At 29.1% G+C, this 63,471-nt stretch overlaps 3 protein-coding genes and 1 long non-coding RNA gene across 4 annotated transcripts; 3 read left to right on the forward strand and 1 right to left on the reverse strand.

Moving 5' to 3' along the window:
• Positions 1-606: 606 nt before the first annotated feature.
• On the reverse strand, positions 607-20,686 carry LOC136972080 (coiled-coil domain-containing protein 124-like). The gene is made up of 5 exons (XM_067266632.1): positions 20,613-20,686; positions 12,267-12,435; positions 5,809-5,965; positions 3,276-3,396; positions 607-899 (listed from the first exon to the last, which is right to left on the reverse strand). Exons 2-5 carry the CDS (start codon positions 12,420-12,422, stop codon positions 692-694), a joined length of 642 nt encoding a protein of 213 aa, XP_067122733.1. The 5' UTR covers positions 12,423-12,435; positions 20,613-20,686; the 3' UTR covers positions 607-691.
• On the forward strand, positions 13,612-14,301 carry LOC136971984 (uncharacterized). Its single transcript, XM_067266513.1, has one exon. It carries the CDS (start codon positions 13,612-13,614, stop codon positions 14,299-14,301), a length of 690 nt encoding a protein of 229 aa, XP_067122614.1.
• Positions 20,687-22,109: 1,423 nt separating the features above from the next.
• Positions 22,110-49,299, forward strand: LOC136972408 (proline-rich protein PRCC). The gene is made up of 5 exons (XM_067267007.1): positions 22,110-22,424; positions 31,443-31,481; positions 44,841-45,359; positions 48,042-48,245; positions 48,465-49,299. Exons 1-5 carry the CDS (start codon positions 22,155-22,157, stop codon positions 48,549-48,551), a joined length of 1,119 nt encoding a protein of 372 aa, XP_067123108.1. The 5' UTR covers positions 22,110-22,154; the 3' UTR covers positions 48,552-49,299.
• A 1,639-nt stretch (positions 49,300-50,938) lies between these two features.
• LOC136971808 (uncharacterized) lies at positions 50,939-51,841 on the forward strand. The gene is made up of 2 exons (XR_010880225.1): positions 50,939-51,264; positions 51,462-51,841. It is a non-coding gene; the product is annotated as an uncharacterized lncRNA (long non-coding RNA).
• Positions 51,842-63,471: the final 11,630 nt, after the last annotated feature.

Raw genomic sequence — 63,471 nt, forward strand, 5'->3', positions numbered from 1 at the left:
CAGCATTTTTTATTAGTGTGAAAAAATAGTTGCAAAGTTGCAATGTTATTTAATCTTAAATTGATACTTGTTGTTAGAATTTTCAAATTTGTTTAAATTTTAATATTTAGTAGTTAATGGAAAATTACAATTAAATATATTTTGTCAACATTCAGTTTTCAAACTCTTATGATTATTTAAATTTTGTAATTGTTGCATTAATCATGAATTTAATAATTATATTAAATGATCTTTAACTTTTCAGCTCAATATGCAATAATTTAATAAGTAAAATTGTTTTATATCTTTCAAGAAAATTATTTTCTGATATAAATAAAATAATAAACAAACTTAAAAGAAAATATAAAATATTTGAAAATTCATAATTGTAACAAATAAAATATCATCATAAAAATAATTAAAATTCAAATAAAAATATATAGAAACATATTCAAAACTATTTTCTGAGATATCTTATTTTTTTATTGCTTTAATATGTTATGTAAATAAAACACCATTGAACTTGTAAATTACTTTACTTCTTATGTAGTTATTATAAATTTTAGTTTTAATAAAATAATTCTTTAGAGAGAATTTTTAAATATTTTAGTAAATATGATTCTGAAATCCACAAAAAAATTTAAATTTAATAAATGATGTTACATTATAATTTCTGATTTAAACTCAATTGAAAACAATTTAATTATATGCTTCATGATTTCGAATTATACGGAGCTGTTTGTTGATTAAAGGGATTTTCTGGGGATTTCATCCAATCTTTTTTTAACATTTGCTTTAACTGAGATAACCTCAAATTTGGATTTTCTGCTTTAAGTCTAGGTAAGTTGACACTTTCATAAGCTTGAAATGCCGCCTTCATTCTCCGTTCAGGATGTTGATCAACGTTTGGGCTTTTTATGCTAGAAAGAAAATATTTTAAAATAAATTTAAATCAACAAATAAGATAAATTAATAAGTAATTATAAAATTCTAGCAAGTAAGAAAAAAGTTGTTTATTTATTGATTTTAAGTACCATCTTCTCATTTAGAAGTTTCTGTGAATTCGAAATTTCACATATTTATGTGAACTGACACAATACCTTCAATTCACATAAAGGTATGAAATTTGGAATTCATTGGATAATGTGTAAGGAAAAGATTTTTATTTCTGAACAAGAAGTTCTAAAATTTTTATACAGTAGTAACTTTAAAAATTCTCTACAAAGCAAAATACTCTGTAATTTTATAAGTTTTGATGTTGCATTATATATTCAATATTTATTTTTTAAATTTTCAATTGCTGTCTTTATAATGTTTATTGAAAAATATAAATTATAAGAATTTTTAAAAGTCAGTTTATAATAAAATCGTAACTAATTTTTGTTTTTATATTGACATTATTTGTCTTTAAATGTCATTGTTAAAGAAACAATAATGCTAAAATGGATTCGTGGTATCGATGTTTACCTAAATATCAATTAATACCATATAACTATGAATAAAATTCAATATTACAAAACTAATCTTATTTTATATCAAAAACACTTGCTGATGAAAGAATAGAGGATAGAGATTCCATAGTATGTATAATCTGTTTAGTATAAGGCTAGAATTTTTAGTACTGGGTTATTTTGTGCAGCGGGATATATCGCTCTTTTTACCTGTCTTCCGACAAGCGCTGGATATAACAAGAAACTACTGTAATAAAGATTTAAATAAATATTTGTTACATAAAATGTTAAGAAGTAAAAATAGACAATATCACATTGATGTGACATTATACAGAATGGTAAAAAAACATAACTTACCATCAATTATACAAGTGTTGCTTTTCTTTTTCACTAGACTTATTATACCATCAATAAAAAGAAGGACAAGCTTTAGAAAAACTTTTTATTTTATTAGTTATTTTAAAACTAAAGCTTGTCCTCCTTTTTATTGATGGTATAATAAGTCTAGCAAAAAAGAAAAGCCACCTTAGCACTCCTATAATTGAACACAAGACTAGACAAGAAGCATATTGCATAATAATTTACCATACTTATAAAGCTTAAAGTTATTAGCTGCATAGCCAAGACAATTAAGGCATCATCCTACCATTCTGGGGACCTGGAATCAAATCCAAGTAGGCCAAAAAACCCCAGTAATTTTTCAGAGATATTCTGTCCTGTCCTAGATATGTCATGCTCCATTCCTCACAGTCACTCTATTGTGATATAACAACATATGCCATGAAGGGCATGGTAAAAGACCTCTTAGTGTCCACAAGAAAAAGTTCAAAAATAAAAAAAAAATCTTAAAGGGAATTAAGAAATAAATTGATATGCTCTTCCAAAAATTTATACTTAGTTATAAATCTACTCATATAACTTTAAGAGAAAAAAGTTTATTTAAATATGTATGTAATAATGTGCACAGACATATAAAAGAAATAATATATATGAAATAAAACTCAATTTATTGATATTTTATTTTTGTTTTAATATTTTCTTAACTTTTAAACAGATAATATGACAATATCTCTGGTAATGAAAAAATGTAATGAATAAAATTAAGATATATTTCATAAATTTCTTGTTACTCTCCAGGCTGTTATATATAACAGAAGGTAAGCACGAAGATTGGTCATAAAACGATCCCAAGATTTTTACTTCTTGAACAAATGTTGAGAAATAGGGGAAAATATCTTGAAACATTGAGAAATGAAAAAAAAAAAATTAAGAATTTTTCTGTGTGTTTGGGGGCATGATTTTGTTCATCCACTTTGTAGCTAAATAACTCTTATGCCTTTTATTGAAGATTTCTGAAATTTTGTATGTAGATTTATGTATTGAGGGACTGATGTTATTAAATTTTGGTGGTTAAAGGTAAAAGAAGTGGGAAGATAGAAGAGGTCATGTGTCATATCTTGAGTGGGGTCAGACTTAATGAATTTTACTTATTATTAACATTTACAATTTTTTTTATAAAACTGATCTCTACCCTCAAAATTAAGCTTTTTGCCATTTTATAATAATTAATACTGCAAAAAATTTTTAAAATAAAATCTCGTAACATAATTTTTAAGTCTGGCCAGAAATGTTATGTAATTCATTGCTGGATTTTTTTTAATTGTAATCACACAATTGTTTTCTAAATATACAGATTAATAAATTATAATGTTGTTATGACTAACACTTTTTGAATCAGATAAAAAAAAAAAGTATATTGAATTGATTTAAGTCATATGAGCAGATTTGTTAATACAGTTCAACAATCATTGTTTTACAAAATAAAAAATAAAACATTTGACATACCTAAGAATTGAAATTGCCTCTTCAATATTACGAGCTTCTTCTCCTTCAAACCTGAGCCTATTAACATTTTCCTCTAATGGTTTTTCATCATGCAAAAGTTCCTTTTCAGAAGTCTCCTCAGCTAAATTAAAGAATTAGGTTTTTAAATATGTTTAGTATTTCAATTCAATATACTCTGCTATTATTGTAAATTAAAATTATTTAATTTAAAAAAATCATATTATAAAATAAAAAAAATATAAATTTTAAAGTTAATATTAATTAAAAATTTCTTTAAAAATATCAAATTTGCCTTTATTTTAAAATAAAACTAATATATCATTACTTACAAACAATTTTAAATCAACTTAACTATGAATGAATGATTATATAGAAGTTATTTACATTTTAAAGTATAATTTTATATAACTCATTATGTATAACTAGAGTGCAATAATCACTCTAGTTAATCTGAGCCAATTAGCTAATTATTATATAAAACTGTCTGAAATAATGGATAATATATAATGAAAAAGAAGAAAAAACTATAGTAAAATACAGGTAATTTAAAAAACTTTTAAAAATGTATTTACCAAATATATATGCAATCAATGCTTTTCTATATCAAAAGTATGCTATTCAAATGCAAAATTTACTTTCATATTTGTTTGTTATGTGCTATGCTGCAATTACTAGAAACAATTTTTATTACCAACATCAATTTTTTCATTAATTTATCTATTAAACTGGAAATTTTATAAAAACAAATTCAGTATGAGTTTTTACAAGAAATTTTCACTATTATATTTAATATATGGTACTGCATATTTGTATTAATTTTTAATTAAATGCAATTCAAAATTGTATAAAATTTACTATTAATTAATTCGGTAAATTAATTTAGTTTAAATTAGCAAGATAACATTATATAAATAAAATATAAAAATGATATTACTTTAATTAACAATGTAAAAACACAAACAGATAATAAAAATATCTTCTTTACTCGCCACATCCAATCACCAGGAACAAACTATTCCCCGCAGCAGAGATGACCTTTCTTTAGAGGCTACTGTTTTACATAATTTGGAAGAAGCATAGCCTCTAAAGAAAGGTCGTCTCTGCTGTAGGGAATAGTTTGTTCCTGGTGATTGGATGTGGCAAGTAAAGAAGATATTTTTATTATCTGTTTAATGTTTTTACATTGTTAATACTGTATTTCTGCCAGCCCTATTTTACAAAGATATTACTTTAAGTTTGTTAATGTTCATTGAAACTGTCTGCTATGATACATTCAGAAGACATTTTTCAACTTTGCAAAATTTATAACAGCAGTTTGACTGTCTGATATACTTAAAAAGTTTTAGAACAACAAATATTGCTTTGTAATTCACTGAAATGTAATGATTAAACTAGAAAATTTTAGATTCAGGAAATGAAAACTTGAGATTGTTATATAGTTATTGGAAAACATTTATCATTTGTTTGCTTTATTTACAATCACATATATGCTAAGTTATAATGGTTATTCTATAATATAAATATTTTCTAGCATTATTAGCAGGCATATAATACAATCATTGAATTTTTAAATCCAAATGTGCTCTAAGTACTTAAAATCATCAATTAAATCGTTGAAGTAGGAGGGAAATAATGATAACACTTCCAGTTTTCTGGCATGCAATGTCACACTAGTATAATTGGCAGAATACAGATCATGTGTCATAAACATACCATAGATGAAACTCTAATTGTGTCACACACAGTCAATCAAAATCAGAGTTCCATCTACGGCATGTTTATGACACATGATCTATAGGTATATTATGCCAATCATACCGGTCTGACATTACACTGCAGAAAACTGGAAATGCTACCATTATTTCCCTCCTGCTTCAAAGATTTAATTAATGATTTCAAGTACTTAGATCACATTTAGATTTAAAAATTCAATGATTGTATCATATGCCTGATAGTAATAACACAATATATTTATATTATTTATTATAGAATAACCATTATATTATTCATGGTATCTAAATAAAAACTTTAATAATCACTTCGTAAATTAATAGTTAAATTGCAACAATTAGGATTTAAATGAATTATAAATTTTACAATACATAAATCCATTGGCTGGATGTCAGTTAAAGTATCAGCTTACTTCTCTGGGAAACCTTGAATCAAATCCAGATGGGTCAAAAGTCCAAGAATTTTTATTGACTTGACATATTTGGTCTGTCCCAAATATGTCAAGTCCTATCCCATACCACCCAGCTACAATCATAGAGCTGGCTGAATCTATGACAAGTCTGAAAGAAGGCCCTCTTAGTGCCCACGGGGGGGGGGGGGGAACACACTCATACAAATCCTTCATCAATAACCTACAGAACATAATTTGTATATCAAATCATATAAAAAAGTCATGTCTTGACACTTGATATGTAATTCAGAAATATTTACATTATATACTGGAAACTTCTTTTGTAATAGTCTTAAATAATTTTTTAATCTTTGTATATCATATTTATTTTTTGTATTAATTAAAACTTACCTTTTAACTTTTCTAATTGAGCAGCTATATCAGCACGTGTAACTTTACTTTGTGATAATGGTTTACTACTTTTTAATGAACTCATTTCTTCCTCATAAGCTGCTTTAAGAGCAGCTTTTCTATTTAATTGTTCTTGCTTTTTTTTCTCCTTCTCTTCCTAAAAAACAGATAAAACTTTTAACACATTTAATTTATTGTTTAAATTTTTATTTATTGAAATGAAAAATTATAATTTTAAAGAATGAAACCAATTCATACTTCATTAAATTAAAAAATAAAATATAAGTATTGGATATATATAATATAAAAATTTGATAATGAAACAATTTTAAAAATTTATAAATTCAAAGTTAATTTAATGATGATAAAGATTATTTATTTATATATAAACATTATAGTTAAAAATCATCTTTTGCATTTGTGTCAGCAGTAAGATAAATAAAAATAACTGTTCAAATATTCTTCTAAATACAGTAAAATTTAGTAAGTACAGGGTTCTATGAATGATAAGAACCCTGTGCAAGATAAAGATGTGATACGTTACCATCCTCATCTATTGCTTGCCAAATCAATTGTTGTTTCAGGAATTTGGCTATTCCATTAAACATGTGCTGAAAATCCACTTGCTCTAGGTTGAGCTTTGGAAATATTTCCAACTTGGAACATTTATTGAACCATTAGGAATGTAAATCTTATTATTCAGTTTTAAAATTTTCTAGCAACATTTATTGCACACTTTTCAAAGAACAATTTTTGCAAGTGCCTCTTCTCGCCTGCATATTTTGGTTTTTACTCTTGTCACAATTTTCAACTTGAATCTTCTTGCTGCCACATAAACAGACAAATTCAGATCTACATCAAACAGTTCTCTAATTGTAAATATCTCTTTCTTAGATGAATTCTTTGCAGGATAGCCAGAATTTTTCTTGAATTTTATTTCATTAGTGCCTTTACATCTAGTGATTCTATGAATGGTTTTGCAGTGCTTGTTTTCTTTAGTGAAATGTTTTGTGATTTTTTTCCATATTACATCTACTCACATTTCTGTAGAAATGCAGTTAAGTGCTCAGTAAATGCATTATTATTTTTTGTCCTCATATTAACTAAACAGCTAAAAACAAAACCTTCACACATTTATAAATAGATCACATATCTAGTTAATTAAATATAACTGTCTCCAAGCAAACAATCAATAAGAATGTAATTTACGTGCCAAATTGTTAGCTTTAATTCTTGGACATCCCTTATTTTGCAAGAAATTGCAATTTCTTGCTATCTGTTGCATTATAAATTTATATTTTTGAGAAGAGTTAATTTATTAATTATTGTTTATTAGCACACTCTAGTTTAGTTACTTTTATAAACTAACTAAACATCATCAGTTTTTTTAAGTATATACAGAACTAAAAATGAATTCATTTTGAAATTTGGTCTAGAGGTAGCCATCATCTAACAAGAATTTTAATAATTATAACAAATATTTTAATTATTAATTACTTTTAGAAACATCTATTAGAATAGACCAACCCCAAGCCAGATTCAAACCTGAAACATCTGCAAGTGCCTACCACAAAATTACATCATCTAGGCTTCATTGCTTCAAGATGTGTAATTTTGATAAAACTTTCACTATTGGAAGTAAAGTTTGAGTTTATTCATTACATATACCAGATGAAATTCACCTTTGTCTAATGACATTTAAGAGTCCAAATGCAACCAAATCTGGTTTTGTTATATTTCAGAACTTATAGAAGACATTTCTGTAAAAAATAAAAAAAATTAGCTTCAAAACAACAGATAGGCACTAGTTAACTGCTCATGTAATTAAACTGTGTAGTTAACAAGTACTTCTCAATATAGTTGACTAATAGTTAGAATTAGTCCCATTTTAGTAATTATGCTATTAGTTAACTACATGTTTAGTTTCAACTACTCTAACTTCTTTTCCTTTTAATTCATTATAATGTTGCCTTGGTATAATCTATTGTATTAAGTAGAGCAAACATGTCTTGATTTTTATGAAGATCAGTTTAACATTTTTACTCATTTTTGAGTAGTTGTAACATTTAAAATTTTTATATTAGCAGTTGATAAATGTTGAATTCAAACTGTCAGTCAAAACAGTCAAATATTGCACATGTGAAAAAATACATGGCTTAGAATACATCACTTTCTGTATGAGTATACTTTTTTTTTTATTTGGTTTCGTACTTGCATTGTTATTACTCTAGTCCTTAAAAGTATGGAAGTGAAGAAATTTTCACGTAAAATTGGAAATTTAGGAAAAAAGTATTAATCTGATTTGTGAGTGTAGCCTACAACTTATGATGATAACAAGAAAGTGTTTTTATCATCTGGCATTACATCTTTAATGTAACCTATGGATCAAGATGTGATAGTTAGATTGAAAAGACATTACATAAAAAACTTTTTTCAGAAATTATTGAGAACTGCCGAGGAAGAAATAGAACCCAATGACACCCTTAAGAAAGTTAATATCAAGAATGTGAATTACATGTTATCACCTTCTTTTGAGGAAATGCCATCAACAACATTTGTGATGTCATGGAGAAAATTATGATCTGATGTTGAAAATATAACTGCAAACTGCAACATACATTAAAGAGCCATGCAATAAAAATCTGACAGACATCACAACTTTGTTCTATTTAACAGTTTGAAATAATTATCAGAGTTTTAAAGATAAAACTTCAAAGAGAGAGAAGACAATAAATAGCTTATAAGCAATAACAGTCTAGAGAATAAAGTGTTAACAAATGATATCAGCAAAGAAATTAGTCAGGAGGAAATAGAACAACAACCAGAGAATCCAGAAATTATGAGTAGAGATAAATAAACTATAGAAAAATTTATTCAGAAAAAGAAAAACTGCAACATTGAACAGCAACATCTGCCACTGATATTACTCTTATGAAAAAGTGGCATAATTTTGCTTTAAAAAAACTAAGATTATCAATTTTTTTTTATCGAAGTAAATACTTAGTAAACATTTATATACAACATACATATTTTTTAAAATTTAATTTTATATCCTATAAATGATATTTTGCATATGTCTTTAAATTAACTGACAATTCATTTATCTAACCAGAGATCCAGTTCCACACAAGGAGTTTAATCAGGAGTCTGCTATATTTAATTTTTTTTTCAATTTTCAATTTACTTATCTATTTTAGACTCAGGATACAAATCACTGGTACCTGAAATTGATATATTTTAAGTAATCTACACTCATTTAGAGTTTTTATTTTTATTTCTCACATCTAAATTGTTTATTGTTGTTTTTCTCTTATTCGTATCTCCTACTTGTCCAGATTTGATTTTGGACCAAAATGAGAAAAGTAAATGTAAAAGAGAATTCATAGTTTGCTAAAAATAAAATATTAAAAGAAATTGAAATTATTAAATGTTTAATAAATGCAAAATTTCAATTTCATATATTTTAAACTACTTTGGGTTTATAAAGATAATAATAATAATTACTACTTAATGTATAAATGTATGTTAAAATCAAGAGCAAGTTTTCTTGATTTTAGGTTCCTCAATTTGCCTTTTAGTTAAAGAATTATTCATAGCTTTTATATTGAATATGAAATTTATAACAATAAAACATCAGAACAATCTATATAACAAGTGCATATTTTTATGATGTCATTGATCATTTGAAATATTGATATCATAAATGATCAATGGCAATGACAAATGTTGGTCATTTATAATATTTCAGTTTCAATTATGATATATAAATTTATATTAATACAGTAAAACCTGTCTAAAACAGAATCTAAATAAATCAGAAATCTGTCTAAATAAAAAAACTTCAGAACAAAGTAATTTTCTATGTTAAGTTTTACTGTAAGCCAGAAACCTTTCCGAAATGGAAACAGGAGAGATTGAGAAGAAGAACAGAAGAAGTTAAATTATGTTCTTTGAGTACAAAGAACATAATTTAACTTCAATAAAGCCAAAAATGAAAATTCCATTTGTTGTGGACAAATAAGTAAGAGTGCATACAGGTATATTAGTTACTATGAAGCATGACAAACTGTATTCTGAGAGCAATTTTGAATCTTTTCAGATGTGAAGAAATATGACAATGGAACATACAGACACAAGGTCTTTGTTAGAATTAACCAGGAGTAGAATTCAATACTTTCAAGATTTGAATGAGTTTCCAAAAACTGGGCTTTCAAGAACAAGCAACAAATGTAACTTGTTGAAAAGAATGAAAATAAGATAATGAAGTGCTGTCAATTCTCTTGTATGAATCAATTAGTAACTAACTAGTACAGAATATTTGAGAACAAGTTGATTAGCATTGTTGGTAATTACAGAGATTAAAGTTAATACTAACTAGAGTATTAAAAATTCCTCACAAAGTCAGATCACAGAATTGCTTGGTCTTTATATTAATGAAGAGCTATTTGAATTTCTAACAGCTGAACAAGACACTAGTTCTTGGTACTCAAATTGACTTGTTTGCAGTCATGGGAGCTCATAAGGATTGAATCCTAAAAGTTTTAGAATACACAGTATAAGTTCTGAAACACAATGAAACTTTTTAAATTAGAATAATTTACAATTCTTGCATTTGAATACTGGTATTCCCATCTTTACTTAGAATTAATTTAAATTAAACCTAGTATTTTTTGTATGTAGGTAAAAGTGATTTTACCATAAAAAATGAGCATAAATATGTATATTTAACTGGTTGACATTCATCTAGTATAATTTAAAGATTAAAAACAAACAAACAAAAAAAAACCTATAAAAAAAAATTTTTTACTGTACAATTCTGGCTTAAATAGGTTTTACTGTATGATGATTTACTACAAGTTTTCTTCAATTAAAAATAAATAGATAATAAGAATAATCCAAAACTGTTCATATCTTAAGATATAATATTTTTTTATAATTCCTAAATTCTATACAAAATTTAACCTAAAAATTGTCTTCTATGTGAAATGTTCTCAAACATTTCATATATTGAAATATTTGTTGTAATGTTTTTGGAACACTGTTACACTTCACAAAATACTTTTTCTCGTCAAAAAAATGACGAGAAAAATGATAACAAATATCCCAAGTCATATCATTTTTAAATTTACAATAATAATTTATTAAGCATGCTAGTGATCATTATAAAATAGAACTTGGAATTACAATTTTAATGAGCAATTATTTATTGTCACATCGTCACAATGTTGAGCTGCAATTTTTAATCATATTTTTAATTTATTTAATTTTAAACTTAGCTCTCCACCTCCAATTAGTACTGTAGTGTTTTGCCCTGTACATCATAGTTTTCCATTAGCAATATAGACATGCCAGTCATCTATTAACTCTTTAAGGGGAAGTTTTGAAATAACATGACTTCCAGTTTGCACCAGAAGTTCGCATATCGTTAATCGGGGCCTTCTGCCCCGAAGGTTTCCATAACTGGTCTTGGATTTCATCTACTTAACTCTGTTCTTGAGATTAAGGAAAAACAGACAGCTGGATGACAGTGGGAATTTATAGATCTACAATTTTTTCAATTGCAGCTCCAAAAAAAAAATTTAGGTTTAAGTTAAAAACTTCAAATTTATAAAAACAAATTTTCATTAATAAGAACAATATTTACACTTCATATCATATATTAAATATGTAAAATGTAAATTTAATTACAGAAAAAAGGTATCCAATTACTTACCAATTACTTACCATATTAAGTATATGTTATAAAACTGATTGAGAACTGATAAGAAAATTTTTTAAAGTAATTAATATAATTAAATAATGCTGGACAAACTTTTTAAGCTATAAACTGATTAATTAATACAGATATTATGTAATCTATATATATAAAATTACATGTCCTGACTGATTCATCATCACTCAGAGCAAATCACTGAACCTAGAGTAAAATTTGGTACACAGTTAGGGTATGTAACGAAAATGCACACTAAGAAGGGATTTTTCGAAATTCCCCCCACGGAGGAGAGGAAGAGGATTAAGGCTTAACCCGAAGAACAGCTTTTACTGTGCTATTTTAGATGCAATTTTTTGTTTTTGATAGTAAAAACTTAATTTCCAAATGTACAATATTTACCAAATCATCCAAATTGTTTGCCTGAGAAACACTGGGCTCATTTGCTAGTTTAAATTAAGGATAAAATTAATTTAGAATAATATCTATGTGATTAATTAACCAAGTTCTAGCCCAAAATGTGACCTGTCATTATCATTTGATTATTAGAATAAGTTATACTTAGTTGTCTGTACATAATTATGAGTATCAAGAAAACATAGCTATTTTAAGAAAATGAACAGTTTAAGGAAAAACACTTTTTGGTTCTTCTGTATTTTCTTCTTAAAATTTATAAAATGGTACCAAGTCCTGATTTTTCTGACATTCCTGATAATATAATCATTTGTGAATATATTTTAAAACTCACTTTACGATGCTGCTTTCGAAGAATATGTTTGTCATCCTCTTTCCACAGAGCATCTTCAGCTTCTCTTTGTTTTTTTTCCTTTTCAGCTTGTTTAGCTTCTTCTCTTCGAGCTCTAGCTTCTGCTGATTTGGTATTTGTACCAAATTTTTTTGGCATGATGATGATCAAACTTTATGTTAAAAAATATAAAAATAGTTAAAATATACATTTAAAACTTCAGACTGCATAATATATATATATAAACATTTTTAAAAATTAATTAAATTGCAGTTTTAATAGTTTTATCTATAATGCATTCAATTTTTATTTCTGTAAATCCATTAACCTATTATTAAAAATAGTTTTTTATTGGGAAATGTATATAATCCAGTGTACATTAAAAAAAATTAGATTACCAACAATAATACACAAACACCTAATTACTTGCTGAGCTTGCTTATATCTTTATTTTCAAACGTTTTCAACCTAGTTATTATAGGTCATCCTCAGGAAAAATTTATTCCATTTTCACATTCGAATATATAGCCTTCGAATGCTCGTGATATTACAACGTTTCGAAATTTTCAAAAATTTTAACGGTTTAAATAATAACAAATTAAACCAACTACAAACACATTAAAAACATTACTAATTAACAAACATAAAATAAATAAATAAATAAATAAATATTGTATCAAAAGTAGATTAAACTAGTTAAAGCTGCCATGTCCTTTCTACGGGTTTTTAAATCCCATTTCTTTTTCTATTACGTATTTCCATGCTGTTGGAAGATTATTTGCGTCTTTTGCATTTAAACATTTGTTTTCCACCTTACTCTTATATATTTCTACTTTCTCCATCCCTAATGCAATCGTCGGGGAATGGACTGCCTTTACTATTCTCGCTTCATCCCATTTTACGTTCGCTCCTTCCTCTTGTCCCATGATCGCCAAAATGGTGTTATTGTGCCCTTTTTTTACATCATATTTGTGTTCTTTTATACGTGTTGCCAAATTACGTCTAGTTACTCCAATATATTCTTTTGTTACCGCTAATTGCTCGTTCTCAAATGGAATCTTATAAACCCCCGCCTTATCCTGCATTCTCATTGCGTCCTTATCATTTCTAAGTAATCTGTATATGCTTGGTGCTCTTTTATAAATCATTTTTGTGCCTTTATATCTACATAACTCTTCTATCACCCCTTCCATTTTTCTGTCGTACGTGAACTTGCTGATCCGATCCTCTCTATTAAATCCTCTGTGTCTATGCTGTTTATAACTCAGTAACAACTTCAGTATATTTAAAACCCACGCTTGCGCCCCTATATATACCGGCGTGGTCTAATGATCCGTTCAAATATAAGATGGCAGCGTTTAAAGCGCTTATTAAAAGGGCGTACGTATATTGCACAGATGTACGAGATCAAATTAAGGAGATTGACAGAATTAAAAAAGTGGCAAAGCAGTTAGGTTATAAAGCAAACATAATAGAAGGGTTACTTAAGAGTTACAAACAGCATAGACACAGAGGATTTAATAGAGAGGATCGGATCAGCAAGTTCACGTACGACAGAAAAATGGAAGGGGTGATAGAAGAGTTATGTAGATATAAAGGCACAAAAATGATTTATAAAAGAGCACCAAGCATATACAGATTACTTAGAAATGATAAGGACGCAATGAGAATGCAGGATAAGGCGGGGGTTTATAAGATTCCATTTGAGAACGAGCAGTTAGCGGTAACAAAAGAATATATTGGAGTAACTAGACGTAATTTGGCAACACGTATAAAAGAACACAAATATGATGTAAAAAAAGGGCACAATAACACCATTTTGGCGATCATGGGACAAGAGGAAGGAGCGAACGTAAAATGGGATGAAGCGAGAATAGTAAAGGCAGTCCATTCCCCGACGATTGCATTAGGGATGGAGAAAGTAGAAATATATAAGAGTAAGGTGGAAAACAAATGTTTAAATGCAAAAGACGCAAATAATCTTCCAACAGCATGGAAATACGTAATAGAAAAAGAAATGGGATTTAAAAACCCGTAGAAAGGACATGGCAGCTTTAACTAGTTTAATCTACTTTTGATACAATATTTATTTATTTATTTATTTATTTTATGTTTGTTAATTAGTAATGTTTTTAATGTGTTTGTAGTTGGTTTAATTTGTTATTATTTAAACCGTTAAAATTTTTGAAAATTTCGAAACGTTGTAATATCACGAGCATTCGAAGGCTATATATTCGAATGTGAAAATGGAATAAATTTTTCCTGAGGATGACCTATAATAACTAGGTTGAAAACGTTTGAAAATAAAGATATAAGCAAGCTCAGCAAGTAATTAGGTGTTTGTGTATTATTGTTGGTAAATCTGCTGAGGAAGTAAGGATAGATTACCAACATTTAAATTTTAAAAAATTTTTATTTTGGTGTTAAAATTTTTCTAAATCTTAACTATTGTATTCATTCATATTCAGAATTTTCAAATTTGCAATTTGTATTTTTTCTCTTTTAATTTTAAAATGTTAGTTTTGCATTCAATTCTATAAATAGATCAAAAACATTTTTAATGTATAAAACTCATTGTTTAAATCTATGAAAATTACTTTATGTCCTTTAACAAACTTAATACAGCATGAGTCTGGAGGAGAGAGAAATAAGTTGAGAGATGATAGTATGGGTCACTATAAGCAGAAAACTTTATATAAACATGGTTATTATTCTCAGTAATTTCAAAAGATACAGCTGTTATATATATAATGAATGATAAATGTGCCACATCACAAAAAATGCATAAAACTGAATTCTGAATCTCAATAGACTTTACAACTTATGTCTGAAAAGATGACATGTCATTCCTCTCAGTGATGACTGTGTATCCACTGACAAATTTTGAATCTCATTGCAGCATCACCCAGAAATAGATGTTCAATATGCTGATAGTGACAAAGATACTGTATAAGCCAAAGCGATGTAAAGTTCAACTGAATCAATGTATTGAGATTCACAATTCAATTTGAATATTTGTTGTTATGTAACACAATATCATTCATTATTATTGTTGTATATGAACAACTTTCGAAACAGCTGTATCTTTGAAACTACTGAGAATAGCAACCATGTTCTTATAAAGATTTTTTTGCTTACAATGACGTATACTATCAATTCCCAACTTCACCTTGCATACCACAAATAACTTCTTTGGGACTAAACACAAAATTGCTATGTAGAACTTATCACACAGGAACACTTTTTGATGAATAATATAGACTTTATTTTGTACAACAGAAATGCATTTCAAGCTATTTGCCCTTCTTCAGTCCTTACTGTATACAGTATAATCTCATTTTAATGGATTGCTCAGGGTGCCAAAAATCTGTTATATTGCAAACAATGGATTTCTTGCAATCCCAGGAAAATATCCATTATTCAAAAAAATTTTGTTTTTTAAACCCCCTACATTAAAAACACCTGTACTCAAAATTATTCAGTCTCTTGAGATTTCTATCCCTTATTTTATATAAACTCGTATATTACAAAATTGAATATTAAGCCATAACAAAGATGACAGAAACTGTATACATTATAAGCCAAAAAGCTACAAAGTATGACCATTAGCATTTCACAATATGTTAAAAAAAACTCATCCATCCTGATTTGCTTTGATGACACTGACAACACGACATTCCTGGGTTTTTTTAGGTGGCACTGTCAGTATAAAATGTTACTGTTACAAGAGCATGATTTTAAGGTTCAATATTCCCAAACACGTGTCTAACAAAGATGAGGCTCACCTTTATTGCACACACATGCATATCTGGAAGTGTTAAGCCAGAAGTAGTTTTCCTCCACTAATCAATACACTACAAGAGGGTACTAATGTGCAGCTGCAACATTAGCAATGAGAACTATGACAATTACATATGTGCTTAGTTTGCACAACGGACAATGTATTTTTTTTTAATTCAGTATCCAGAGACATCCAATTATTAAACCCTTACATTTTATGGCATTTAAATTAAAGGCTGAAAAATATGATGTTTACTGAAAATGAAACTAAAAAAAGAAAATCCATTATTTTGAGTTACTAAAAAGAGGTAAAAGTACATTGATTTGGAGAGATCTGGAGAAAAAATCAATTATTCTGCAATCCGTTAAAATGAGATTCTACTGTAATTTGATAAAACTGAAATGATATTTAATAGTGATTGCTGGAGTAACTAAGTATTTTAAAACAGAGGTAAAACAAATAAAACTGTAAAACATAAAAGTTAAAACTTGCTAAAATAGTGGAAAAATATAAAAATCTTAAAAATTAATCAATTAAAATCACTAAAATAAAAGGTGTAAATGCTTCATTGTATGTTTATCAAGTAGACTGATGGTACAGTAATTAATATTAATTCACTTATCATCAGTCTACCTGATACTGTACTATATGACAATCAAGTATGATTTTCTTAAACGTATGATAATCAATCAAAAACCTTTACAACTCAAAATCCCAGTAAAGAAGAACTGCGCATTTTATTGTGACTATTTTACTGTGCATGAGTATCTAGCAACTGCAATCAAAATTCGAACATGTTGGATCAAAGTGCCATCAAAGGAACTACCTATTTTTTGTTGAAGGGTCGATGATGTCAAACTGATGGACTTGATTGGTAGTTGACAATCAAACCTATGACAAACACACAAATTAAGATAAAATTAGACAATTTTATTTCACCAAAAGCAGACAACAAACTTGATTTGATACATATTAGAATATGTTCAAATGAAATAATTGAATACAAAATTTTTATTTTTAGTCTATAAAAATTAGATTACCAAGAGAAATCTACAAGTTCCTGCATGTACTTTTTAATAAAATCAGTGACTTATCATGTACTGTTAATTTCAGTGCCCTTTATAAGCAAGTAAAGCTATTTGCATGAATAGGCAATACACAAGGATAGAATGAGAAAAGAAATACACCTGTAATTAATAAATGGTTTGTTTGAAAAACTTGAGGCCAATTGCAGCATTGTATGGTCAGTAATATCTATAGTTCTTGACTTGGATGTAATTCTCCTTTTGTTTGTTCTTTTATTTAATATATAAAAAATAACTTAAATTTAAATGAATAAATATATTTTGTTTTATTTTATTTAGCAGCAGTTATAAATTTAATATTTTGTCTCTAGTTAAAAACCAACATGCAACCTAAAAAAGCTAATTGCTATATCCTTTGGTCCCAAAAAAATAAATAAATAAAAACTATTTTTAAATGTTTTGTTTTTCTTTCTATATTTCTAGGGAAAGACTTGCTGACCAGAATATGACTTGTGAATTATCCAAAATACAATACCATTATTTAACAATCTTAACACATTGACTGCTATAATCATAACAAAAATTTGATTTATTTTGATTAAAACTGTTTTATCCTTGAATACAATAACAATAAGGTTGTTAAGTGTCAACAAATGTATTTTTTTTTTTCCAAGACATTTTTCCACTGTTTTCTGTTAAGAAGCACCATACAATTCACTTGGCTTACATAACTAAAGTTTCAAAACATGCTCAATCTAAAACTCCTCAATCAAGATACTGACATAAGAAATTAAGAATTATTGTTAGTGGTTTTTTTGAAGTTCATACATGTACAAAATAACTGTTTACTTCATAGCTTGTTGAATCTTTTTTTGATTATCTTTTAATATTTTCAGTTATAACTATAGAATATCAGTTTTTTTCCTTTTTAAAAGCTAATAATGACGATACAAACGAATTTGGGTCTATTTAAATCTTTGTTCTTTTTAAAATTCCAGCCAGAGAGGTAGTTAACAACTTGAAGATAAAAATACTTTCAACAAATGACAAACAGTACTAAAAGTACTTCATTTATTGAAAGTACTCTGATGCCAATGACAAACTACTTTTAGTACTTTTTGTCATGGTGTCAGATCCTACAAGAAAAAATCAGTGTCAAATCTACTAAGTATGTGTTTTTAATATTATACCATTGGTCACTTTTAACAGAGACTGTTATTTTTATCTTTAAGTTGTTAACCATCTCTCTTTGGCTGAAATTTTAAAAGTATAAAGATTTAAATAGACCCAAATTTATGTGTTTGGTCATTATCATTTTTTCTGTTTGATATTTGATTTAATATAAATATTATTTTTTCCAATATAAATTATATTGGAGCTTCATTGCCCTTCATTGGATGTTCAACTATGAACATTTCAGGTCCTGAGAATCAACTATTGCTTCTCTTAGATGCAGGACGAAATTACTAGAGTCTATTGCTTAGAGCCATGTATTTTGGGTTGTATAAAAGTTACATTGATCTCAAAAGCAAAACTGCTTCTAGTTATTAAAACTAGCAATGTTTAAGAATCAGTTGATGCCCATGGTTATACTAGTAATTCTCTGCACACATATTTTTCACAGTAGCAAACATGTTAAGCGTACTTTCAGTACAATCACCACGATATTACTGGTTATTACTGGTTAATATATTTAAATAAAAATCAGCAAATTACCATTAACCTAGCAATAAATACAAAATATTGCTGGTTATTGCTGGTTTAATGGTAATTTGCTGAATTTTATTTAAGTGTATTTTCACATGTAACAAAAATGTAAAACAAGAACAAAAGATAAAATAAAACAATATAACAGGTTAGGCTTTAACTAAAGACAAACATTAAAATTTATGAGATTTCTTTGTATGTTCAAAACATTCTGAAATAAAAGTCTGTTTAGATGCTCATAGTTACATACACCTAATTCTTGAATATCATGATAAATACTGTCAAATCTGTATTTATAAACCTTTTACAATTACCCTTTCTCTGCTTTTGGTGTGAGGTAATTGTATTTGTCAAATTTTACAGTTTCTATGGCACACAACAAAATACAGAAAGTTAAAAGTTCTACTTTTGTTTATTTCTTTACTAATCAGTAGAAAACTATGGAACAAAATCTCACTAATGACGGCAGCACTTGTATTTATTGATGACACCTAATCCTGGGAAAAAAAATTTGACACCTTATTTTTAGTAAACAAAATAAAATTTTTAAATATAAGCATCAGACCATAATGAAGATATTCATAAATAAAGCACCCCTTGTACTTTTAAAGAGTCTACAACAGGTTTTCAAATTGTATACAGTGATAAGGGAGGAATTTATAATTTCCCTGTATACAGTCCTATAGAGAGTACAAAGTTATTTTGGGTACAGCAAAGACAGCTCATACCATATAATTTGGGGTGTTGTTACAGGAGGGCATGCAACAAGCAACCCTAATAGAACAGTTTTGATAAAAACATTAATTTTAAGTTAAAATTAATCAAAGCTAGTGCCATTCAAAATTATATTATTTATTTATATGAAATCAGACAATTTTTTTAAAATTATGTGCCATGCACCCCCTTTTCATAGCATCCCATATTATGTATGTTTATCCATATACATAATAATGTATGTATTTATTAAGTAAGCACAATTTTTTTGTACTGTTTCCTTTTTATATCATTTTTTACATGGGTGACAGGGTCACCCCATGTGACCAAGTACATAAAAAACAACAGTGCACCTACCACTGGGTCAAGTATTGCATTTATAAACAATACTTCCTTTTGTATAGGGAAGATTTTTTTTTTTTTAAATTAATTTCCAAATCAAGTTTTGGTTCAAGTTTTAGACTAATATAAAAAGTAGGTTAGTTACCTGTATCATTTAATTTAACATGCATCACACATTACTATAATAATTTTAAAATATAAAGTTATATAAAACTTTAAAAGTAAAAATCTTAAACTGTTATATAATTAGTTTAAGTACAAGTAATTACATAACAGTATTAAATACAGAGCAGACATTATCATTCTATTTCATTTTGTTTTTTTAATACTTCTAATTTGTTAACAGACTGATGTGAAAATCATCAAAAATTTGATAGGAAATATTTATTAATATAAGAAAAATTCTTCAGCACAATAATTTTAAATATAATGCAAATTAAATCAAGATTGGGTAGAAGTTACTTTTAATTTGTATATACATAAATTACATAGGAGCAACTCCTATCCAAGGTTGATTGCAATAATATATGAAATTTAATGTAACTTGTTGTTTAGTATTAAATGCCGATACCTTAAGTGTTAATATTATATTTAAATGAATCAGCAGTATTTTATGCGTATTTTAACTATATCTTTACAAGTAAGACCATCGCTATTCTCAGCTGTCAATATTCGCCAATCGAGATGAAATAATTACGCATATTTATAGTAATTTGTGTTTTCGAACGTTATTAATATAAATAAAAGAACAAAAATGAATAAATATCTAATTATAAATACCTATAATTAACTGATTTTATAAATTATGGCATAGCAATAATTTATGTCAACTTTTCTTCTATAATTCCAAAATGAAGCAAATGGCGCTGCATTCGCTGTAAACATAATTATTCATAATTTATAATTAATGTAATTTCTCGTTGTTATTGTTTTAATAACTCTATAAACTATTAGTGATACTATAAATAAAATTGAAAAATAATAATCCCAATTTTTTACTTTGCCCTGACTTTTTTTTTTAACTCTTTCCGCTCTGTGGGCACTTAGAGGGCCTCTATTAGCAAGCCCATTATGGGTTCGGCCAGACCCACTATGGAGCGGCCGGAAACTGACATATCCGGACGGACTATCCCCGAAAAATTCCGTCCGGATTCGATCCCGGATCCCCAGAGCGGTAGGCTGCCACCTTGACTGCTCGGACATCAAGAAATCCCCAGAAATTTTTCGGGGTGGTCCGTTTAGATATGTCGGACTCCGTCCCTCACCACCCGGCTGCCACATTGTGGGCCTGGCCGAACCCATAATGGGCTTGCTTAAATAGGCCCTCTTAGTGCCCACAGAGGTAGCGGCCGGATGGCCGAGCGGTCAAGGTTAGCAGCCTGCCGCCCTGGGGGACCCGGGATCGAATCCGGACGGGTCGAAAAATCCCCAGGAATTTTTCGGGGGATGGTCCGTCCGGATATGTCGGTCCCCGTCCCTCACCACCCGGCGGCCCCATTGTGGGCCTGGCCGAACGCATAATGGGCTTGCTATAAGAGGCCCGTTTTCGGGCGCGTTAAGCGCTCGGACGGGCTGGCCACGTGGAGTTTTCTCCAAGTCTGTAACGCCTGAATAGGGGTCGGTTATCATTAGAAAACCGCCCGGAAGACATTCTCTCGCGCGTAACGTCCATTTTAACAAACGAAACCAACTACTGTACTTAATACTAACCAATGTCATTACGCATTCCACGGGGTGAAGATAGCCAGAAGAAGCTGAGGCCCAACTTGCTACATACGATAACACAAACCTTTGATAGGAGTCGATGTGAGGTTTCGAAAAGTTATAGGGGATCGACGATCAAAAAAGTTTGGCCACCCCTACATTAGGCAAAACGTTAGTAACTTATTCCTTGCAATCAGACTCGACATAGAAGTATTTGTTTTGTTTTTTTTTAATTTTAATGCCCTGCGACATTAAAAATTGCTTTTTCATTTCCAATTTGAATTCGACCGAGTGAACAAAAATAAGACCCAATATATTAGAAAATTTATGAAGTTCGAACTCGAATCCAAAGTTGACCACGCAGTAGTATTTACCCCACCCGAAACGGATAAATGACGCACAGTTCATAAGATTATATATTTTATTATGCAAAAAAAATAATTTTGATATTTAATCATTATTAATTTAATTAATATTTATTTTATTTGTATTTGCTTAATTAAATTCTAAGAAAATATTTTCTTTTTTTTTTTTTTTTAATAAGATGGCAACAGGGATTAGGCATAGCTAGATTTTAGTCGTTTGGTCAGCAGAAGTTGCCAGGAATTTTAAATAAACATGTCTTTAGTTCAATACGATAGCAGCGATGAGGAAGAGGAAGAAACGAGAAATAAAAGAGAAGAAACAAATGAAATTAAAAATAACAGCAGTATTGAATCTCTTCTCGCGAATTTGCCTGCGCCCAAATTAAATACACTACAAAATGTAATTAGTGAAAAGGAAGCAGATGACGATTTCGTAAAAATTAAAGAAATTTCAAAAAGACCTTCAGAATCAGATAAGAAACGTAAACAGCCAGTTAAAATCGTTATTCCAAATTTAAATGAGGTAATAAAATTTACTTTTTATAAACTTCTATATTAAATATAAGCTTATACGTGATATGTTATTTGAGATAATGAGGTCGTAGGTTCTGTTTTTGCTATTTTTGAAAGAATCTTAACTCGTAAATTTAGTCAATGGAAAAGTATTTTTTAAATGAAAATTTCACCAACAAATATAAGTGTAACGGTATTGATATGAGAAACTGCAAAAAGCGCTAAATTTTGACTTGTTTAATTTCTTGTTTACATTGTTTTCTCTATTTCATCTTTTGAATTTCAAATTAAATCGGTCTTGGCAAGATCATTTATTGCATAATTCTCACTATTTTCCATATAGAACGTATGTATTTTGAGTCTTGCAATCAGTGGTGATATTCGAAATAGTTAACAAAGGGTTCGCTAGCAGAAAATTTTTCCCTGACAATCACCGACAAACGAAATGGAAGTTTTGGCTAGAAATAAATACTATATCTTGCGATATATCTAATAATCAATGGCGTATTTGGAACGTAACAAGCCCTGGGCGAAGACCAAGTAACAATAGTATATTAGTGCTGTCGACCTTTCTTTTTTTTTTTTAGGCAGAGAAATTTTTCACCCGAATGGCACTACTCATAGTAAACAGATGTCATCATCTCTCGTAATACAATATCCTTTTTTATTTCGCTGTCCATAGCCCGACATGTGTTCCACGGCCATCTTGTATTATCTCGCGCGCGAGTTTGTGGGATTTCTCTTATGACTAGATCTAGTTTCAAGAACTCTCTTGAATCGATTGCAATTAAACCTCGTTTCGGTCGAGATTGAAACGGTCGAGAGAGATAGCATCAAGACATAGTCCCCGACCTTGCTCACAATGTAGATTGAAATGCTCAGTGCGAACGGGGTATAAGGCTCTAGTTTAGTAGTATTACAGAGTATAATACGTATATTTTAATATATTTTTTTAAAAAAAACAAAACCACTGAGAAATGTTCCGTGTGTTTAACAAGGTTCGGAAAACTGAAAATTTTAACAATGGGTTCGGCCGAACCTGTGCGAACCCGCTGAATATCACCACTGCTTGCGATCCTTATTTCTGGATCGGTTTACAGGCCTGTAAATTGGCCAAAAATGTTTTTTCTGTGATTAAAGTTATTGCTTGAAAAGTACAGATGGTGGTTTTTTTTATTATTTTATTGTAAAATCTTGGGTTATTAAAAAGGAATTTTTTGAGTCTGTTACTTTTGGGCTACTTTTTAGAAAATTTTTGGCTACAAAAGCTAAAAACATCTGGCCTGCTGTCATACTTGAGACAAAAAATTGGCACTTAAGCAGTTTGAGTTTGACACCCCTGCTTTAGATCATCCTCAAAGTTATCTATAGATCTAGGAAAAGATCTATAGATTTTTTGTCTTGTACTGGTCATTTTTTCCAAGTATGCATTCTTTGCTTTCTAATCATTATCCATTCTTCCCATGTGTCCTATCCATCTGAGTCTATTTGCCTTTAAGATATTAGGGTTTGTCGGTTTTTAAAACCTGGTTTTGAAAAACCAGTTTTTTGAAGAAATTTATATAATTTGAAAACCAAGGTTTCCCAACTAAAAAACCAGTTTTTGAGCTTAACTTAAACATATAAATTAATTAATTATTTGAGTAAAAACATCAACATTTTGACACAAATTGTCTCTGACATAAAACGGGAATATTGTTAAATACTAAGTTTCATAAAATTAACTACAAAAACAAAAAAAATCTCCCTATGCCTAAAAAGTGTCCAATTCTCCCTACAATAGGGAGAAATCTTTCAACTACAGAAAAACAATAGAAAGATTTGTACACTTAAAACAATGCCTTGTTTCAGCTTTGAATGACATTGGTACATCTCACATGTGGAACAAAGCTGAGTATTGTAAAATTTTAGAGCTCCTTAAAGTTTAAGGACCAATACATTTAGTAACTGATGCCTTAGGATGACAAAGTTTGCATCTTGTCATCCTATTTATTAACAGTGAAGGCATATTTGAATTTCTGTTATGTGAATTGAAAAATTTGAAAACTGAAATTAGTTCCAAGTTGTTACATGCTGAGAGGTACGAATTTAAGAGAAGAGACAAATTGAATTAGTAATACTTCTCCTTTATTTACAAAATCCACAGAACATTTGAACAAATTCATCTAGCATATTTTTTCCACTAGCTGCAAAATCTGATATCATTAAGTTATCTGGACAAATATTATCGAGATTATATCCAAATTATTCTATAGAAGATGACTGCGATGATGAAAAAGTGGCGAAGAAGAAAATTAACCGAAATCTTTAAAAAATGCTATGGAAAAATCAATACATAAGTATTTCCAAGAACCTGAAGTGACTTTGTCCAGCCCTAAGACACTAAAAGATAAGTTTTTAGTATTAGAGAGTACAAACAGAAGAACCAAAAATTTAGATTTATTATTTAATGCTTTAAAGATGATTAAACCCAGCTCAGTAGCAAGTGAGAGAGTTTTTTCTATTTCTGGCAATTTTGTGTGCAAAATAAGGACACGGTTGAGCAATAGATCTATAGACGTTCTTTGCATTCTAAAATCATATTTTCTTAGGAAAAATAAGAAATAAAATAATATTTTGTAGGCATTCATTGTTATTCGTTTTTCTTTATGGTTTTCTATGGAGTAAATTTTATAGTTTAATGTGATAATCTAGCATTTCCTTTTTTTTTTCTTTTTGTAGATGTTGGTCAATTTTTTTTTGTTTTTTTTTTTATATTTTTGAAATTTTATAAATATTAAATAAATTAAAAAGTTTTAAAATAAGTTGTAAACATTCCTTATTTTCATTTTCGGGGGGAGGGGTGAAAATTCGAAAACTGGTTTTGTAGAAAAGTTGAGATTCAAAAACCAGTTTTTTAAAAAGTCTGGTTTTGTATAAACCCTATAAGATATCTGTAATGGGTGGTGACTTATGTTGAAGTTCTCCATTAGTTCTTTGCTTACATTCGTTGAAGTTATTATTATTACGGATTATTAGCTATTATTAATAATTATATCATTATAAATGACCATAATTTTACAAACAGAATTAACGTGGAACGCATGTGCAATTTGATACACACTGTACTGTTCGATGTTTAAAGATTCTGGAATGCATGCACATATAGCATCCTGAATAGAACATCATTCAAATAATGTTTGAATTTTAATGGCTAGTTTGCAGGAAATTGTATGTAGATGCCTGAGGAAGAGCCCAGAACGGGCATTGAAAACGTTTGCAAGTATAGAGCATTAACACTCTGGTTATTAGGTTAAGGCAAGTAGATACTCATTAAGCAATCATATATTAGCAAACAAATTTTCAACTTTCCTTTAATCCAGTGATTTCCAAAGTGGATACTACTGTCTCCCATGGGCAGTGAGTAAATCTAGGAGGTAAAAAGCTAGTGGGTAGCAGGGAGCACTGGAGGCAGTTGAATGGTGGCCATAGGCAAAGGTTTGGGTCACTAACAATCTTTCTCTTTCCTTTTTTAAAATAGGTAAGAAGAAACATTGCATTTAGTGGTTTTCAGATGTAGAGAACAATGCATGGTAAGGACACAAAGTGTGAAGTTTATAGATGAGTTTTTCTAAGAATATTTCCATGCCTTTTTCACACAAGGGAAAATGGTTAGAGGGCATTGGGTATAACTTTATGGAACCAAGGCGGTAATGGCTCGAAAAAGTTTGAGAATCACTTCTCTAATCCATAGTAGTCCCTAAATAAACAATTTAGGAATGATTCATGTTATAATCTATATTTTATTAAAATAATAAATGTTTTTTACTCAAAAAATGGGTTTAAAATTATGTAATTAACTTCTGTTTATTGAGTGTAATAAAATTTATATTATATCATTTATTCATGTAGAACATCATAAAGTATTAAAGAATATACACTTGAAACAACAATAGTAACATTTGCACCCTTACAAGGATCAAAAATAACTTAGGATTGATCTAAATTCATAAAGAAAATAAGAAACTGTTATTTTCTTTATGCATATTATACTTTCTTACTTTCTTTCAGTCATAGATGATCAGTTTTATGAAATTTAATAAATAAATAAAAATCACAAAAGTTAGTGAATGATAAATATCTTTATAGTAAAATGCTATGCAATATATGGGCATTTTTATTAACTAAGAAAAAAAGTGTTCATTTTTTAAAATATTAAAATAAATATCATGCTATACATAATAATAATTAATCATAACAAGACATGATAATGAATATATTGCTTTTAATGAAATAATAAATACATAAAATTAAATATTTAAGCACTTTAAAGCCTAAAAACTTGTCTTCAAAAAGGCAATGAATGTTCTGTTGCTATGAAAGTGTAATCTTTACAAAAAAAAAGCCACTGTATTGATCATAATGTCACTATTATATCAGATGGAATATCTCAGAAATGATACAAAATAAAAAGATAACATAAATTAAATATACAATATTATATATTTGAAAATTTTGCATAAAAAAATAATTAAACAAAAAAATGTAACATTATGTTAAAATGTAAAGCAACAAAAATTACAGGCCATTTTCAGGTTAGCAGAAATGACAGAACTACAGTGATTGAGAATGGTCCAGCCAAACTAGGGCTTGGAGCATGGCCACCTAGATACCTACCATGCCTGAACCTGATATATTATGATGTCGCAGGAAGAGTGCTTGTTGTAAATAACTATCCTGTCTAAAATATGCCATTCTGAATTTACAAATTTTTATATTAACAATATCATAAATAACTCAAGACTTTATTTTTAAATCTCAAACAGTAAAGCTTATTATGACAGAGTTATATGAACTTTACAAAATTTATATTTAATTATGGCTGTTTATTTTAATCTTTTAATTAAAAGTCAAAAATGTTTTCAGAAATAACAAATAATGTTGCATATATGGACCATTTATTTTGAAAGTGGTGTAAGTCCAGTTTTGGAAAAAATTGAGAAATCACATAATATACATACAATTTAGTGTAAACTTTTTATTTATAAACAATTCACACTTAGCATTTTAAAATAACCATATGCTTTGATCAATTAAAAATTCATTGGTAAATGACATTGCATAATCATTGATTATGAAAGTGGTGTAAGTCCTCGATATTCATTAGCCGGCATCGCTATGTAAATATATAATCTCTCTATTCGCCGGAACTAGTAATAATAAAAGAAACCCTTCTAACCTTTTTCATGTAAGTCCATTTTCTGCAGTGTAATTAAGCACTTGGACTGTCCATAAACTACATCTGCATTTTCCTTGAACTTTTACTCAATCTTCTTGTCCCAGTTTGTCCAAGTTTTTGTAACTCTTCCTCTGTTTGGATGTCCAACATAATGCAACCCCCATTAAAACCTTCATCACTTTATGAATGATAGATACCATAAGTGGAAATGAAACATACAAGAAACTTTGAATTAAATGTAATAAAATGCATAAACTATAAAATTTAATGAAATAAATGGATGTCCACTAATGCTCATCCCCCTTGTCTGACTTGTCTTAAGGGAGGGGTTTAACCCTCTCTTAAGACAAGTCGCTTCCAGTGTGGACATCATTTATGGACAGCCCTTTACAACAGAGGAATAAAACTATGAATTTTACCAACAAATGTACAATTTGATGGAATGGAAAAAAAATCCGTGTAATGAACCTAAATAAAAAGCAGTGTCTAATGGTAAGCTCATAATAATGATACTTATAAAATAGTTTAACGATAAGTAAATATTTTTAATATTCAGAATAAACACTATTTTATTTCTTGTTATTATATATAAACAAAATCAGAATAAAACATAATGTGTTTCAAGTGAAATTAAGTTTTACATAATACAAATTTAATGAATTTTACATTATGAAAGTGATGTAAGTCCATTTATAGCCCAGAAAGAATATATTAGTTTAGTTAAATTCACATAGAAGTCTTTATGCAATCAACTTACACATTTCTAAAGTCATAGAAACATTGTCAAACTTAGTACACTTTATTTATATTTTTGAATCAACTAAAACGCAAATGTTTAAATATCTTGAAAGAAGAAAAAATGGACTTGCACCACTTTCAAAATAAACGGTCCATATATTGATGTTTTTAAGAAAATATGACTCTTAATATTTGAATTATTGCATTATTATTTTATCTGTCTCTCACTATTAGCATTCTACATTTCTAAATGTCGTCTTAAATGTAAACTTTTATTTTATAACTAGCTGACCCGGCCACGCGTTGTTGTGGCTCAAAATGTATCTATTATAAATGTATAACACTTCCTCCATGGGGGAATTTCAAAAAATCTGTTCTTAGTGTACATTCTCTTGACGTAACCTATTAAAACGCAATTAAAAATGCAAAAACCGCATGCAAAATAGTATAAATAGAAGCAGAGTTCTTCACAGTAAGCCTTAATCCTGTCCCTTTCCTCGCTGGGGAATATTGAAAAATCCCTTTTTAGTGTATATTCTGTTGACGTAACCTATTAAAACGCAATTAAAAACGCAAAAAACCGCATCTAAAATAGTATTAATATAATAGAAGCAAAGTTCTTCACAGTAAGCCTTAATCCTGTCCCTTTCCTCGCTGAGGAATATCGAAAAATCCCTTTTTAGTCTATATTCTGTTGACGTAACCTATTAAAACGCAATTAAAAATGCAAGCAACCGCATGCAAGATAGTATAAATAGAAGCCGAGTTCTTCACAGTAAGCCTTAATCCTGTCCCTTTCCTCGCTGGGGAATATCGAAAAATCTCTTTTTAGTCTATATTCTGTTGACGTAACCTATTAAAACGCAATTAAAAACGCAAAAAACCGCATCTAAAATAGTATTAATATAATAGAAGCAGAGTTCTTCATGGTAAGCCTTAATTCTGTCCATCTCCCCCAGTGGGGGGAATTTCGACATGTATATTATATAAAAACATGTGCGTATTCGAATGCAACGTGGTGTCAAAATTTTAAAGGAATCGGTAGGAACAAACAAACGTTATATTTTATTTATATAGATAGATAGAAAATGATCTGCTTTAGTCCATTCTCACAGAAAAACATAATGCCTCACAGAAAAGCAAACTTAGGTCATTGGAAGTTAGTGCCATCTGTTGGACATAAAAGCCTTAATCCATATATAAATATATTTTTGAAAGGGGGGAAATGGTGGTCTTCACATATGCCAGAAACCTTCGCGGGAATGTATTAAACAACTTCCCAAAGTTTCATGGCAATCGGATAAATGGTATAGTAATGCATGAAGGACAAACAGACACACAGACAGACATACATTCGTTTTTATATATATAGATGATGTTATGTTCCAAACATTTTTAAATGTCTAACAATTCAAATTCTTATATAATATTTTTTTAGCCTGTTATATATATGTCTACATTAAACCCTATACATAGTGTATTTTAATTCTGTATTAGTTATTGTAATGTTTAGTTATTAACATTTAACATTTATTAATTATTAGCGAGGTTGAGGCCAAAGTTTTAAATGCGAAAACGTGTACATCGGACGTTCAGTGCCGCTTTCCTGTAAGCCTAGAAGTTTGACAATGGCATTTGGAATGTCGAGCATGATTCCACTGACTTTCCAAACACCATTGTCAAACTTCTAGGTTTACAGGAAAGCGGTGCTGAACGTCCAACATACATGTTTTTGCATTGAAAACGTTAGCCTGAACCTCGCTATTAACAAATACAATAAGCTGACTTCTGTTGTATCTTTCAAAAAATAAAAACCTATTTAAGTAATTTTAATAAATAAGTTTTAATTTCGTGGAGAAGTATTAATTCATTCTATGTCTGACTTCTGTGTACCAAATGTCAATAATATATTTTAATTTTTAAAAGCCTTATTTTTGATTTTTCTTCTAATCAAATTACTTTTGGTTAGAAGAAAAATCAAAAGGTTTATTAGCGGACTAACCTCTAACTAACCTTTTCTTTATACAAATTTTAATGAATTCTAAAATTATATGTGTAAAGTAATATATACAGTATTTAGTTTATGCAACTATAATATAAATGAAACCAAATATCATACTTGTGTTATTGATTAATGCCCAATCTAGAAGAAACATGTAGACTATATACTTTCTTATTAAAATCTACAGTTTAGCCTATTTATCCTTGATTGGACATTACGGGCAACCTTATTAATTGAAAATATGTATTTTCTTTAATTAAAGTATTATATACAATATCCAAACTCTTCATGAAAATGATAGGAACCATTATATATTCACTTTATATATTAATTTTCACAAAGACAAAATAAAACTTCTCTAACTTAGAAACTGTTGAAAATGGTGGTTTGAAGCATTCATTCTTCTACATCAAAGACCTTTGTTAACCATAGTGTAAACATTCATTATTAGGATGTAGTTTTTAACTTACTTAAACAGTTATCACTTTATCAAAGCCAAAGGTTTAGTTATTGCTTTATTGACTGTTTAATGTCTTGGTGTTGAGACTTTAATGCAGCAATTAATAGTTCTTAATAAATTAAAAATGAAAAACAAATTTAATAGTGACCAAATATTGTTTAAGATTTCTTGATTAGTATAAAAGATGCTGTAAAGTTATCTATTTTTATTAAATTTGAAAAATCAGTATTTATTAAAAGTCAATGTTCACCTATTGAAATATTGTCCCATTTATCACATGGTCTACTTGCTTTGTAAATGTTTTTGGCTAAAGATGGATGTATAATAATGTCAAAGCAATGACCATGTGGTCAATGATTGAACCTACAATGATGGCACAAACTTAGTTTGACATTGCATTCAGCAAGTTTGCTATCAACTAGTTTGGACTTACCTTATCAACATAACAAAGAATTAAAGCAATGGTATCAATAAAGTGTTTTAAAATATTTCTCTCCTATTAGGTGTTAGATATGCAGATAACTTATATGTATGGACTATATATATTTATGGATTATTTTTTTTTATCAGAAATTATATATAGTAATAAAATTTTTATTATTTTTCTTAGTTTCCTGAAGAGGTTCCTTCAAAAGCAAAAAAATCCAAGGTAAGATGATTAAAAAATTTTGTAATGTATTGTATATATTTATGTAGAATTCTGTAATAGCTGTTAAAATAATTTATATTTATAAAAATGTAAAATATACTGAATTATGATGATGATAATGTCAAACTATTATTTATTGGGTTGTTCAGAAAGTAATTTTGTTTTTTCCATAGAAAAATAAACGCAATATTCTTATAATAAATAAATATTTTATTGAATTATATATTGACCATTTTGGTCAAATACTTGTTGTCATTGTTTCTGGTAGTAGCATGATTTCACATACATAAAAGTTTTGATCATTGTTTACAAAAAACTGATCCAAGTGATTTTGACATTATCATTTCGAGTAAATGTCTTACAGTTAAAAAAAATTTGTATAGATCGGAACAAGTATAGTATAATACAAGTATAAATAATAATCTGAGTGTGCCCGATCTGGCGAATATGGTTGGTGTGATAACACATCCCATCTAAGCTATAACAGTTTCTGATGAGTTACCAAACTTGTGTGAAATTTGGCATTATCATGGTAAAACACTACACTTTGTTTGTTGATCAATTCTGGCCTTTTCTGTCTGATGATATTACTCAATTTGTTTACTCGATGGCAGTACACTTTCGAATCAATTGTTAAATTGTCTGGTAAAAGCTCAAAAACAAATTTCTTTAAAATCCCTCCATAGAGAGCATCTCTCTTTAATAACATGTGGAACCCATATATCAAGCTTTGAAACGAAACCAGTTTGTTTTAAGTAATAATAAACGGTTCAATTTAACAGATTTAATCTCTTAGTAATTTTACGTGTTGTTATACGGCGGATTGCTTCAATCAGTACCTTTATTTTCTTTTCACTGGCTTCAAATGTCCATCCAGAATGTGGTGTATCTTAGATATTAAAATTGCCAGAACGCAATTTTGTAAATCAGTTTTGGCACTGTCTTTCTCTCAACACATCATCTCCAAACACGTACCACAATTTTTTTCTTGTTTGAACAGCATTTTGATTTTTTAGTTATAAAAAAGCAAAATATGCCGAAAATGATGCTTTCAATTTTCCATATTTGATGGGTCACCAAAAAAAAACAATTGTACAGAATCAAACAAAATTTTTTACAAATAAGCCTGAAAATGTCAGCTGTTGAAGTATATAATGAAAATGTGGCTTAAAATAAAATTGGCTGGTAAAAATACATCTAATTCCTCTAGTAATAAAAAAATGAAATTACTTTCCGAACAACCCAATAATAGTGTCACTAATTAATTAGCAATTAATTAATGAAACACTAATTAAGTTAATAATCTTTCAATAATTACTTTACTAGATTATGACTATTAGAAAAATATAATGTTTTTGTTTCATTAAGAAATTGGTTTCTAAATTTTCTTAATTTTATAATATACACTCAGTATACTGGATAACATATATAAATATAACTCAAAGAACTAAAAATCCAGCATGAAGAACAAATTAAATGAAAAGTGAACAAACATTTTCGATTGCTTCGAGCAAGAATTATCAAGTTAAAAGAACATTTTGGAAACTGAACAAGAAATGAAATGTTATATTAAAAATACAAAAAGAACATCATCTGACTGGTAGTCATTAAATATATGGTTTCACTTTGATGTAAATTAATATTAAATTTCAAATAAAGTTCTCCAAGTTGGTGACAGTGTTGTCTTGTAATTAATTGCTGTGTTGATTTTGCTTGCTTTGTAAATTTCTAATACTTCAAGTTACTTGCGTTGTGGCGATCCCATGCATGTGGTGAATGAGTTGTGTTTTGTCAGTATGTACTTGCACATCCTCATTCAAGGCATGGGTAGCTAATGCCATTCTTGTTTGACCTTCATTAATTGTATTAAGATGTTTTTGTAAACAGTGTTTTAATGGGCACATTGTTGCCCAACACATTGTAGATGGCTGTCTCTTGTCTAAGAGGGGGTATGGAGTACACCCTCAAAAGATAGTCTATTATGAAGGTTCATAGAAATTCCAAGAACCTTCATAATAGACAAAGGTTATTGCCCCATGTTATTTCACAGAAAATATGCATCAAAGTCTTGTTAAATACCTTACAATTTTGAATTTTGCAATCTGCAATTTTATTTCTCAATTTTGCTCCACATAATTGTTTATTAAATCACTGATTATTTTGGCTGGATAACCATGTTGGATAGCCAACTGGGCTGGGTTGCAGCATGTACTGCAATTCTTTCATGCCGGGTTAACAGCAACTCTTTCAAACTTTTTTTTGATAATGGAAGTGTGTAAATACTCCTTTTACCAAGGCTCTGACTGCTGCTAACTTGAATTGAAAGGGATTGTATGATGAGGCAGGAATGAAAATTGGATTGTAAGTGGGTTTGCAGTATATCAATCTAGAATTATAGTATATCCCTTATGTTTATGTTGTTATCCAGGAAAAGTACATATGAAATAGGTTGTTTTTCTAGGCAGAAGTGGATGCAAAAGGATTGGCGTGAAAACATTTTAGAAATTTGCCTATGTCTAGTTTATGATGCCAGTTATTAGCACATCATCTATATATCTAAAATATAAGATGATATCATGCTCATAGGATGGAAGGACCTTATTTTCTAGTTGTCTGATAATTAACTTGCAAAGTATGTTTGAAAGAGGGCTTCCCATAGGCACTCCTCTGTGCTGCAGGTATATCACTGCCTCAAATTGGGAAGAGGAGGAGTGGCATGTTAAGTTGGCTAACTCTGATAGATATATCAGTTATATCACTGGATATAACTAATAGTCATCTTGGTTATCTATATGGGTGAGAAAAAAATTACAAAGTGTTCAGAAACAAGATCCTGTTTTGAATGACAGGTACAGTGATTTAAAATCCCACACTGTGATATATAATCTGTATGTTGTGTAGATGTTCTAATAATTGTTTTGAATTCTTAACACCCTGATGGTAATTATCTAAGTTACTATTGATGTAATGATTGAAGATTTTTTGATTAGTATTGTTGGTAATGCTGATTTGCCCACAATGGGACGGAATTAATATCCTGGTTTATGCATTTTGGTAAAAGTGAACATTCTTGGAATAAAAGACATTGAGATGGAGATATATGCTAAAGATGTCTTCTTAAAATGGATGATTCTGTTGTATAGCTTCCAGAGGCAGTCAGAAGGTACTATACATTGGTATACTACATTTTAGTGATATAATCCAGCATGCCTTTTCTATATGAAGATCTATGCAACAGGCCTTTAGATTTATCTTTCCTAAGACTGTAAACTTGTAAGACTTTATTGGTCATCCACTTTTTAGACACATTGATGGTATGGCAAATAGAGGCATTTGGAAACTGTGTTGTTGTGACTTATGGTTAGGCTTGTCTTCCATCTGTAGTATTCTTTCTTGGCATTGTCAAGACTATTGAGATTATTTCTCAGTGTCCAGAATAATATGTTCTGACTTACGGAACAGCAGTGGGATGCTGTATAATGGTCCTAAGTTTGTTTGAGTGGCTCATCAGCTTCTAATTATCCACCAAAATCACGAAATCATATAGTAACATCATATGTTGGATAATATTTCTTCTTCCAAGTCATTTATGGATGCACAGAGTGAGCAGAAACAATGTGGCAATTAATTACAAGGACAATACTTTGTTACCTGCTTGGAAGACTATTTGAAATTTAATATTAATTTACGTCCATGTATATGTATATATATAATATATACAGCATGCAATAAATTGACATCGCTTTACTTTAGTTACCTCAATCTCCCTACATCAGTTTTGCCAGATATGGGACAACTAAAATCAGTATATATGTTACGGACTAAGTGATTAATACAGCCATTAATGATAAACAAAATCAGGCACTGTAAAAAATTTCAGGTTTTTTATCATAATTTATCAGATTGACTGGTCACTATGAATACTGCTATCACCTGGTCAGGCAAACTGATAACAATACTTTGAGGAATAATCATTCAACATGTGCTGGCCAAATCAACCCTTGTGTCTGAGTTGCACATGTCTTGCATTTATTGAATTTTAAATTCATGTGGCCAATAGGTAAACTTGTGTAATGTGTTAACTTTATTTTTTGTTTCTTAAAATAGTGTTTTCTTCTTTGAAAAAATAATGATCATGCAGCAATTGTTAAGTGGTTTGAACAACTAATGAACCTCTTCAACAACTAATTAAATGAGTTAATATCAGCAAATGTCATCAAAGTCTTAATTGCTTGAATAAATATACTAAAGAAATATTTAATTTTTTATATACATTATACCAAAAATGACATTCTAGAAGTTTCCTTTAAGTTGATTTTTGATTGAAGTATAACTTTGTTAATAAGACTTTGATAACATTAGTTTAATTAATACAGTTAATAATACCTATTTTTAAAAAATCACATGTTGTTTTTAAAATACTTTGGAACAGTTCACAAAAAATAAATAAATCTTAATGAAAAAGTGGGGTTTCTTTTTGAAAATCAAATTGCCCAAAAGGAATGTAGCATTATTCATAATGTCTGGTCAATTTAATAAATTAATCAATATTTATCAAGCTACATGGACATTTTCATGATTATTCACAATGGCTGGGTATTATAAATAATGCCTGATTAATCACTTGGCCCATAACATATGTATATAATCATCATACATTTTTGGTAGATTTGAATTGATTGAAATGCAAACCCTTAAATATTTTGACACAGAAAAATGGACTTGCACCACTTTCATAATAAGGGTTGGCAACCTTTTATGATTGCTGTACCAAAAGAAAATAATATGATAGATCAAAGTGACTATTTTATTATGCAAAAAGACTAAAATTCCAGAAAAAATACTATATTTTGATGTAAAAATTTAATCAAATAATTTTTAGCTTTTTTTAAAAAATCCTCAGAAATAAATTGATAGATGTTACTTCATGAGTTATTAATGTTGATAATAGGAATAAACTTTCTAACAGGAAATATGTAACTTTGAAGAAAAGAATATGCCTTACACATTTTTATCATTTAATGTGAAATAATATCCATATTTCTTTACTGTCCATACCAATTGTGAATAAACAAGTATGAAAGAATAATGAATTGATTTTGGAAGGTATTCTTTTAAATTAGTCTTCTAGTGTGTTCTGCAAACTTGGGTTAAAAGTTGTAAAAGTATGAATTTTATAAAGCCTGAAGCTTCATCTGAAGATGAATACATTTTGAAATGGCAATACAGCAAAGGAATGTGTGACAAAAATAGTAATAAAAATAAAAAGCTGGTAAGGGTTCTTGCATGACTTTACTGGCACTCATATTGTATAGTTATGTATACTAATAATTACGAGGTGTGTCCGGAAAGTAAGTACTGTTTTATTCTGCTGCCACCGCAGCAGTAGTATCGCAGTTCAGCACCTGCGCATACGTGTTTCTGGTTGATTGTCAGTCCAGTGATGCCATTACAGCTGGATTGTGTTGTTTTTCCACATGTTAGTGAGCATTCAAAATGTTTAAGACGATTGCCGATCCCGCCGACTGTGAAGTACGTTCTGTAATACGGTTTTTGAACGCAAAGAATGTTAAGCCAGTTGAAATTCATTGTCAACTTGAGATTGATTGAGAGGTTTATGGTGAAAATGTAATGAGTGATGGAATGGTGAGAAAGTGGGTTCGACAATTCAATGATGGACGCACCAATGTTCATGACGAAGCACGGAGTGGGCGGCTTTCTGTTGTCAGTGATGGTTTGGTTGCAAAAGTGAATGAGAAAATTCGTGAAATCAGACTGTTCACAATAAGATTGCTTTGTGATGAGTTTCCACAAATTTCAAAAACTGTTTTGCATGAGATTGTCACAAATCTCTTAAATTATCGCAAATTGTGTTCCCGTTGGGTCTCCAAAATGCTTACGAATGTCCACAAAACAAAGCGACTTGGAAGTGCTTTGACATTTCTTATCCGATATAGCGGAGAAGGTAATGATTTCCTAAACAAAATTGTTACCGGTGATGAAACTTGGGTTTGTCATGTCATTCCAGAATCAAAATACCACTGGCTGTCTTCACTGGTGGCATATTTCTTTGAAGAGGGTATAAACAAGTTGGTTTCCCGATATGAGAAATGTCTGAACAATGGTGGTAAATATGTAGAAAAATAGTTTCTGATATGCTCTTTCTTGTAAAAATAAATTTTGTTTTGAAAAAAGATTTTTTATGCGAATTTTTCCAAAACTGTACTTACTTTCCGGACACGCCTCATATATTATTAACTATTTAAAAAAAAGGCAAAAGGGTTATTTTTGGGGTAAGAATGAGTTTTAAAGAAATTGTAGATGCTAATAATGAATAAAGCTTTCATTAGGTCTGATCCCATTTGAGATATGACACATGGCCTTATCTCTGTCTCTCTTTAACTACTCTAACTCTCTTTAACCGTCTTGATCTTTAACTACTGAAATTTAAAAGCATCAATATTCCATAAACAGAAATAAGCCTGCTAGGCTACAAAATTTTTGGTCAATCCAGTCCTGAGATATAATGCAAAATAAGCATAAACAGGAAATTTTATGGGGTTTATTTATTTAATTATTTTTACATTTTTGGTCTCCTGGAGTGTCAAAACATCAATAAAAGCAAAAACATCATTGCTCAAAATTTAACTGATCACCATATGTTCTCTATATTATATTCTATAACAACTGGAAAAGTAAAATAGATGGAAGTTTGTTGGGAACTGTCAGAAAATTAATTATAAATATATTTTTGTTATTTTTCACCAATTAATTTTCTGTTTTTCTGTGCTAAGGACTAGAATCTGTTTCATACCATTAAAAATCCCATTGCATGCTACACTTGGTACACATGCCACAGGTTGCCAACTCATTGGTTAATAATACTGTACAGTACATGCATGATTATTCTAACATTCTGATAAACAAAAATTTTTTTACCTCTTTAATTAAGATTGGTTTGTTTGAACAATGAATTAAATGTTTTATAAAAGTCCTTACAGATTAAAACTATTACCCAAATATCTCTCTTTTTTTTTAATTTTATAATAATTAGTAATTTTGGACAGCTATCTGTAAGTGGAGTCTATATAATACAACCCCTGGCAAAAAGTGTTTGCACATGATATAAGAAAATAAAACTGTTTAGTTTGAGCTCATTTTACAAGAAAATAAAAATGTAATGGTCAAAACAAACATATGTTGTATTCATTGGGTTGTTTATCATTTTAATTTTAAATGAATAAACCAAACCATTTTTCCAAAAACATTTTTTTAAATATAGCAGTATTGGAAAAAGTTTTTGAATATACAGTTAATTGGAAAAAAGTACTTGAACACTGTTCTAAATTTATCGATTTGAGAATTCTAATTTGAATTGAAGAAAACATTAGCTTGAAGAGGTGTGTTTGTATCATTTTCTAAGTAAACAGTGATATTTACTCAATACGTTTCAGACATCTTTCTCTCTTTTCTAGCAATTTCTTTAATTAAATCAAAGAACTAATGTTTTTGGCTATTTTAAATAGCCTTCTTTACTTGCACATTGGGTTAGAGTGGTTTAATACCACTTTAGCCCAATATTCAAGTGAGCCAGGTATAATAGCCAAATGGGAAGAAGCTAAGATTATAACACTAATATATGACAATGGCAAATTAAGAACACTAGAAACATTAGAAATCTTTGCGAAATCCTTAAAGGGAATCGCATTAATAGCAAGGATGCCAACTCATTATCCACAGCATGGCAATCATTCCTAGTTAAACAAGAGCTTGAATCAAAAAATTTAGTAAATGATTTGAGAAAACAAATTATGAAGCTGCTACAAAATGGAAAAAAACCAAAGAAAGGTGCAGTATGTGTTGGTATATTGTTAGGAACTACAGTACAAGTTACACTTGGAAAAAGCTTAAAGACATGAGATGTAAAACCACAAGGCTCAAGATGACCTATTGAAAAAAGTGTGTTTTAAAACCAAAAAATGTCTTCCAAACAAATGAGGAATAGAAGAAAAATAAAAAAAATGTTTGTGATACAACAATAAGAAATAGACTGAATAACATGGGATTTTCATTTGCAAAGCTGAAACAAAATCAAAACCCTTTTAGACCAAGGAACAAAAAACAATCATTTAAAATGGTCAAGACAGCACAAAAATTGGACCATAGAAGACTGGAAAAAAATGAATTTTTCAGATGAGAATTGTGTGTGTTGGATGTGGTGATGGTGAGGGAAAGTTTGAAGAAGTACAAATGAGAAATTTAAGGAAGACTACCTGATTAGAAACACTAAGTTTCCAAAAAGTTTAATGATTTGGGGCTGCATGTCAGCTATTGGATATGGAAATATATGTATCCTTAATGAGGCTGTAACAACTGAAGTATATGAGGAAATTTTAGAATCATTTCTGATTCCAGCAATTAAAAATCATTTTGGTGATGCTGATGTTTTTCAGGATGATAATGCCTTATGCCATTGAGCGAAACAAATTAAAGAATTTTTGAAGTATACACCCTGAGTGCAAATTACTCATGCTTTACCTAGGGGCAAATATTTACATAAAACATAGGAGAAAATTCTAAAGGAATTTCTTGGTACAGAAAATCAATTAAATGTAAATTGTAAATTGCAATTGTAAATAGTATTTAAGTAATAAATTGTGTTCTCATAATAATAATAAAAATTCACTCATTTATAATTGGAGGCTGCAGATTTAATAATATTGCACAAGCAAACATTATTTTATATATGTATGGAAAAAGTGAAATGGATAATCTGCAGTTCATATTTCAGAAATTTTAATTTTATCAATAGCTCTTTCAACATGAATTTTTACAAGAGCAGTTTTGTGTTTCATCCATTTAATTGCCATTAAATTTCTTTTGATTTGATTTTGAGAAAGGAGACACAATTAAAATAGAATTTTTATTTTCAACATTCAATTTAATTTGAGGAAACTATCTACCAGCCATAACAATGAGTAAGTTTGTAAACTTGAACAAGTTAAATGAGTATGACTTAATTAATCGTTATTCTTATTTAGACATTTTGACCAGTCTGTTTATAACAAAATGGCTGTTGGTAAAATCAAAGATATGAATGTTTGCTAGTGCAGTCTTATCCGAAATATTTTTCTTAGATTGGTTTGGATGGACAGTTATTTCTATCATTTCGCCTTTTAATCCACAATTTAAACATTCAAGTAGAATTAGAAACATCAATATTTTGGGCACCATTTTCTTAACGAAGGAAACTAACTCTTTCCTTCATGAATTTTGTTAGTTTCATTTGAAATGTCACCAACATTGAGCATGCACATGAATGGAATTTGTACTTTGACTGACTTGTTAGTAATGCATTTAACTCATTTGACTTTATGAGCATACCCAATATCTTCCTTCTCCAGTTTTTGTAGAATACCATAATCATTTGCTATAAATGAATCTGTACTTTCTCCATATCCACTAGAAAGAAAAGTTATAAGGCCTGATAGTGCAATGCCAATATAATATTTTATAGTATAAGCAAATTTATAGTTGAATAAAATTGAATTGACGATGGCTTCTCAGTTTTAATTTCTGTACATTCAATGATTACACTTGTTTCAAGAAATTTTTCATTAAGTGATTGAGGTATTGTAGCTTTAATAGATAAGTTTGTTGGCCAAATAATCCAATCTTGTGTTTACAATAAAAATAACCTAAAATTTGTAAAAACTATGTTTTAATGGTGATTCTATGAATTCCAACAATGCATCTAATGCTGAATAGCAGAAACTCAATTTTAACTTCATTAGAAAAATTAGTAACTTACTTTCCAAAGACAACTCATAAACTCTAACAGGACTGTTCAGAAGCATGCAAAAAAGTAAATTGAAAACATTGAATCCTACTGATGTTAGATCTTTTAAAGACTGATCATCATCATAAAAACTTGCTATACCAGTAATATAGGAAACTTGAATTTCAGAAACATTGTTTTATAGTCATGCAAATAAAAATTTTTTTTAAGTTACCAAACTGTTTGTTTATAGCATCTGTTTGAATTCTAAAGTCACATTTTGGTTTTTCTTTAGACTGAAAAATTTTCTTCAGTTGTTGTATCGAAATGTTTTCCTCCTTCCTCACATGAAATATGCCTTCTGTTTATTAAGTGCTTATATTTCTTCATTGACTGTTCATGTTGTTGATTTTCTTTATTGTTTCTTTTTTCAGGATAGATTGTTGGATTGTAATTGTAATAAACCTTTGCTTTATCCCGCTGATGAAATGTATACTGTATATCCACGCTGATTTAAAAAGTACCACTGTGATTTGTTTTTACAATATTTACAAGGATATTTTTTTGAAAATTATTCATATCAATTTTTAAAAAAATTGACAATAAATTTTGTATTAGTTACTTTTGTCTTTTAGAAAAATTTATTCAAATTTTCTGCTTTTAAACAAATAAGGTATGGATGTTCAGGAAAACAATAAAATGAAACTTTTGGCATTGTATGTTGAGTATTTGCTAGTGTATTAGAACATCCAAACACAAAACAATTCACATTTGATTTTCCCATTTTCAATATTATAACTCTAAATACAAATTAAAAAACACCTATTTACTGGACTCTAAAACTTTTCAAAATGTTCTAGATAAAATACAAATGCATTGTTTAGTGAACTTCTACCTATTATGTAATCATTTGTCACTAGGGCAATGCATGAGTAACTTGCATTCATGGTCTGAAAGAGTGTTAAAACATTAACTTGGGGACCTGTATTCACGAATGTCTCATACTGTAAGATATGATATAGTAACTCTCCAATATCGTAAAGTTACCAGAAACTAATGACATTTTACATTTTGTGTTCATAAAACAGAGTGTAACACTTATGACAAAATAGGAGAGATTGGTAATGAGAGTAGGTCGTACGAGATCATTAGCGACCATTTTCATTTTAATAGGGCCAATAGGAAAGAGTTTCTTAGTGACATATTTTCAGAAATTTCTTGCACCATGTGCTTGCAATATCAGAGAAAAGACATTTTTATTTCATTTAAATTTAAATGAGTAGGTACTCTTAGGTAAATTTATATGTATAATACATAGTATCTAAAACTTGCTTCTTTTGAAAACTGTAACTAACCTAGGCACAGAACAAAATCTGCATAAAATATAGTTGTAATAGACTATTGAAAAAGTTTAAAAGAAATTGACAAACTATTGTTCAAATATTGAAGCCTTTGGCATTGTATTTTTTCAAAAATTGTAACCTGAAGCAGGTCTTAGTTGTTGACTGAAACTTTTTCTGGACTTTCATCAGTCTGCTGGGTAAATTTCAAGGTTAGAGAGTTTTTATCAGCATATTATTGCCCAGTTTCTGGCATATCAAACTTTTTAATGAGATCTCTTAGATATCATAGTAGTTGCAAGACTTTTTACAATATCGTAACTTACAGTGTGCTTTGTGAATTTGAAACTTTTTGAAAATGACAACTTACGATGAAATTCGTTGTAAGGGACTTTCCATAAATGACATCTGCACTGGAAGGTAGGAGGGAATTTCAACTAGGCCTAGTTGGACAAAAACCAGACAAGCAGGAGAGGAAGGTTGAGCTTCAGTGGACTTCATTTATTTCAATAAATTTTATACAATTTATGAATTTTATTACATTTATTTCAGAATTTCATGTATGTTTTGTTTCTACTTTTGGTATTTATCATTCATAAAGTCATAAATATTTTAAGGGGGGGTCAAGTTTTGTTGGACATCCAAAGAGGGAGGTGTTACAGAAATTGTATAATCAGGGACATGAGGGGGGTAAAAATGTAAAGAAAAATGAGGACAATTTATGGACAACGCCTAATGTACGATATGTGGTGTTTATGAATCTGAGCCTTGGCTTGCAAATAGCCCCAATCTAAATATTAAAATCTCTATTAAAAATTTATGGGAAAAGTTTAAAAAGCTGGTTGATGAAAGAGCACTAACTAATAAAGGTGAACTTAAAGAAGCCATTAAAATTAGCTGGAGTAAAATAACTTCAGAAACCTTCAATGAAATAATTTTGACAATTCCAAGATGCATAAAAGCTATAATAAGATCAAGAGGATGGCTGACAAAATATTAACTTCTAATATTTTGTGATTCTTTTGTTGTTGTTCAAATACTTTTTTCCATCTTCCTGTGTATTAAAAAACTTTTTTTGGGAAAAGGTTTAATTTATTCATTTGAAATTAAAGTGATTAATGCTTAATAACCCAATGAATAAAACAAAACATATATATTTGTTTTGAACATTACATTTTTATTTTCTTGTAAAATGAGTTCAGACTAAACAATTTTATTTTCTTACATGTTTTAAATACTTTTTGCCAGGAGTTGTAGAAACTAGAGAGAATGATAGTCTTTATTACTTAGACTTTACTTATAACAGTCTGTCCAACAGAATTAACAAATTTAAAGCACCTCCTGCTTGAGGTAAAGCATGTGTAGCTGAGTTATAAAATGCAAAGTTTTTATAAATATAAACGGTAAAAGTGCATTTGAAGCTTCATATTTTTTATGAAATGTACTGTACATGTCAAGATGATTAAGTCAGGATAACAAATCACTGTGCAATGCAAAATATTCTACTAATAGATTATGTGAAATTGGTACTGATCATGTGACCAATTGTAAATTGCTAAAATTAATTATTATTTGATTACATTGAACTATATCCAAACTTTTATGACTTTCTGCATATCTAGAAGTCATGAAATTTGATTTGAGACCTCATTTGCTGAATGTGATCAAAGGGAAGTGTGTGAACTAAGTGACTTTGTTTCCTTTTAAATATATACATGATGATTGTGATTTTGTTTTGTTAATAAATGTGATATCTGATCTGTTATGATAGATTGTTTTGTCTGCGATTGTGGTTTAGTCATAGTAGCTTAGGATGGCTTAACAGTCAAAGATATTAATTGCAGTCAAATATATTTAAGATAAACGCATTAAAAATTGTTTCTCAAATTTTTGTTAATTGTCTTGCAAATATGCAAATTTTAGCTCCACAATTACAAAAAATATTGCAGATATCAAACATTGAATATACAAAATAAGGAATAGGAAGATTCTATTGTATATATGGATGACATGTCTACTCGTAATGATAAATCAGTCTGATTAATTAATTTAATTAGTTCCCTTCCTTATCAAAACTTGGCATAACCTGGTAATTAAGTGGTTAATGTGTCTTACTATTAATGTTAAGTTTTTTTTTTCATGAAAATGAGATTATATTATATTTTATGAATTTTGTTTCTATTATAATAATATAATATTATTAAAAATAGATTCATAGTTAAAGGTTTTCCTTTCTTTCAGGTACTTAGTGGTCTCATGGATATTTTACCTGCTCCACGAAATGCATCAGTCAGTCATAAAACAGTTTCTTTAGTTCCTCATGCTGTATCAAAAAAAGTGACGGAAACAGCTACAGTTAAGAAAACAAAAGTAAAAAAAAATGCAAATACTTGTTTAGTTGCTTATGATGATAAAGATAGTGATAATGAAGAAATGAGCAGTCAAAATGACTTTTTTTCATTGAATTTAACTAAACCAACACTTGAAAATGAGAATTTAAATGTTAATGATGCTTCTGAAAGAACTTCTATTTCAGAGATCAATAAAGATTCTAGTACTGAAAATTCTTTAAATAATACTAAAGCACAGTTAAATTTTAACCCTGAACAAACTGATAGCATTGAATCATCAAATATTATCATCCATGAAGATCAAGAATTTCAAATAATTGAAACACCTATAACGTATGAAGAAAGTGTTGAAATCCAGCCACAAGAAGAAAGCTCACAATCTCAAGAAATAGACTTTAATGACGAAAGGGTAAAATATTTAAAATAATTTCAATTAAATTTCACTTTTAGTATGGAAATGTATTTTTAAAAATAGTTGTAATATCTAAAAATTTAATAGGACATTAACTTTGAAAATATATTACTTTTTAATGTAAACTGGTTGAAAAGTAAAATTGATATTACACTTTTAAATATTAAATTACTAAAAAATTTTATAATTGATAAAATTTTTTACCAATTTAATATCTGTTTTAACACTTCTAAACTGTAGGTATAGAATGTTAAAACACTACCCCTTAACTTCAGCCAACACATCTTAAGTCAGAATGTTTTTGTCCTTTAAAGGGCCTTTGTTTAATGATTTTTTTCATCTTAAATAATAATTTTTTATATTTCATTAAATAAATAATAATGTTCAAAGTTGCTTGTAATTTCAGATCATAGATAAAATATAATTACAATATATTCTGATATTATTATTATTATATTTTTCTCTTGTTAAAACTCAAATTTCTAAATCAATACATAAGTGATATATAAATATGAAATTTATATTACTCATCGCAGCAAAGCTATTTAACACGTTGACTGCCATGTGACTTTTTAGGATTCTGGTCTAAAATGCCAACTTAATTTAATTATGTCATATTATTAAAAACTCTAATCAGAGTACATAGTAATAATCAAAAAACATATAGGATGTGTTTTTTTTTTAAGAAAAAGATATTACGAATTATCTCATAGTTGGCTTATGTAACAGAAAGCTCTTCACTAAAGCCAAACTACGAGTTAATTCGTGCACAGACACAATTCATCCTGTCACCTTGCTACAGCCAATCAGAGATGTGCGTCAAAATTTCTTAGTTTACAGAAGCATTCGTTGAAGCATTGATTGGAGAAGAGATTCAACCAGTTTCAAAAAAAATTAGACTGCAAGAGCTTCACTATTTACAGAGTATCCCACCTACTGAAAAAAAACAGCATCCCACAAAGCCACGTTGAATTTGTACCAAAGCTAAAAAACGCCAAGAAACGCGTTATTTCTGTCCAATCTGTCCAGAGAAGCCAGCATTGAAGATTGTTTTAAAAATTATCACAAACAATAAAAATATTGTTTTGCTTTCTATTTTGAATAAACTTTTTATGATTATATTTTCTGTTCATTTATTAATTAATAAATGTTCTGTTCAGTTAGGCAAAACTTGATTTTTTGTTCTTGCCCCTGAGGCTATCTATTCAGATTTACACTGATATACTACAAATTACATCGTAACTGCACAAATATGGCAAGGAAACAAACTACGATATAACTCGTAGGTGGCGTCCTGGGCAGTAACGAAAACTACGAGTCACTCGTAGTTGGCAGTCAACGTGTTAAGTATGTTTAAAATTTTTCTTATTTTCTAAGATAGGATTGTCATAAATAAACCTAAACTATAAAGTTGAAAATTGATCTTCAATATAAAAATTACTTGTTTTATTGAGAAGACAATCAACCATATCAACTGTATTACCTACCACTTTTCAGTTATTATATATCTTCGATACAGTGCACTTAAAATACATTTTGTAAACAATGTTCAGATGAATGCAATTGAATTTCTTAGAGTTAAATTTGATTTTCCATGAAATATTTTAAAATAATATTCAAGGCATGATTACAATATGAAAATTTAACTTTAAACACAAGTTAGTTCATTTTTTATTTTGTTTATTATTACAGTCAATTTGTGTTAATACAAATTAATACGAATGACTAGGGAAACAGTAGTTATTTTGCTTTATTGAAAATTGAACTGTTGTCAGGGTCAAGGTTGTATAATTTAGGGGAGTTCCTGTGTGTCATATCTTGAGTAGGGTTGGACTTAATGACAATTTTACTTGTTAGCATTTACAGTTTTTATAAAACTCATCCCTACCATCAAAATTCAGCTTTTTGCCATTTTATGATAATTAAAAATATAAAAAGATTTTAATAATAAAATGTCATAACAGATGACACCACACGTACAGTTTTAAATGTTCTCAGGAAAGTTAAGCAACTCATTGCTGGATTTTCTTTTCTTTTATATATATATATATATCCATTTTGGTTTTTATTTTTTGTAAAAATTGAAACTATAATTCCATAACTGAGACTGAATCATCTCTCACATGCCTCTCATTCTCATAACATCTGTGTATGTGTAATTTTTTTTACCAAGTATATAGATTAGACATTTCAGTTTCACTTATAAAACACAGGCTCTCCCTGCATTTTAGCAATTTTTCCCAAATAATGTCTATAGGCTTAGCTAAGATGCTACTCCATTTTATTGTAGTGTTTTTGTAGTTATTGCTGTAATATTTTTCTACAGCAAATTCTCAAGACTGCTTTAATTCCCCAAACCTTATTTGCACATTCAGACATATTATGGCCTCTTATGCTCTGTGTAGAGTTTGTTTATAAAGACAATATTTTTTATAAAGAATATAAGTATGATAATTAAATTTGGAATTTGAAACATGTCTATCTTTACACTAAATTACGTAAATAATCAAAAATAGCAAAATTATAACTCAGTCCGGTATACTTTTCTTTCTATTCTATAAATGTGTTTCTATTTCATTTTTAAGATATTGGAAACTAAGTAGTTATATCTGTTTCAATTTGACATTCAAGATTAAAAAAATTTGTCATTGTTTGTTAAGTAAATGTTTTTTTTTACAGTTTTTAAGACTGCAGGGTAAAAAACAGCGAGGAAAAGAAGAGATTCAAATAATAGATATATCTGCAGATCAACAGCTTCCAAATGAAAATCTTTTAATAAAAAATCTTACAGATGAAAGTCTTTATTATTCTTCTAAAAAAAAGGGCAAAATGCCAACAGCACAACAAAGAAGAAAACATCAAATTACTTATCTTGCTTTCCAGGTATTTTGCATAATTTTCTTTATAATTAAAACATTAAAATTCTATATTAATTTCTGAAAAATCATGAAAGAAACTACCTCAAAAAATATATTCTTTCATTACTGGTTAAATCAATTAATTCTAATTTTAATGTTTAGAATGTTCATATAAAAGTGAATGAAAATGAAAAATGTTTTGTTAAGCAGGCATGTTTTAACATTGTATTCTTTCTTTTTAAAGGCAAAAGAGAGAGAGCTTGAACTGAAAAATCAGTGGTCCAAAAACAGAATGACTCGTCGTCAGACTCAAGCAAAATACGGATTTTAATCAAGAAAATGAATTCTTCAACAAAACTTGGACGCTTGTTTCTTTAAAAACTATTGTTATAATAAATTTATTATCAATTTGTAACATCTCAAAATGTTAGATAACTACTGCAATATATATATACATATATATAAAATAACAAGAAGACAGCCATACATTGAAATCAGAAACCTGAATGTCTGGCTGTCTCCTTGTAAGATTAAAAATTAAGAATATTTTTATATTTTTGTTATAAATTATTTTTAATTATATCAATTGAAAGTATTAAATTAATAATAATAAAATATTTTCTGATAGTTAAAACTTAAAATTATATGAATTTTGAATTTGCTCTTTCTTATTGATTGTAAAGAAAGTTACTGAAAATTTCAGAATCAGAAAGAATAATATCTACAATCATATTGAATAATAAAAATTTATTATGATGATTTATTATTATTCATTACAACTATGAAATAAAAGTTACTTTAATTTAGCTTTCACAGTCCCATGTGAGAAAGTTATTGATTCATAATATGAAAATTTTAGTTCTTTCATATTCACCTTTTATCAATATATAAGTTTACTAAGCTGGAACTGCAACTGAATCTTAAGTCATTAAATTTTTTTCTTAGAACAATTGTCTAATTATTAATGCTTATCTTGTAATTTTTGAATTTCACAAACTATTACACTACTAGAAATTCTCCTGTCAAGCATGACAAAATATTTTTTATGAGAAAGTAGAGATTGAGGAATTGGAAAGAGCTTCAAGTTGCAGCTCTTGTCAAAGCCATTCTTACTTGATGTTACTCAAATTGGACTCTTCAGGGGTCTCAATTGTTCTTATTCTTTTAGATGTAGGATTTACCTGACCAATTTTACTCCTTTGCTTTCTCCTAAATTTTTTTTTTTTTTTTTTTTTTGACAAAATAGCAAGTTTTTTTAATTCTATGTTGATAAAACAAACTTTCTAAATAACAGGCTTTTTAGATCGTTACTTCTGATATGCTAATAGAACATTACATGGTCACTATGGAAAGATTTTTTAAAAATTTGTTATAGAAGTGACACAATATGGCTATCTTTTTTTTATAGTTTAAATTCTAAATTTAATGAAGTAAGTTTAAAATACACCATTTGCCAAAATATTTAAAAATGCATCTTAAGAGAAACCTTGTCAAGCATGAATGTCATGTGATCCCTGTAATGTGACTGCAATCACTGACCCAAAATCGATAAAACGTTTACTCTATAGCTAATATTTCTGCAAAATAAGTAGCGTGTACTTTGTCAGAACATAAAACGAATACAGTAGGTGATTGGTTAACGAACACAATCTGTTCCAAGACTTTGTTCGCTATCCAAATTGTTCGTTAACCAATTATCGATTTACCATAGGTTTTTATGGGAATTTGATTATTTTATTCCAGAGACCTCCTTGAAAATAAAAAATATGTACTTTCTTACTACGTTTATTTATTTGTAATAATAAAAATACATATATACACAGTCTTGCATTTTTCAGTCAAATTTTTTCTGTTTGTGGGGTGTTAAAGAATCTTGCTTTTCTCTCCAAGATTTTTCAGAAGTAATTAATAGCATTGTAATTGTAGAGATCCCCAAGCCTATTAACCTCAACCTGGTTTGGATGCCATTCTAAGACCTGTTGCCATCCATCTTCCTACTTCTTCAAAAGATGTTTAATAGCAGATATCGGCATTAATCCTCTTTTTCAGAAGATCTTGCTGAGTATCTTGGTGTTCTTCATTCAAGAGGAGTTGGCATTCTTCTGTTGTCAGAACAGTTTCAGATTTCATGATGAGCTCTTCAATGTTCTTTATCTCTCAGATGTGATTTCCATTACTCCTTTATCTGCTTGAGTCTTTTTGATTATACTGTGTCTTTCGTAGATAAGATTGAACTGCGGCCTACTGTAGACCTGTTCAAGTCATACTGCCCAGCAACATCAGACATCTGCCCATGCTCTACCTTTGCTATTATACTCTCACCTTTTGAAAATAAAAACTGACGCAAAACTTAACGAGTACCCACCCGACAGTCTCGCGAATATTATAATGGAATTACAAGGGAGAGTTTCAAAGTTTGGAGGAATACTATCCGATCAGTATATACTGGGTTGAGCGTCGATGTCGACGTCTCCCGCACTCCGAAAAGTTTTGAATTGTTACCTGAAGACAAGGGAAGATCAATCATCGGTATTCATTATTCTATGTCGTTTGTTCTGTGATGTGTTCGTTATCTGAACATAAAAATTTTTTGTGAAAGTGTTTGTTAATCGATCACCCACTGTATAACCAAAATTTCATCTGGATTGAATAAAAATTGCATGAGTTAATAAGGAATTCATACACACACATACACAGACAGATGGATGACTGCTTTTATATTAGTAATATTCATAAAAGGGAGAGAGTCAAATTTATTTATCAGTATGGCTACTAACTTTAAATAAAAGTCACCCATAAGTTCATATACATATATAAGAAAAAATAAAGACAATGGATTTGTAAGTATCAATTTTAACGAATTATAAATTATTCATTAAAATTGTTGCTTACAAATTCATTGTCTTTATATTTTTTAATAAAACTTGTTTGCACTAAAATAATTGCAAAAACTTCTATACATTTGCAAGCCATCTTATCTCAGTGCATTTATGTTTGTGTTCATTAGACATTTATTCTAAAAAGGAAATTTAAGAAGTCTGTAAGTGTCCATAATTTGTCTTTTTAAAACCTTTTTATTTCCAGTAAAACATAAAAATATTAGCCTGTTCAAACAAACAGTTTCAGTTCTTGATAGAGATACAAAAATGTTTGTTTGAACAAGCTAATATTTTTATGTTTTACTGGAAATAGAAAGGTTTTAAAAAGACATATTATAACTTCCAGTATTTAAGAGTGATAGTTGTCCATAATTTGTTATGAATCAAGAAAGGTTTTGATTCATAAAATAAGAACTTTGACAAGGACAAGAAAATATTGAATTTTGAACCAAATCTATTTTATTTTCATTGAGAAGCAGAAAAATTAACAAAGATTTTTGTACTCTGAATTTCACTCTCAGGTAATGATTGGTGATTTTGTATAAGAATTTTTTAAAATTTCTTTTTAATTTTTAAATCCTTCAGAATAAAATGACTTGATTCAAAAGAATGCTATTCAAATTTTAAAAATAAATTCAATTTTTTTATAAAATTGCATAACTTAATACAAATATAAACTTAATGTATTGTTTTTAAGCTATAATTTATCATTGAATAAAATTTGTGTGTCTTTTACCATAAATTTTTTTCAATTACATTGCAATTCATTAGTATTTCTAAGTCATAATTACATTTAATCTATATTCACTTTTCATCTTCAGTAAAAGTTTTAAAGTAAATTAGTTTATTATTTTTATTTTAAAGGAAAATACAAGCAAACATTTATGCTGCTGCTTTCTTATTTGTTATACACTGCTGAATAAGTACATTTGTGCTTAATTTTTTGTGTATTATTTGTGCTTAGTTAATTAGAAAAGATAATATGAATATTTTCAATATTTAGTTCACTTTTATATTCCAAATTAAATCACTTGATTGATTATATCAGTGATATTTAAATAATTGTAAGAAATTTTTTTATTAATTATACTATTTTATGGAATTGTTAGTTGCTGTTGAGAACATTAAGTGTAATAAATTACTTAACATGTTTACATTCTTATGTAAAGATTAATATATTTTTTGTGGTTTTCAAGATATATTAAATCTTTATTTTAAAAATTTCAAACATTAAATATACATGTTTTCTTGTGACAAATGATCCTACGAAAGATATCTTGATTATTTTTAGAAAGCAATAAAATCTGATCTTACTTCATACAGAATTTCAGATAGACAGACATATTCAATGTATTTTAAGATGTGAAGTAAATGAATTTTTAGAAACAAATAAGTGATATATGAAAAAATTTATCTGAATCTAAAATTTATTTATAAGCTCATTTTTTAAATCATTATCAAAATTCCATAAGAATTGTTGTATATAAGTTTTTGATGTGCATAAACATAATAATCATACAATATTTACTTTTTAGTTTAATTGATGATGTCTTATTATCAAATGTATTTAATTCATCATGTAACATTTTATAACTTAAGAAGTAATTATACTAATGATCAGAATTCTGCATAACGTATTAGGTAATAAAGTACAGTGATTCTGATTATTTGTATGAAAAATAATTCATATTAATGATCAAATTAATAGTTTATCATCATAAATAAGATTATTTCATCAAGAAATTTTGTGATAAAAGATTTGTTTCTAAGGATATATAACTGCATTCAGAATATAGCTTTTAATAGCAAAATGAAGTAATAATTGCACTGAAAAATTATCATAAAAATTTATGTTAATACAGTTATTTACAGTTGCAGTTTATTTACTAAATAAACTGCAGTCTATAAATACAAATGTACTCTACTTTTAATATTTATGTATTGGTTTTATAATATTTTATTATTATTATTAGTATTACCAATATTTGTCACATTTAGAATCTATTGAAAGAACAAAAGAATTGATGCTATTTCTTAATAATTTGATGATGATGTCTGTTAATTAAGCTAACATTATACTTTCTGTGTTTTTTTTTTTTTTTGTGATTTAATTATAACACAAAGAATTTTGATTTTTCTGCACCCTTAAATAGCATTAAGATATTTATTAACATATTGATTATATGTTGTTTTGATTGTTAGTTATTAATTATATATAATTAATGAATTATGTTTATAGTTTCATAAATAACTATTTTTGTAATAGTTTTCAATATATTTATTTATTTTCTTAAATTTTCATTTTAATTTTAAATTTGAAGACTTTTTAACAAAGATTTAAATGCCTTGTGTTTAAAAAACACAAGGCATTTAATTTTGAATCTGAAAATTTATTTAATAAAATTAACATTTTTGACTGTCTGAAGCTTGTCACACACTATGTTGAATCGGTCAGAATTTTTAAATAACAACCATTTAAATGGAACCCTGCATGCTAATTCAGAATAGACCAGAAATGTCACATTGCACTGACAAATTGGAATCAATTTCCAGAGGAGGAACATTTTGACTGATTCTGAAATGGTGCACATGCTGTAATGTCTCTCTATAGCATCATTCATTACAAACATGTGCTTTCCGTTTGTGATTGATCGTGTTTTGTCGTATTCAAAATGACTAATGATAAGTTAATTTAAGCCAACAACACCCAGTTATTTACATTTCATTAAAAAAAAATATGACATTGTCTGGAAATAAAATATGTGGGATGAAATCTGTGAAACTCTAAATGGAAATCATAAATAATAACACTTTTGACCCTAATGTGCAAACAAACTTCATTTTTGTTTGTAAAAAGAGTTCCAATCCAATGTAATGTGTGGCAAGCTTTAGACAACTTCAGATTCAGAAACTAAGATAAATATTTTAAAATATTATAAACTCTGGAATGTAATACCTTACTCGTTAGAACTGTTTCCTAACCTAAAGGTTATTTAGGACGATTAAAAATGTTAGTTTTTAAAATAAATCTGCTTGGTTAAAGGTTTCTTTCCAGTTGTGGTTTAACTTTGGTAGTTATTTCCATTCAAATTGATAAATTAACCATGGAAAGTTTTAATTTATTCTTGTCATTAATAATGATGATAATTAAATTTACATTCCAAATTATTTTGTTTAAATATTATCAAAATTGACTTTTTCATGTGTTACATTCTCACTTTATTAAAATTTACAACTTTAAGATACATCAATATATGATGTAAGGATTGGAGAACACAAAATATTGAGAAATTAATGAATATTATGATTATAAATTTCAATAGTATTAGATTGAAGACTTACTTTTATATGAATTTTCAATTTAAGAAGTACCTGTTTAATATGCTTTTGCTTAAAATAATTTCTTGTATAATTTGTTGCTTAAGAATTTTTGATTCCTTTTATTTCCATGTATTATAAAATTTTTCATTTAATAAAATGAAAATTTTCAAGTGGCAATTGATTTATCTTCCTTCAAAAATAAAATTTAACATAGAAAGAAAATCCATTTATAGCATTATTACTTAGCTTGTTTCTACTCATTAGTGGATGGTATTAATCTGTATACTTTCCATGTTGTTTGAAGCATGGGAAGTTATGGAATAGTGTCAGCATCCATGGATATAAAGGGACCAATCCCAATCCTACCCATGCCTCTTGAAATTTCCTGATGGCCCTATCTTGCCTGTTTCACACACATAAGAGCATACTCTTACTGATAGAGAAAAATCAGCACTATTCCACGAAGACCTAAAAGAACTCAATATTTAAAAAAAAAACTTTTATAGTATAAGAAACTTTAATTTTGAATTTTTGCTTCTAAATAGTTACTATATCAGTACATGTACATTTTTCACTTTTCTTGGAGTTCTTCATTGATATCTTTTGCTCTGGTCACCACCCTCATCTTTGCTCTCCTTAGTGATCTAATCATTATCCTTATTGTTATGAGTCTCTCTCTCTGATTTGTCAGTACTACTATATGTATTGAAATCTGCATTTATTAATACATTACCCTTGTTGAAAATATTGCTAGTTATGTCAATTTAACAAATCCTTTAGCTGTCATAGCCTTCTAATTAACAGGCTAGAGTTGAATTTAAATGCAAAGAAAACAAGATATCTTCCTAGTGATACTCTGGGGACTCTAGACAATCCTTATGGGTTTTGGCCCTTGGTGAAATTGGCTGAAAGTTTAGTATGTAATAGTTCTTGACTAACTGATCGAAAGTCTTGTGCATTAAGCATGAAAATTAGTTTTTTTGTTAGAGCCATTTGAATATGTGGGAGATATATATAATTTGTTATACAATGGTGACAAAACTTCCTCTTTCTTCAAACCCTATTCAAAAATACCCTAGCAAAATATTTCAAAAAGTTAAAGTAAAAATCACTGTAGACCTTTTTGTCAATACATACCTTGTCAGCTTGTACTGGACAAATATGCAAATTTCCACTCCTTTCAGCTTTTCCATTGTAGAGGGCTGTGTAATCTCAGCCTCCTAATGAAAATAGGGCAACATTGTCAATTACAAGGATGTAGTACATGAATAATATGTATTGATACTATGATGTTTTAATGCAGTCTGAGGTATCCAAAACAGGCTGTAAAATATAACAGGCGAATGCTTTCTGCACATGGCACACGAGGGGTAACAGTGCATTGCTGCATAATAAAATGCAATGTAGGAGTAGTTGATTGTGAGGTATGCTCTTATAAGTGAAACAGGACCTGTGTTTCAGAAATGAAAACAAGCAATTTTTATGTATAAGAACATTCTCTTATTTGTGTATAAGTACTGTAACATTCACACTACTAATTTTTATAAAGGCTTCTATGTTTTGATGTAATTATATGAAGGTAACCAGACAGTTAAATTCTAGGTTTTTAAATAAATAAACAAACAGCAAAAAATGATTCAAATAGTTTAATTTTTAAACTACATTATTATTATTATTATTATTTTTTATAAAAGCATTTGCTTCAAATTTTCATTTTACCAGTACTTTATGGTGGCTAATATTATTTAATGATGAAATTATAAACACACCAAATTTATACAATGCATTTAAAAATTTGAAGGAAAAAAATATGAAAACTGAATTTTAAATTATTGTGTAATATTACAAAGTTCAGAATTACTTCCATTAGGCTTTTATAAAGTTGTATTTTTAAGTTCTTTGAAATTTTTCTGAGTCATTATACTTTATTGATATATGCTAAATGATGATTTATTCTTTCTGAACTTTATTTAGTTATATAATAAAATTAGTTGTATTTTTATATTTGAATAGTCTTCAAAAAATATTTTGATTTATCATTAAATCTATTACTAAGATGAATAAATAAGAAACCTATTCATGATATTAAAACTAATTTATAACTGTTAAACAATATCAAAAAACTTTAAGCTTCAAATATAGAAAAAAGTTTGATTTATCAAAGAATATATTTTTTCAAGTATCAAAAAATCAACTGCTAAGTTTTAGTTAACAAAATATTTTGGTTATCCTAACTTAGGAACAAACAAAATTAAAACAACTGATTAAAACCTGCTTTCAGAAAAAAATTTTGAAAATACTAACACCTATAGAGTAATTTATTGTTAAATACAGGGTGCAGCAGAAAGAACATTCTGATTTGGAACAACAATAAAAAAATACAAAACAAGATATCATGTATAAAAGATTTTTTTTCTCTAAGTACACAGTATGCCATTATCATCCATTAGGTTTTAAAGAGTACATCAGTTAAATGGCGATCGTCAATGTCGATGCAGTTTTGAAATCTTTTTCAGAAATTTTGCATTGATCTGTGGACCGTGTCCAGCGGAATCGCCTTGATTTCTTGTGTAATTGCTGCCTTGAGTTCTTGCAAATTTGTTGGTCGGTGTTGGTACACTTTTGATTTGAGATAGCCCCACAGAAAAAATCACATGGGGTCAAATCTGGCGAATGCGGTGGCCAACCAATATCACCCTGTAAAGAGAAAACATGGCCCGGAAACAAGTTTCTGAGTATTCCAAGTGACCTTCTAGAGGTATGCGACGTGGCACCATCTTGCTGAAACCATACATCTTCCGGATCATGATTGTCGAGTAAACTGTTAACTAATGGACGAAGAAAATTTTCAAGCAATCGACAATAGCACTGTATGGAAGCTCTAGCAACTTCCACATCTTCTGGTCTTGTTACGCTTCTAGGGTGGCCAGGACTCTTTCTTTTTAAAGCTGAACCTGTTTATCTAAAATTTGAAACCCAATGACAAATTGTTGGTGCAGCTGGAACCGGATCATGACGCCCGAGCTGAAAGCGTATTCGGAAGGTCCATTGCGTCGTTATCACAGATTCACCATTCGTAACAAACTCTTCGACAACAAAAGCACAATGCTCTCCGCTCCACGCCATGACTGTAACTACAAATGGCATGCACAAACAGATCAAAAGATACCATGCCTACTGCTGTACCCCTATTATGAGCGAAGCAACGCTTCTGCCAAATCAGAACGTTCTTTCTGCCGCACCCTGTACAATTTATGATAGCTTGTTATTGTGCATAACTACATTTGTTTTAAAGTGGTATACAAAAACTACGAAGGTTGCCTGGAAGTAATACCCGTTTGCCCATAATTACAAAACAAATTTACTTGAATTTTTTTATTTGCCATAATTACATACAGTGGCGTAGCGTAGTGGGGGCAGCAGGGGCGGCAAAATTTCACAATAAATAATAATATCTTGTAAAAATACCTAAATAAGGGGGCGGTGAAATTTTCCTCCTCCCTGGGTGGCTGACACCCACACTACGCCGCTGATTACATATCAATTTAATCATTTTTCAACATAATCACTACTATTGTTTAAGCACTTGTCATATCTTACAACCAGTTTTTGAATGCTGTCATCGTAGATTTCTGGCATCAAGCCCTTTAACCACCGCATGACTCTTTCAACTTGTCGGCACTGGTGAAGCACTTTCCTCTGAAAAACTCCTTCAATTTCCCAAATAAGTGACAGTCACTGAGAGTCAATTCCAGAATGTAGGCAGGATGCTGCAGAACATCCCATTTGAAGCAGGTATGTGATTTGCTGAGCCATGCAAGGATGCTCATCACCACAATGTACCACACCACTTGTTTTGGATGGCCCTGAAAAGCCTATCACAATATCACCATACACTGCATAATATGATGATGAATGTCCTGTGGATGAATGTTTTTGGCATTCAGAAACCAAATAACAGCATGCACTTTACATGCCTTTGAATCAAACACATTTTCGATATCCCAAAACAATTTTTCAATAAACCATTGTTTATTATTTCCATAATAAAATCATTTTTTCTTATTTTTTTAAAAAAATTATTTAAATTGTTTAAAAATGAACCTAATTATATATTCAATTATTGCAGTAGCTGTGTTCTTTTCTTTAACCATACACATTAATGACTGTGGCTGCAAGAACTGTGCATAATTTCATTGGTTGTTTCTTCCATCATTCATGAATAGTGTTGGTGAATTCATTGGTTGTTTCTCACCTCATTCGTGAATGCGATTGATGAATGTTGCGTGAAAGAATGAATGGAAGTAATGAAGGCAAGACTTACATAATGTATATGGTTAAAAAAAAGATACTGCAATAATTGAACATTTAATTAGGTTACTTTTTAAGGAATTTAAAGAATAATGTTTTTCAAAATAAGAAAAAAACGATTTGAATATTAAAAAATTCTGTGTGTGTGTATCGAAAAAGTGTTTGTAGTAGTACGTTGGCTTGTATGAAAGAATGGTAATTGTGGCAAGAAATATTGTAATTTCCAGAATGCATCTGGATAAAAATAAAGTTATTGATTGGCTAATAGTTTTGGAGTTTGTGGATGTGATAATTTCTAGAAAATAAGTGTCTAAACCGGGCTCATATTAAATTAAATATTAAAAAAAAGTTGGAATTTTGAAAGATGGTAAATTCGGATCAATATGCGTACAGCTTTTGTTTCCTTTTCTAAGACTTCTTCCAACACCAACATCGATGAATGAATTTTCTGATGAGCAGCAAGAAAATTCCAGCTATTGCACCCAAGAATGCATAACCCTTAAAGGGTATACTGCCAATTATCGGTCATATAAGTCCAGATATATGTTTTGTGATGGTATATTGAGTAAATTTCTGGACACCGAGGGGAAGATTACCAAGATATTTGAAAAGTGCTTGTAATCCCCATTTAGATTTTGTTTTACAGCACATACGGTTGTATATTCTTTGAATGATTGTATGTTCTAGAAAAGTAATTTAATTTAATTAACTAAACTGTTTGAAGTAACTTTAGAAATCACAAATCTAATCAATTGGAGAAGAAATCTTGCACAAATTCATTCATTAAATTACAGTGTTGCTTGCTGAAATCACAGGTTATCAAGCAAGACAGCCACAAATCGTTGTCATCAGAACAAAATGTTCCCTCAAAGTATTTTTCGATTTTGAGTTTGAGACAACCCCAAAACCTGACTCTGCCTCTACGAAAAAGTCTTGCGTAAGCGGGTTCAGTTAATGGTGAGAATTTATAAGTCAGAACCTTTCTCTATCCAGAATTATTATGGTAACGTACAGTACTTACTTTGGACAACGGAAGATTGCAACCCATATCCAATTAATATAAAAGAGGCGGCAACAAATATCCCTTTGAAAAGCATTCTGAATTTTATTTACTTGTTAAAATGCAAGAATTGATCCAATATAATGGGTTTTAAATTGATTATTGTTAACAATACTTTTACATAATTAGTCTCTGTAATGCTGCAGTTCCCAACCTTGTTTTGGCCAGGGACCACTTCGATTTCATTGTTGTTAGCAGGGACCACAAGGTTTAAGAAAAATAAACTGTGTCAATCTAAAAATAAACTTTAACGATTACTTATGTTAAAAGTTTTGATTAAACTCGAGTAACATGCTTTAACAGTACTATTATAATAGGAAACATAACATTTTTAGTAAAAATTAAATTCAGTTTGTATCAGTGTGATTTTTGAGCTTTGCATCTTCTGTACAAGTTCAATAATCCTGGGGCTAATATTATTGCTCAAAGCTACACGCATATAATCACAATCACTTACTTTCAATTGATTCCTGGACTTGTTTTTAATTACCAGCAAAGCAGAAAACCCTTGTTTGCATAAATAATGTTGTGGAGAAAAGCATAAGATAGCGCAAGGCAATTTCTCGTTTTTTAGTGTATGAAATTGCTTTTTTACACCAAAACTGCTCCAGAGATTCAGATTCAGATGTGTCCTTACAGTTCCCTATCATTTTGGAATTCAATAAGGTCTTCCTGGATTTCTTCTGCAACTTCTTCAGCATTAGCACTAAAAGAGTTGCAAATCAGTTTTTGGTCAACATTAGCTTCTGTATTGTTATATTCTGGGAAGTAACGATTCAATGCATCAGCTAACATTTGCAGATGACTCTTGATGTTTTCTTATATGTTTGCCCTAATTGTGTCATACTTTTTATCATCGAGTGGTTTTAATGTCACGAATGCAGAATAATTGTCTTTGCCAATTTTACCTATCTATAACTGAAGTTTGCAAATAATGGCACAAAGTTTATCTTTAAAGATAAATATATTTGCAACGCCTCCTAAATGTCTGTTTCTGGAACCTTGCAATTGCAAGTTCAACTTATTTAAGTATGTGAAAATATCCACAAGATAAGCCAAATATATCTGAGATGTCAGATCAGAAAACTGCTCTAGTAAGTCGATCATTTTTTCTCATTTAGAAACAACTCAATCCTCTCCTCTGAGTTTGTGTAATCTTCCCAGCATGTTGCCTTTCAACAACCAACGAACTTCTGTGTGAAAGAGAAGGTTCTCATGGTCGGAGTCCATTTCAGTGCAGTTTTTTAAAAATGTGTGTATTTAAGGCACTGCTTTTGATAACATTTACCACTTTTATGGCCAATTGCATTGTATTATTAAGGCATTTAGGAAGAGTCTTGGAAGCTAATGCCTGGCGATGTATGATACAATGCGTTGTTAATGCCAAAGGGTTCTTCTGTTTTATTAATGTTGCTAGACTGGAACGTGATCCTAACATCACTGGAGCACCATCCGTACAGAAACCAACTAGCTTTTTCCACATAATGTTATGTTTCTGAAAATATTCAGTTATTATGTTCATGATGTCGATATCTTTTGATGTCGTTTCCAATTCCCGCGAAATCAATAATTCTTCTTTGATTATGTTGTATTTGTCTGCTTTTTAAATAACTACAAGTAACTGAGAACAATTAGAAATGTCTGTCGATTCATCACACTGCAAAGCAAAGCATGGCAATTTTTTAATTTTTGAAACAAGTTGCTCCTCGATATCATTTGACATTAGTTCTATTCGAGCTTTCACCGTGTTGTTTGATAGAGGTGTATCTTGTATTTTTTTTTTTTTTTGCTTCTAACCCTAAAACTTCTTCAACGGCTTTGATCAAACAAGGTTTCACTAATGTTTCTCCTACTGTATGAGGCTTTTTTGATTGCACTATCAATTTCAATATCTCAAACAATGCTACTAATGTTTTCTCCCATGACACAAATCTTGTACCACTAGGCCTGAGTTTCATTTTCTTTAAATTCTCTAATTTTCCTTCAAAGAATTCTGGTGGTCAGTCAGAGAAATTAGAATGGACTGTTTCTAAGTGGCATTTTAATTTCGCTGACTTCAAGGCATCGTTCGTTAGAACGATTGTGCATATAACACACTGTGGTTTCATTTCTCCATTACGTTCTATCGAAATAATAGTTACATTAAATTTGGATTTATCGTATTTTCTCTTAGGTGCCATTTTCTGAAAATAAAACAAAAATGCAATCTAATATAACAAGCAAAAGTGTAAAAATAATGTATTTTTCATAATAAATAAACTGATAAATATACAGTACTTTTACTATCTTTATTTTTAATTGTATATTGCTATGTAATGTGATTTCTAATTTTTTGTAATATACATGTACAGTACATAGGTATACTCACGCCTATATTCCCTTTTGTAATATAGTACCTACTTTTGATTAAAAAAGTTTAACATAGGAAAATGTGTACTTACCTCTTTTACATAAATCATATATTGATAAGAATGTTGAGAACTAACAGTCAGTTAAACTACTGATGTGGTCAAACCACTAAACAGCTAAATAGAATTACTGACACCTCTGGGGAAGACAAAAGAAAGCGTACGATTGACCAACCGGCTCGTGCCATACTGTTACGTGTCAATCACTTGCCCTCCCCCCGGTCACTACCTACTCACCGGTGTGTGGCACTGCTCCACCCAGGTGGTGCAGCATGGGCGTGCCCACGTAACAAGGAAATAATAATTTAAAATGAATAAAAGTTTTAAATCTTTCACTGACCATATTTTGGCTCTTGCGGACCACTGGTTGGGAACTGCTGCTGTAACGGAAATAACTGAAATGTACTTTAATGCTTTAATTGGTCATGTTTTTTTGAGATTGGGGTTTTGAGAAATTGCTCATTATGGATGATACCCTATTATATATTAAAGTACATTTACACACACACAAATCATGATTAAATTCTACATTTGGTTATCTTTACTTGTTTTATTGTAAACAAGTTGAAATTCAAACAAGTTTTATAATTCCAAATACAAAAATAAAATATAATTAAGATGATCTTAAATGAAATTTCACATGTTATAATTACAGAAATGTTCAACGATTGCTGTCAGAAGTTGAAGAACAAATACATAACTTATTTTTCCTACATGAGATCTTTCTTGTGGGAAGGAAAGAGAATTCAAGGAATTCTCCAAATGTTTCTTGTTAAAATTTAAGTGAAGAAGCTCACTTACACTCTAAGCTCACTCTCTAATACACTAAACAAGAAATAAATTTTTTTAACGTTACAGTTTTTGATTAGTTCATGATCATTGCAATGTGCAAGTTTCAACTTTGTTTATATAACATTGAAGTCTTTACAGGATAGAAGATTGACAGTTTTTCTCATTATTAAGAATATGTTTTTAAAATGTGATAAGTATATACAGTATATAATTTTACTAATTGGTTTTTAATATAGTCTATTGTAATTTTTTTCATGATGATCTCCATTTCACAATGTGTCTAATGATTATTTAAAGGTATTAAATTAATCTCATGCCTTTGGACATTACTAAATAAAATAAAAATTAACATGAAAAAAATTTGATTCCATCAAATGCTCCATATGAAATGATCAATAATGTCTTCTGCATAGAGCAAATTCAGTTTTATTTTACAACTGTGTCAAAAAATTTGTCATGATCTCACAACTCCAGTCTTGT

The sequence above is a fragment of the Centruroides vittatus genome, unplaced genomic scaffold (assembly GCF_030686945.1).
Source record: "Centruroides vittatus isolate TY-2023 unplaced genomic scaffold, ASM3068694v2 contig_1057, whole genome shotgun sequence".
In the NCBI taxonomy this organism is placed as follows: Eukaryota; Metazoa; Arthropoda; class Arachnida; order Scorpiones; family Buthidae; genus Centruroides; species Centruroides vittatus.

Bases quoted from the DNA above. Each gene is read 5' to 3' on its own strand.
- LOC136972408 (XM_067267007.1), top strand. From the start codon at position 22,155: ATGTCTTTAGTTCAATACGATAGCAGCGATGAGGAAGAGGAAGAAACG. The intron at 31,482-44,840 runs GTAAGATGATTA...CCTTTCTTTCAG, and splicing joins CAAAAGCAAAAAAATCCAAG to GTACTTAGTGGTCTCATGGA. The intron at 48,246-48,464 runs GTATTTTGCATA...TTCTTTTTAAAG, and splicing joins TTACTTATCTTGCTTTCCAG to GCAAAAGAGAGAGAGCTTGA.
- LOC136971984 (XM_067266513.1), top strand. From the start codon at position 13,612: ATGGCAGCGTTTAAAGCGCTTATTAAAAGGGCGTACGTATATTGCACA.
- LOC136972080 (XM_067266632.1), bottom strand. From the start codon at position 12,422: ATGCCAAAAAAATTTGGTACAAATACCAAATCAGCAGAAGCTAGAGCT. The intron at 5,966-12,266 runs GTGAGTTTTAAA...TCTGTTTTTTAG, and splicing joins TTCGAAAGCAGCATCGTAAA to GAAGAGAAGGAGAAAAAAAA. The intron at 3,397-5,808 runs GTAAGTTTTAAT...TCTTTAATTTAG, and splicing joins TCAATTAGAAAAGTTAAAAG to CTGAGGAGACTTCTGAAAAG.